This window comes from Neoarius graeffei, chromosome 4 (genome assembly GCF_027579695.1).
Source record: "Neoarius graeffei isolate fNeoGra1 chromosome 4, fNeoGra1.pri, whole genome shotgun sequence".
In the NCBI taxonomy this organism is placed as follows: Eukaryota; Metazoa; Chordata; class Actinopteri; order Siluriformes; family Ariidae; genus Neoarius; species Neoarius graeffei.
In genome coordinates this window covers 37876832-37937779 of record NC_083572.1, presented here as the reverse complement: position 1 = coordinate 37937779, position 60948 = coordinate 37876832, and the positions used below count along the sequence as shown (strand labels likewise).

At 40.5% G+C, this 60948-nt stretch overlaps 1 protein-coding gene across 1 annotated transcript; it reads right to left on the bottom strand.

Annotated features, from left to right (window-relative positions):
- Window positions 1-326: 326 nt before the first annotated feature.
- On the bottom strand, window positions 327-37076 carry wbp4 (WW domain binding protein 4). The gene is made up of 11 exons (XM_060919218.1): window positions 37017-37076; window positions 36616-36830; window positions 35587-35659; window positions 32667-32729; window positions 26898-27021; window positions 24415-24546; window positions 24252-24319; window positions 24009-24078; window positions 7493-7653; window positions 894-1093; window positions 327-672 (listed from the first exon to the last, which is right to left on the bottom strand). Coding segments are annotated over exons 2-11 (1101 nt in total). The 5' UTR covers window positions 36618-36830; window positions 37017-37076; the 3' UTR covers window positions 327-464.
- Window positions 37077-60948: the final 23872 nt, after the last annotated feature.

Genomic DNA, 60948 nt, shown 5'->3' with positions numbered 1-60948 from the left:
GCCACTGGTATTACAACAGTAGTAGCTAACATATTCATTAATATGCACACGGGCTGTGTTTATCTTGTACAAACATACCTACAAATGACGCTTTTTTCTTTTTTTTATTTAAAATGTACTTCTTTCCAAGACATTTGTGATGATGCTGTTTGATATGTAAAAGCCTATGTGGGAACTGTCAGTAGTTAATGAGTACGTTTATAATTTCAATATGTTATAGTTAGCCATGGTTTCATCAACTGGAGTAAGAAAACTGATGAAATAATTACAAAGATATACAAATATCCCTATAGAAGTTCTGCCACTCTTTTTTTTTGGGGGGGGGGGGGGGGGGGGGGGGGGGTTGTCGAGTGTACCAGTACACCACAAACAGGTAACAAATACAAAAATCTAAAAAAGTCTAAATTATGCTCCGATTATAGTCTATTCAAATTTGTGGGACCCGATACCAAGTTATCAAATTCTCAATTGTCCTTCTCTCTTTGCCGAAGGCTCCTGGGTTTTCCATTCTCTGTCTTTCTCTTTTTGAATATGGCTCCCAAGCTGCTTTCATCTCCCAGAGAAGTGATGGTGCGTTCCTTAAACTTAGTTTTGGGTTCTGGGGGAACATCAGAGGACGTGGATGTAGAACCTTCACTTTCTTTCTGTGGCAGCTGCAAATCCACATTTTCACTGCAGATGGAATCAACAGTACAAACAAAAATTGATAAAAAGGTAATTACTGTGTTATTTAATATTACATTTCATGGACATCGGGAGTTAATTATAGCCTTATTTTCAACCAGACACATCAAATACCATCTTCAGAATATTCTCTCTATGGATTTGGTAAGTTATGTACAATGATGATATTTTAAGAGCAAAATTGTCAAATAAGTCAACAATGTACTTACTATGGGTCCTTCTCCTCCTGAATCTGTTTCCAGTCTCCATATGGGTTTGCTTTTCTGGGTTTCTTTGGAGGGGGTTCTTTCTTTTCTGCAGGTACAGATGATTCTACATTCACTTCATCTTTTTCTTTTTCTTGCAAGTCTTCCATTTGAGCTTCTTTTTCATCATTCCCTGTTAGATCTGCTACTTCTTCCTTTTTTTTCTGGAGAGAATGTACTTTTTTAATCTAAAAGTCTACCATCATATAGACACTATTTTTATTGTTAGTGCAATACACAGACTGGTTAGCATGCAGACATTACTGCCAATAGTTTGAGAATGGCTGTAAACTTATTTTCTAACTGGTTATTAGGGCATAGCATGTGTCCAGGCCATTAGATAAATTAAAGCTTGGGACAAATTCTTTTATGCAGACTGACCACTGAAATTTTCAAATGAATCTATTTCACTATTAACAGCTGCTTATACACAAACCATCAAACAGAAAGAAGTATGATTGGATAAAAGTGGTTGAAGATCCTGAAAATCGGCGACAGTACCAGGTTGAGCTCCAGAATCAGTTTGAAACCTTGGCTGAGGGTGATGATCCTGAAACTCTGCACAAAAATACGGTTGACGTAATCGGTGAGACAGCACAATGAATAACTGGCAGCCCTCCAAAGTGAGCAACAAAGAAATGGGTGTCTGATGCAATGTTGCGCCTTTTGTCCAAAACAAACATTGCTAAAAAGCATCGTCATCGTAAGAAAACACAAGTGTCTAAAGAAATCTGGAAAGATCTTGCAAAGAAAGTACAACAGTCCTACCATGATGACGAACAGCGATACATTGAAAAGCAGATAGAAGAACTGGAACAAGCTAACAGGAAAGCAGTGTTGAGGAATACTTGGAAAATTTTGAATGAAATCAGCAGTATATCATCGTGCCCTGCTAGTAAAGTCAGGAAGCCAAACGGAGACGTCATCAATTCTCAAATCAGAACTTATTCAGGACTGGAGAAAATACTTTTCCAACCTGCTAAACGCTCCTGCAGTAACTTCAACATGTGAAACTCCATCAGCAGAGCATGATTTAGACATCAAAATAGGAGATTTTGATAGAGAGGAGCTAGAAAAAGCTATCAAACAACTACAAAGCTCCTGGTTTAGACTACATCACCACCGCTGAAGCGCTCAAATACAGTGGCAATTCTCTATCAGAGAGGCTACTTAAACTGGTCAATGTAATCAAGAACTGTCTAAAACCACCGAGTGATTGGACTAAGAACATCATTGTCCCACTGCCAAAAAAAGGAGATCAAGCCAAGATAAAAAAATTACAGAGGTATAACACTGAGCATTGCTGCAAAACTTTACAACAAATTTCTGGTGAACCGTATAAGAGACCAACTTGATGCGAAACAGAGTCAACCAAGCAGATTATCGCCCGGGTAGAGGATGCATTGAGCATGTCCACACTCTTAGGAGAATCCTGGAAGGATGTGATGGAAAGAATCTGCCTCTAGTAGCAGTCTTTGTTGACTTCAAGAAGACCTTTGATTCGATCGATCGGGCGGTCCTGTTTAAAATCCTCTGACATTACGGCATCCCAGAACCAATCACTAAAGCAATTAAAATCTTGTATGAGAACACAACATCAACAGTAATCATTGATGATTAACAGAAGAGTTTGAGGTGAAAGCTGGCATACTCCAAGGTGATGTGCTTGCACCCTCTCTCTATATTAGTGATTGACTGGGTAATGCGAAATGCTGAAATCAAAGCTCTGGGTTTCATTACCCACAAAAAACAATCTCGTAGACACCTGGAAAAGATCATCAGGGATATGGAGTATGCTGACAATATTGTCTTATTTGAGAACAGTTGAAAACGCTCAAAAACAACTTGATGTGTTGTCATCTGCAGCCACAGAAGTTGGAGTTACCAACAAGGAGAAAACAAAAGTCTTGGCAAAATCCATCAGCCAACCTACCATCAAGCTAGAGGGAAACACTCTAAAAGTAGTTGATGATTTCCAATACCTTGGTGCTTTTGTGAATGATACTCTCCACAATTTCAAGCACCATAGGGCTAAAGCATGGTCAGCGTTTTGGAAGCTCAAAAACATCTGGCAATCCAAAGCTCACATCAGCCTCAAAATAAAGCTCTAACGCTTCTGTTCTCAGTGTCCTCTTATACAATACAGAATCGTATATAAATCAATGAATCCCTTGAGAAGATGATCAACGTTTTCCAAACCCAACGTCTCCAAATAATTCTGAACATCAGCAAAAGATCAGCACATCACCAACAATTATATATACGAGCAGACAGGAACGAGACCTCTGATAGAGACAGTAATTCATCGGCAGCTGTCTTTTGTTGGTCACTCAATCAGGAAGAATGAAAGTGATCTCATCCAACAGTACTGTCTGTATGTTCCATCTCATGGTCATCGAAGCAGAGGAAGACAGAAATCAAACTACTTGGAACATGTTGTCAAACTTCTAAGCAACGAGGTCATGCTGGATGAGAGGGAAATGTGGACTGCTGCCAAGGATCGGGTCTTGTGGAGATCAGAAGTTAAAGCCGCTTCACGTTTCTCTACCACAAGATGAGATGGAGCAGACCAAGAAGAAAATATTATAATACAACCCCGATTCCAAAAAAGTTGGGACAAAGTACAAATTGTAAATAAAAATGGAATGCAATGATGTGGAAGTTTCAAAATTCCATATTTTATTCAGAATAGAACATAGATGACATATCAAATGTTTAAACTGAGAAAATGTATCATTTAAAGAGAAAAATTAGGTGATTTTAAATTTCATAACACCACATCTCAAAAAAGTTGGGACAAGGCCATGTTTACCACTGTGAGACATCCCCTTTTCTCTTTACAACAGTCTGTAAACGTCTGGGGACTGAGGAGACAAGTTGCTCAAGTTTAGGGATAGGAATGTTAGCCCATTCTTGTCTAATATAGGATTCTAGTTGCTCAACTGTCTTAGGTTTTTTTTTGTCGTATCTTCTGTTTTATGATGCGCCAAATCTTTTCTATGGGTGAAAGATCTGGACTGCAGGCTGGCCAGTTCAGTACCCGGACCCTTCTTCTACGCAGCCATGATGCTGTAATTGATGCAGTATGTGGTTTGGCATTGTCATGTTGGAAAATGCAAGGTCTTCCCTGAAAGAGACGTCGTCTGGATGGGAGCATATGTTGCTCTAGAACCTGGATATACCTTTCAGCATTGATGGTGTCTTTCCAGATGTGTAAGCTGCCCATGCCACACGCACTAATGCAACCCCATACCATCAGAGATGCAGGCTTCTGAACTGAGCGCTGATAACAACTCGGGTCATCCTTCTCCTCTTTAGTCCGAATGACACGGCGTCCCTGATTTCCATAAAGAACTTCAAATTTTGACTCGTCTGACCACAGAACAGTTTTCCACTTTGCCACAGTCCATTTTAAATGAGCCTTGGCCCAGAGAAGACGTCTGCGCTTCTGGATCATGTTTAGATACGGCTTCTTCTTTGAATTATAGAGTTTTAGCTGGCAACGGCGGATGGCATGGTGAATTGTGCTCACAGATAATTTTCTCTGGAAATATTCCTGAGCCCATTTTGTGATTTCCAATACAGAAGCATGCCTGTATGTGATGCAGTGCCGTCTAAGGGCCCGAAGATCACGGGCACCCAGTATGGTTTTCCGGCCTTGACCCTTACGCACAGAGATTCTTCCAGATTCTCTGAATCTTTTGATGATATTATGCACTGTAGATGATATGTTCAAACTCTTTGCAATTTTACACTGTCGAACTCCTTTCTGATATTGCGCCACTATTTGTCGGCGCAGAATTAGGGGGAATTGGTGATCCTCTTCCCATCTTTACTTCTGAGAGCAGCTGCCACTCCAAGATGCTCTTTTTATCCCCAGTCGTCATGTTAATGACCTATTGCCAATTGACCTAATGAGTTGCAATTTGGTCCTCCAGCTGTTCCTTTTTTGTACCTTTAACTTTTCCAGCCTCTTATTGCCCCTGTCCCAACTTTTTTGAGATGTGTTGCTGTCATGAAATTTCAAATGAGCCAATATTTGGCATGAAATTTCAAAATGTCTCACTTTCGACATTTGATATGTTGTCTATGTTCTATTGTGAATACAATATCAGTTTGAGATTTGTAAATTATTGCATTCCGTTTTTATTTACAATTTATACTTTGTCCCAACTTTTTTGGAATCGGGGTTGTATTAAAATTATTTAAGATGATCTACACAACTCAAAGGTAATTGTTAAAAATGTTGCCTAAAAAGCTATGCCCAATAATTACTTCTGATAAGTGCATATGTATAGTACCAGTCAAAAGATTGGACACACCTCATTCAGTGGTTTTTCTTTAATTTTATTCAAGACACTTCATATCTTAATGATGTTCTGTCGTTTCTCTTTACTTAGCTGAGCAGTTCTTGACATAATACACATTACTACAGCTGCCAAATAAGGCTATTACTGTATTTTTATTATTTATTGTTTGATGGCCTCAAATTAAGGCAGCAAAGAAACTGCACAAATTAACTTTTGACGAGACACACCTATTAACTGAAAAGCATTTCAGGTGACTACCTCATGAACCTGGTTAAGATAATGCCAAAGATAATGCCAGTGTGCAAAGTGTCAAGATAAACACTGGTTACTTTGAAAAATCTAAAACTTTTTTAAAAACACTTTTGTTTACCACATAACTCCAATTATTATATCCACATTCACTGGATATGAACAATTGCACGCTCTGATTGGCTACTCTGCTACTAGGATATCAGCTTATATACCATGAGAGGAAAAACAAAATGGCGGAGCGTGCGCAACCGAGGACAAAATTAACTCTCTACTTGAAAACAAAACCCTAAATAATACAAAAAGCGCAACAAAATATGGAATAAAAGTATTTGATGGGAAGAATGCATCTTTTATTTTTCAAGAATTATTAATACAGCATTTTTCACAAATTGCTACTGCCATTTCACCAGTTTGTTTACATTCTTCATCTTTAAGCATTAAAATTTGTTGAATTTATTTAGACTGGTTCGAAAGCTCAAAGTAGTTTGAAAATTACATAACTGAAATGTCCAAGGAAGAATTAAATGTCTAAAGCTATTCTATACCTTGGCACGGCAGCAAGATGGCACTTTGTACAAAAAAAAAACCCTCTAAAGTCAATTTCTGCAGGCATCGATAGGTTTTTAAGAAGTCCGCCTAAGCAGAAATGATTTTGTCAGATGTTTTGTATAAAGTTTTTATTTATCAAATTTGCAAAAAATAAAAATGCTGTTTCTCAAAATCCAGTGAATGTGGATATAATAAAAATCATTCTACTCAATCTCGTCGTACATGGCTTATAGCCGACTTGTGTCTTCGTGATGCTTTCTATTCTGTTATATTCCCTTTTTCCTTCTTTTAATCTATTCTGTTGTACGGTCATGATCGTCTATTATTTTCTACAAACTAAAAAGAATGTGTGTAGCATTTTGTCATATTCTTTTCTACATCTTCAAAATGCTTTCTATTCGATCATATTCCCTTCTGTTCTCTTATAATATATTCTATTATATTGCCCTAATGTCTATCCTATTCGGTATTATTTTTTGTCATACTCTCTTCTGTTCTGTGCACATGCACTCTATTCTCCATGGTCTATATGAATATATCGTGTCATATTCTATTCTCTCCTAAGTTATCCTACTCCATCCTATTCTATTCTCTATTTCTATCTGTAATGCATTTGACTATCATTCCTAGTCCTGGGTATGACTTTAAACTGCAACCAGTGGTGAATCTCAGGTCCAGGAGGACTTGAGTATTGGGGAAAGTGGAGTTACCCCTTAATCACCATTGCTCCCAGGTCCGCTCTGACCCAGAGTGGTAGCACCTGCCTGGGTTCCAGCTATGGGTTAACTGGATGCTGTTCCCCTTATTGGTACATCAATAAGGCACTGGCAGCACTTTTCAGTGCAATGTGGCAGATGAACCCAACAGGGTCAATGGCACACTACCAGATGGCATGCAGAAGAGCCACTCAAATGGCCAACGGATGGCATCGCTCAACAAGTCAGTTGTCACTGCGGGGTAACTTCCATACCAGTCAGGTCTGTGGCACTTTTGTGTACCACTTGGCATCAGGTCTGGAGGTCCAGAGAGACAACACAACGGGGGCATGACATCGTTTGTCTTACTTTACTGTGCAAGGTGCTTCATTAGGAAAGGCAAATAAGTCTGGTGCGCTCTGGTGTGGGCCTTGCGGCCCAACTGCGTTTTTGCGTATCCTAATGAAGCAGTCATCATCGCTAGCGATGGACAGCCGACGATAGCCGACTTGGCACTACACGCCTCATCAGCTATCAGCTCATGTATGACTCGATTTCATGGAATACTTGTTAAACATTTTCGTTATTTCACAGTTTTGAAATATTCAATATTGTTCTGCAATGCAGAAAATGGTCAAAATGTAGGGAAAAAATATATGAATGAGCAGGTGCATTCAAATTTTTGACTGGTACTGTAAGATGCTTCTAAACACAATGAGTCCAGTGAACATATGTACACCTAATTATAGTCTCTTACCCGAAAGCTAATTTTTGGGGCTCGGGACTGTTTGGAATTTGGAGCCTCTTTGCCAGAGAGGGATTCTGCCTGAGATACAAGTTGAACCTCATGTTCCACATTTTTTTCAGATGGGCTTTCCACTTCAGAAGAACATGCAGATGGTTTTTCCCATGTAGACTCTGAAAATAGAGAAAATTACAGACATCTCTGTCTTTTGACAAACATTTTTGGTGTTGGAAATGTTTGTATTATTAAAATCATACATGTAGACATAATAAAACTACTGCAGACAAGACTTGTATAGTAGTTTTACATGAAAGGTTATGTATACAGTCAGGTCCAAGTATTCAGACAGTGACAATTTTTTGTACTTTTGCCTCTATACCCCACCACAATTGATTTGGAATGGGAGGCAAAAAAACAAAAACCAAAATGTGATTGAAGTGTAGACTTTAATTTAAGGGGTTTAACAAAAATATCACATTAACCATTTAGGAATTACAGCCATTTATTACAGTCCCTTCATTTTCACAGGCTCAAAAGCAATTGGACAAACAGTTATAAACACAAACATCATTTATAATGCTTGGATGCAAATTCTTTGCAGTCAAAGACCACCTGAAGTATGAAACCCATTGCAATGCTTTCTTTTTGTAACTAGGGTGCCAGGCAGTGGAAAAATTTCCAAATAAATTCAGGTTTACCTAGGAGGAGTATTGCATAGGTTGGCTCATGAATTTTAAATAAATAAATAAAGGGGGGGAGCACACATGCATCCACACAAATTAAATTAGTGAAGGCGATGTCTGATGATGTAGTATGCTCTGGTCCCATTCCAATGTGGCATGGCAATGTAGCTTAGAGCAGGTTATGGTCGCTGAACTGCTGGCTGTCGAAGTAGTGCTCTGAAAACAATGTGGGCTTCATAGATAATTGGACTAATTTTGAGGGCACTGTTGGCCTTTTAAGCCAGGATGGTATCCATCCCACTCAGGAAGGTGCTGCTCTCATTTCTTGTAGCATAGCTCACAGTCTCAGAACAGGCCTAATTAACTTCTGACAATCTGGAGCCAAGGCCAGGGAGCAGATGTAGACAGTCTGCTAGCTGCACAGAGTAGTCGCTCAGCGTCCACTACATCAAGACTGTGTCTGTTCCCCGAGCTAAACAAAAAAGTAGAAATACTCAGAGTGTTTGGTCTAGTAACCTAATTAATATAAAATTGGATCATACTGACTGTACAGCCACCACCAGCACCTTTGATCTAAAGGTAGGACTCTAATATTAGATGTCTTGCATCTAAAGCGCCAATTATTAACGAACTTATTACTGATCAGGAATTTAATGTACTGTGTTTAACAGAAACATGGATTAAGCCAAATGAATATATAGCATTAAATGACGCTAGTGCTCCTGGATACAGTTATACCAGCCTCGTCTAACTGGCAGAGGAGGAGGCGTCGTAGTTATCCATCATGATTATCTAGGCGTAACACAAAAACTTGGCTATAAATTCAATACGTTTGAAGTTATTCATACTCGTATAATGTATGTAGCCTCGAAAAATAAGTCTACCCAGCCATTACTTACTATTTACAGGCCCCCGGGGCCATATTCTGAGTTTCTTTCCGAATTTGCAGCTTTTATCTCAGACGTTATTTCCTTAGACAAAACTTTAGTTGTCGGAGATTTTAATATTCACTTCGATAACCCAGAAGATCCTCTGAAATCACTGTTCGTGTCCATTTTAGATTCAGTAGGGATTAATCGGAACGTCATAGGACCTACCCACAATAGTGGTCACACTCTCAATCTAATACTAACATTCGGATTAAATATAGAAAATATAGTCGTACTTCCACAGTCTGAAGTAACCTCAGATCATTACATCATCTTATTCAAAATATGTCTGAGCAATAATATATGCACCTCACCACGCTACTGTATTAAACGGATATTCACGCCAACTACTGCACAGGGGGTTTTCAATAATCTCAACTTTGATTGGATCACTGCCAGCCCCCACAGAATTTGATCAGGCAACTGAATGCTTAGAGTCAACGTTCTGCTATACTTTAGATCATGTAGTGCCACTTAAAAGAAAAATGATTAGAGAGAAGGCGGCACAGAGGTGAGCACTGTCACCTCACAGCAAGGTCTCAAGCCCAGCAGCCGACGGGGGCTTTCCTGTGTGGAGTTTGCATGTTCTCCCCATGTCCGCATGGGTTTCCTCCGGGTGCTCCAGTTTCCCCCACAGTCCAAAGACATGAAGGTTAGGCTGATTGGTGGCTCTAAATTGACCGTAGATGTGAATGCGAGTGTGAATGGTTGTTTGTCTCTATGTGTCAGCCCTGCAATGACCTGGTGACTTGTCCAGGGTGTACCCCGCCTCTCACCCATAGTCAGCTGGGATAGGCTCTAGCTTGCCTGTGACCCTGTACAGGATAAGCGGCTACAGATAATGGATGGATGGATGGATGTTTGATTAGAGAGAAAAAATTACCACCCTGGTGTAGCAATTACACTAGCACTTTAAAACAGACCTCTCGAAAATTACAACATAAACGGCATCAAACAAAATTGGTAGCGTTCAAATTAGCATGGAAGGAGAGCTTCATGAAGTATAGAAAAGCTGTTAGTGCTGCTAGATCAACATCTCTCCACCCTAATAGAGGATAATAAAAATAATCCTAGATTCCTATTTAATACTGGAGCAAAATTAACTAGGAAAAAGACCACTATAGACACATGCACACCTGCAATATGTAGTAGCAACGACTTCATGATTTTTTTCAATGACAAAATTAAAAATATTTGACAAAAAATTCAAACTACTAAATTTAAGGCCAGACAGTTTAAGTAACCCTGTAGTTAACAATATAACTTTCAGATCAGCAATTAGAATGTTCTACTCCCCTTAGAGAAATAAAACTAATTTCGTTAATCTCCACATCAAAATCTTCAACATGTGTACTAGATCCCTTACCTACATGCCTCTTTAAATAGATACAGTAATACCAGAAGCAAATGAACTACTTCTAAAAACAATAAACTCTTCCCTTAGAATTGGCTATGTATCCAAATCCTTTAAACTAGCAGTTATCAAATGCCTGATTTAAAAAAACCTGACCTTTACCCCTGCCAGCTGTCCAATTATATAGGCCAATATCAAACAACCCCCTTATCTCCAAGATCCTAGAAAAAGCTGTGGCACAGCAGTCATGCTCATATCTACATAGGAATAACATCCATGAAATGTATCAGTCAGGATTTAGACCTCATCATAGCACAGAGACAGCACTGGTTAAAGTAGTAAACAACCAACTGTTGGCGTCTGATCAGGGCTGTGTCTCCCTGCTTGTATTGCTTGACCTTAATGCAGCCTTTGACACCACTGATCATTCCATTCTCCTGGATAGGATAGAAAATGTTGTGGGAGTTAAGGGAACGGCCCTCTCTTGGCTCAGGTCTCATTTAACTGATCACTATCAGTTTGTTGATGTAAATGGTGATTTTTCCAGACATATTGAGGTAAAGTTTGGTGTTCCACAAGGTTCTGTCTTAGGCCCACTACTTTTTTCTTTGTGTACACACACACACACACACACACACACACATTTTATATATATATCGTAAGCATGGTATTAGTTTCCACTGTTATGCTATATCGTAAGCATGGTATTAGCTTCCACTGTTATGCTGATGACACACAGTAGTATGTTTCTGCAAAGCCAGATGAGAGACACCAGCTTAATAGAATTGAGGAATGTGTAAAGGACATTAGACACTGGATGCTTATTAACTTCATGTGCAGCAGTAAAAGACCTCGGTGTGATCATTGACTCCAGTCTTTCATTTGAAACTCATATCGATAACATTACCCGGATAGCTTTCTTTCATCTCAGAAATATTGCTAAGATAAGAAATGTAATCTCACTACATGACACAGAAAAACTAGTTCAAGCCTTTGTTACCTCCAGGTTGGATTATTGTAATGCCTTACTGTCTGGGTGTTCCAATAAGAGCATAAACAACCTCCAGTTCAAAATGCAGCAGCAAGAGTCCTTACTAGAACTAGAAAATATGACCACATCACCCCTATCTTATCCACATTGCACTGACTCCCAATCATATTTCGTATTGATGATTAAATACTACTATTGCCTTTAAAGAACTGAATGGTCTTGCAGCAAGTACCTTAACAAACTTCTGGTCCTTTATGACCCGCCACACTTGGTGCAGGCACTATAGATGGTGTCATCCTCCCACTCACTTGGGTTTGTTAATGGTATAGTGGCTTGATGCTTTATGTCTCAGGGCACCCTCATGTCTGTGTTACCTTCTGGCTCTCCCCTTTTAGTTATGCTGTCATATTTATTCTTACCGGAGTCCCTGCTTGCACTCAGTGCAAAATGTATTCTGCTTTTAGTCATTAGGTGACATTGGGCATACCTAACAACCTATGTTTTCTCTCTCTCTGTCCCTCTGAGTTACATATCGATATTGAGACACCAGTAAGATGCTGACCTCTTCTGCTCCTCGGACCTGTCCGATCCAGCCTGATGCCCTATATCTGGCTGGAGTCACACTGCTCCTGTGGAGCACAGTCCCATATGGACAGTCAAAAGTCACACTTGGAAGATGACCCTGGACACTTACAGTAATACATTTATGCATGAGGACTACAGTTGACTTGCTAACTTTAGGACTGCAGTTGTTGTGAACAGTTTTGCACTAAAGTTTCCATCAATGAACAGTTTATAACTTCAACAAAACAGACTTCATGTTAAAACTATTATGAATTTCCTGGTTTCACAGTTATATTTTGTGACTCTATAGGACACAGTTATAGAAGTGAATTATGTAAAATCATGCTGTCTGTCATCACCCAAATGAGGATGGGTTCCCTTTGGAGTCTGGTTACTTTTCAGTTTTCTTCCTTATGTCGTCTGAGGGAGATTTTCCTTGCCACTGTCACCACAGGCTGGCTCAATGAGGATAAATTAGGGATAAAATTAGCTTATGTTTAAAGCCTTTAATTTTCTGTCAAGCTGCTTTGCGACAATGTCTATTGTTAAACGCGCTATACAAATAAACTTGGCAGATCCTTTAAGTGGCTACAAAAATCAAGTGAAAATTACCCCTTGTGCATGTACAGTGGGGCAAAAAAGTATTTAGTCAGCCACCAATTGTGCAAGTTCTCCCACTTAAAAAGATGAGAGAGGCCTGTAATTTTCATCGTAGGTACACTTCAACTATGAGAGACAGAATGGGGGGAAAGAATCCAGGAAATCACATTGTAGGATTTTTAATGAATTAATTGGTAAATTCCTCAGTAAAATAAGTATTTGGTCACCTACAAACAAGCAAGATTTCTGGCTCTCACAGACCTGTAACAACTTCTTTAAGAGGCTCCTCTGTCCTCCACTCATTACCTGTATTAATGGCACCTGTTTGAACTCCTTATCAGTATAAAAGACACCTGTCCACAACCTCAAACAGTCACACTCCAAACTCCACTATGGCCAAGACCAAAGAGCTGTCAAAGGACACCAGAAACAAAATTGTAGACCTGCACCAGGCTGGGAAGACTGAATCTGCAATAGGTAAGCAGCTTGGCGTGAAGAAATCAACTGTGGGAGCAATTATTAGAAAATGGAAGGCATACAAGACCACTGATAATCTCCCTCGATCTGGGGCTCCACACAAGATCTCACCCCGTGGGGTCAAAATGATCACAAGAACGGTGAGCAAAAATCCCAGAACCACACGGGGGGACCTAGTGAATGACCTGCAGAGAGCTGGGACCAAAGTAACAAAGGCTACCATCAGTAACACACTACACCGCCAGGGACTCAAATCCTGCAGTGCCAGATGTGTCCCCCTGCTTAAGCCAGTACATGTCCAGGCCCGTCTGAAGTTTGCTAGAGAGCATTTGGATGATCCAGAAGAGGATTGGGAGAATGTCATATGGTCAGATGAAACTAAAATAGAACTTTTTGGTAAAAACTCAACTTGTCATGTTTGGAGGAGAAAGAATGCTGAGTTGCATCCAAAGAACACCATACCTACTGTGAAGCATGGGGGTGGAAACATCATGCTTTGGGGCTGTTTTTCTGCAAAGGGACCAGGACGACTGATCCATGTAAAGGAAAGAATGAATGGGGCCATGTATCGTGAGATTTTGAGTGAAAGCCTCCTTCCATCATCAAGGACATTGAAGATGAAACGTGGCTGGGTCTTTCAGCATGACAATGATCCCCAAACACGCCGCCCGTGCAATGAAGGAGTGGCTTCGTAAGAAGCATTTCAAGGTCCTGGAGTGGCCTAGCCAGTCTCCAGATCTCAACCCCATAGAAAATCTTTGGAGGGAGTTGAAAGTCCATTTTGCCCAGCGACAGCCCCAAAACATCACTGCTCTAGAAGAGATCTGCATGGAGGAATGGGCCAAAATACCAGCAACAGTGTGAGAAAACCTTGTGAAGACTTAGAGAAAACGTTTGACCTCTGTCATTGCCAACAAAGGGTATATAACAAAGTATTGAGATGAACTTTTGTGATTGACCAAATACTTATTTTCCACCATAATTTGCAAATAAATTCTTTAAAAATCAGACATGATTTTCTGGATTTTTTTTCTCATTTTGTCTCTCATAGTTGAGGTATACCTGTGATGAAAATTACAGGCCTCTCTCATCTTTTTAAGTGGGAGAACTTGCACAATTGGTGACTGACTAAATACTTTTTAGCCCCACTGTGTGTAAATGAACCAATTCAGTACCTGCTTTACACCACAAAAGATAAACCACTTGTATGAGTCAGCATGTGTATTATTAATAAATAAACCCATAAACAACAGTTTAGTTCCAACATTACTTTATCAGCAGCATGCAAAGCCAATGCTCCATTATAACTCAATTCATCAGCAACCAAGACAGTTCATTCACACCATCAGGATTAAACCAAAACAATCATGATAAGTCAGTCAGATATGGTAACTCACCAGTTTCACTTACTCACATACTCCTTAAAGTTCTAGTCTTATGAAAAATGACATTACCCCTGAAAATTATACCTTATAAAACTAGACATGTTAAATAGTTTACTGTCTAAATTGTATTTTAATACCAGACCGGGAACATGTTCTATTTAGCCGGTAAAGTTTGGCTCTTTGAGTCCGCCATTACACAAATGCATTCCTGGTAAGTTAGTGTTAATTCAAAGGAAGCGACATCATACGTGCAACACTTGAAAGTTTGCGGCATTTCCGGTTTTGTCTGCTTTGTAAAGTATAGCATGTTTTTAACGATTTTTTTTAAATTCCAAAACAAAATTAAAACCAAAGCATGTATCCCAAGAGGCGTGTCATTCAAGGCTGTTCAAGTGTAGCAGAGATAATAAACAAACAAACAAACATTTCAATCTATTAGCCCAAAGTCAGCAGGACACTTCCAGAATGAATGGGTTCGATTTGCACAGATAAAGAGAGGTAACTTTAAGCGGACGGGACGGTTTGGTGTCTGCACTATACATTTTGGAAAAGATAAATTTGTGAGGCAAATTGACATAGAAGGATTTGAGCAATGTCTAGTACGTGGAGCAGTTCCTACGATCTGGAAACAAAAGTCAGAAGTGCCATCCCAAAGCGCTCACCACACAGTAAGTGTCAAGCTTGTGTTAGGCACTTACTTTCACTTTCAGCGCTGGAGCCAGCAGAAGCGGGTGACGGGTTGCATCATATGCATTGTGTGCAGCAAGCATGCAGTAGCCATGAATTTGTTAGGGTCACAGTTCGAATTACGTGGGAGCTGAGCTCCCATAAGAGTGAGGACTGGCTCTCATGAGAGCAGTAAAATCATATCTGTGGGAGTCTCTTTAACAGGAGGACAGAGGACGGGAAGGAGCAGTAGCCTAGCCTAACAATAAGCAATACCGGACAATGTGCAATATAATGTGCAATATCTCTCCTGCTGCCTCCCTTTCCCTTTTTTCCCCCTCCTCTCTCTCCCCCCTTCCTCTCTTCCCCACATCTTATTCTTTTTATATTTGTAGATGTAAATACTTAATTTATCTAGAAGTTTTTCTCTATTTCTTTTTTTCTGTTTATCTGTAATGATGCTGCTGGAATCTTAATTTCCCTGAGGGAACCCTCCCAAAGGGATCAATAAAGTTTTATCTAATCTAAGAATAAACATGTTTTCCAGAAGAATGCATTACAGCTAGGTGCATACTCTCATGAATGCAGCACCACCACGCCACTATGAGCGCAAACTATCCTTTTGAGTGCTCGCAAACACTAAAAACACACACATTAATCCTTTCAGAAGAAGAACCACTTAACCTTGGTTTCATTCATTGGTTAAGTTTTCATGAAAAATATCACGACCACAGCCTGCTGAAAACAGACTACTTTGGTCTATTTTGCCTGTGTGATGGTAAGAGAAAGGCGTTTACTTTCTACTAGCAGAATGCATTCGCCCTCTGTTTACAGTGTAGGCTATAGGAAAATAGCAAAAACAATATGTTAGGCTACTCTGTGTGTTTGCAAGTATAGCCTAACGAACCACATAGCCTCTCACTCACGGAAAGTGCACCAGTTAGGCTATTTATTTATATATTTACTCACTGCACCCATGCACTATTCCCTTTATAAAAAAAAAAAAAAAATAGATAGATAGATAGATAGAACTCGACGCCAATGGCGTCGATGGGGATGCCTCCGCCCGGTAGACTACACGCCTTATTAAGTTGTGATTTGGGGATGGACATTTGACCTCACAGTAATCTTGACCTGGTGAAATTATTTGTAGTAGCCTTGGCGATACTGTGTTGACAAGGTTTTCGGACAAACATTTGACCTTACAGTGACCTTGACCTTAGACCTTTTGACCTCAATCTAATCAGTTTATCTTTGTCCCCAAATGCACAAATGGTGAAAGTTTGGTGAAATTCCTTTCATCTGCCTTGGAGATATTGTGTTCACAAGGTTTTCGGACAGACATCTGACCTCACAGTGACCTTGACCTTAGACCTTTTGATCTCAAAATCTAATCAGTTCATGTTTGTCCCAAAGCGCACAAATGGTGAAAGTTTGGTGAAATTCCTTTCATTAGCCTTTGAGATATCGCGTTCGCAAGGTTTCGGGACGGACGCACGGACAACCCGAAAACATAATGCCTCCTGCACCTTACAGTGGCGGAGGCATAAAAAGAGAGAGAGACCCCCACAAAGATGAACTCGTAATTCGAACCCTGGTTAGGGTTAACCTCCAAAACTAAGTTGCTCATAAAATTACAACCTTATCTGGTTCTAACAGTACCAATTAGGACCATGTAGACCCTTTCTATTTTGTGCTAAAACGTTAGGTAGAGATTGGGGGGGGGGGGGGGGGGGGGGTGTCAGCATGCAATTACCATTATTGATTTTTTACTAAAATCACCGTATCTCTGCAACTATAAAATATATTTTTACAACTCCACTCATTCAAGTATTTTTGCAACTCTCACTCCAGACTTTACAAGACAGCTACTGTCATCAAGTACACCTCTTTCCTCTTTTCAGTGTGATAACTGCCTAACTCTAAAATCAGATAAGAAATTTCTGCAAGAATGAGAGTAGGACAGAAGAGCCAGAAAGAGAAGAAGAAAGAAGTGAAACTGAAGATGTTGATGAAGAGGGTTTTTTTTCTCTTTTTTTTTAATTAAAGTCATGATCCAAGTAAACGTAACTGCTACTTGTACAGTGATCTACAAGATCTGGTGGAACTGGAAAATCAAAACTAACTTCAGGTCCTTCCACAACATTTCAATTGGATGAAGGTCAGGACTTTGACTTGGCCATTCCAAAACATTAATTTTATTCTTCTTTAACCATTCTTTGGTAGAACGACTTGTGTGCTAAGGGTCATTGTTCTGCTGCATGACCCACCTTCTCTTGAGATTCAGTTCATGGACAGATGTCCTGATATTTTCCTTTAGAATTTGCTGATATCATTCAGAAGTCATTGCTCCATCAATGATGGCAAGCCATCCTGGCCAAGATGCAGCAAAAACAGGGCCAAACCATGATACTACCACCATCATATTTCACAGATGGGATAAGGTTCTTATGCTGGAATGTACTGTTTTCCTTTCTCCAAACATAACGCTTCTCATTTAAACTAAAAAGTTCTATTTTGGTCTCCTCTGTCCACAAAACATTTTTCCAATAGCCTTCTGGCTTGTCCATGTGATCTTTAGCAAACTGCAGACAAGCAGCAATGCTCTTTTTGGAGAGCAGTGGCTTTCTCCTTGCAACCCTGCCATGCACACCATTGTTGTTCAGTGTTCTCCTGATGGTGGACTCATGAACATTAGCCAATGTGAGAGAGGCCTTCAGTTGCTTAGAAGTTACCCTGGGGTCCTTTGTGACCTCACCGACTATTACACACCTTGCTCTTGGAGTGATCTTTGTTGGTCAACCACTCCTGGGAAGGGTAACAATGGTCTTGAATTTCCTCCATTTGTACACAATCTGTCTGTCTGTGGATTGGTGGAGTCCAAACTCTTTAGAGATGGTTTTGTAACCTTTTCCAGCCTGATGAGCATCAACAACACTTTTTCTGAGCTCCTCAGAAATCTCCTTTGTTTGTGCTATGATACACTTCCACAAACATGTGTTGTGAAGATCAGACTTTGATAGATTCCTGTTCTTTAAATAAAACAGGGTGCCCACCCACACCTGATTGTCATTCCCATTGATCGAAAACACCTGACTCTAATTTCACCTTCAAATTAACTGCTAATACCTAGAGGTTCACATACTTTTACCACTCACAGATATGTAATATTGGATCATTTTCCTAAATAAATAAATGACCAAGTATAATATTTTTGTCTCATTTGTTTAACTGGGTTCTCTTTATCTACTTTTAGGACTTGTGTGAAAATCTGATGTTTTAGGTCATATTTATGCAAAAATATAGAAAATTCTAAAGGGTTCACAAACTTTCAAGCACCACTATATGTCCCAACTTATTTTCCTTTCATTATCTCTTATTTTCTCCACTTTAATCCCATTTCTTACATATCTTTATCGCACTCCCCTTCTCCGTTTTATTTTCTTCCCAGTCCAGTCTCTGATCCTTTTTTTTGAATGGCTCTTTTATTACTGTAATTATTTTTATGGATATTTCAGTTTCTTATACAGTGAATCTTTCTCTTTCGTATAGTGCTTCTTCCTTCCTATTTCTTTCTTTCTTTATTTATTTATTATAATACCAACACAAAGGTTGTACAATACTTCCTTTCTATTTAGGACAATTGTTGAAACAGGATATTTTCTCATGTTATTTGCCATTTTCACTTCATTCTCATGCCTTAACAATATTTATTGGTCATATAATTCACAATATTCATTCAGCCTGCGACCAATAAATACTGTGAAAACATGACTGTGAGAATGAAGTGAAAATGGCAAATAACATGAGAAAATAATCCTGCTTCAACAACTGTCCTAAACAGAAAGGAAGTATTGTACAATCTGTGTGTTGGTAGAAAAAGAAAGAAAGAGAGAAAAACTGAACTTTTTGTGGATTTTTCCGTCTTCGGTTTTGTCTTCAGTAACTGAAAAGTATGCTCAATTTGGTTGACTGATTCAACTATTTAAGAACATTCCATTTCTTTGCCTTCAGAAGCTCTTCAGTTGCTTTCATGGTATGTTTTGGGTCATTATCCATCTGTACTGTAAAACACCATTCCATTAGTTTTGCAATATTTCATTGAATCTGAGCAGAAAGGATAGCTCTATGAACTTAATTCATCCAACTACTTCCATCAGCAATTGCATCAATAAACACCAGTGACCCAGTTCCATTGGCAGCCATACATGCCCATGTCCATCATGTTTGACAGATGATGTGGTAGGCTTTGGATCATGAGCTCTTCCTTTCCTTCTCTTCCCATCAATCTGGTACAAGTTAATCTTGGTTTCATATGTCCAAAGAATCTTGTTCTGAACAACTGGGCAGGTTTTCTAGCAAAGTTTGATCTGGTCTTTCTGTTCTTGAGTGTTACAAGTGATTTGCATCTTGAGGTAAACCCACTGTATTTATATTCATGAAGGCAGCACTTGATTATAGACTGACAATTATAGGCCTTGACTTGGCTAAATGTGGTGAAGGAAGTTTTCGTCACCAAGGACAGAATTTAACAATCATGCACTTTGTTTCCATGGTTTTCCAGGATTTTTGGTGTTGCTGAGCTCATCCATGCATTCCTTCTACTTCAGAACGTACCAAATTGTTGATTTGGCTACTCCTAAATTTTTTTGCTATCTCCCATAGTCCCCCCCCCAGCCTAATGATGGCTTGCATCAAAACTTCTCTGGACTGCATATTTATGGAATCAATTTTGTGCCAAAATGTTCATACAATACTTTTGAAATATCAAACAAAAACAACAAATCAAAATACAAAAAAAAAAGTCAATTTTTTTTAGACTGGCAAACAAATTATTCGTGTAATCGTGCAAAATATCAGTCTTTTACTCTTCAGAAACCTTTCATTTTTGTTCCGCGTCTTTCTCAGTTTTGTTTGACGTAATTTATTTTGGTTGCGATTCCAGCTTTTTGCTTGCAGTTTTGGCACAAACTTCACGTGTGGGTGGGCTGTCCAGGAATGCATTCCCATTGGGTAACTTGTGTTTGACTGACAGCTACGCTCAGCGATTCTCCCGGAAGCTGTTGCGGCCATTTCCTACTCGGATTCTGGCGGACTGTTTGACGAGTGACCGATCTATTGACGGTAAACAAGGATCGAGTGGACTTCAGTGGCGACTATGATATTGAATTAATTCAACAAAGTGTAAGTATGGGACAAATGTGTTGTATGTGTTGCAGTAGTGCACATTATGCAGGCGTATTTAACGTTAGCAAGACAGCTATTATATTGGGTAGTGGAGCCAAGTCTAACATTTGACTTGCCACGAAACACCTGCATAATGTGCACTACTGCAACACATACAACACATTTGTCCCGTACTTACACTTTGTTGAATTAATTCAATATCATAGTCGCCACTGAAGTCCACTCGATCCTTGTTTACTGTCAATGGATCGGTCACTCGTCAAACAGTCCGCCAAAATCCGAGTAGGAAATGGCTGCAACAGCTTCCGGGGGAATCGCTGAGCGTAGCTGACAGTCAAACACAAGTTACCCAATGGGACAGCCCACCCACACATGAAGTTTGTGCCAAAACTGCAAGCAAAAAGTCAGGGAGCGCAAACGAGAAAGCTGGAATCGCAACCAAAATAAATTACGTCAAACAAAACTGAGAAAGACGCGGAACAAAAATAAAAGGTTTCTGAAGAGTAATAGACTGATATTTTGCACGATTACACGAAAATTTTGTTTGCCAGTCTAAAAAAATTGACCTTTTTTTTGTATTTTGATTTGTCGTTTTTGTTTGATATTTCAAAAGTATTGTATGAACATTTTGGCACAAAACTAATTCCATACATATTGAGAGTTCCCATGAAATGTAAATTCAATACTTGGAATCAACTCCAGACCTTTTATCTCCTTAAAGTCAAGCAGAACCCAAAAATGAATGCTGTTTGCCAATCACAGCAAGTGCCTTGATGCATCCCTCGCGCATGTTTAAATTAAAAATAAAACTAACAATTTATCAAAGTTATGATATTGCTAAAAATAGGCTTACCTGGGCACAGCCATTTGCACTGAAACCAGACATCCGTTTGTGATGTAACTAGTATGCCGTTTCCCATAGTAATACAGAGTCATCAACTAAAGGCTTCTAATTAAAAAAAAAATTACTAACTAAATCCTCAGGTGCCACTGTGCTCGCTCTCTCTTTACTGCTTCAAATGCGTTAAATGCAGAGAAAGACTTTCACTGTGATGTAATGTATGTGTGACAAAGGCTTCTAATTCTAAAGATCTAATCAAAAATTTTCTGTAACCATGTGATTTTTACTGGCAACAACATACACGGCTCAACAGATGGACATCCTCACTCAGCTAGATAACGCATATGCAGTACTGACAGATACTAGTAAACAATGGTCGTTGCCATAGCAATGAGATTCTTGCCATCCAAAAAAAAAAAAAAAATTGTTTTTGTTCACTGAAAAGCTAACAAAAGCATGTCACAAATACAAGGAAGATTTAAATGTTGTTTAAAAAATAAATTAATTAATTAAAAAAATAAAGTAGCCAGTTGGAGTGTTTCTAGGCAGCAAAAGGCTCCCAAAGGTTGGATGTGTGTGTGCGTGTGTTCACTGCTGCAATTATCGGGCTTATTTTTATAGCCAAATGCTTGACACTCTGGCATCTTTAGGGCTGTTTACAACAATTTAGAAGTGATGTATCCACTAGATCCACTAGCCTCGGAAAGTCATTTGGCGAGTAAGTGGCCTCACAGTCTCGTATCCTCTCATGTAATTTGTACTCAGAGCGCGATACTTGAACCTCAGTGAGAGTAAGCTGGCAGCACACAGACATTTTATTTTAAAAGAAAAACAAAATCTGTACACAGTACACAGATACAAATATGAAAAAGTGAACACTCAAACATGGATGGATAAGAGATATTTAGGCACTGCCTAAAAGCGGAGCTGCCGATGAGTGTCTGACCAAAATATTTGCAAGGGCACAAAATCAACCAGAATAGAAAAATATTATATAGCACATTAACCACTGATTCATGTAGTGTTGTGTATTTCACGTCAATAAATTGCTGCACTGTCTTGTGACATGATACCAATAATGAGATACATATCACAGTTATGAATAAATATTTATTCCTTTCTTTGATATCACATGCCATGCGCCAGAAACAACACCATGACATTTATTATGGTGTTACTCTGCTGGGTGCCTGGTGGACAGACGTGAGCCTGCACTTTCACTTTATACACACACACACACACAAAAAAAAAAAGCAGCTGTCTGGTTACATTTCACATCCATGCATGGCGTTAGCCCCCTTTACTTGGGACTATAGCCCCAGGTCTTTTGAGCCTAGCCCTGAGTATTTTTCGCCTCCCCAAAAAAAGCAGCTTAATAGAAACTACTGGCTGAAACAGTGTACAGTCAAAATTTTGGTAACCACCAACAGAAGAAGAACTTTCAGAACTGGTTGGAAGACAACTTCAATAAAAAATAAAAAAATCAATCCACTATTGTTGGATTTCCCCCCCCAAGATGAAAACAGATGGCAAGTCATTTACCGTGGGTGTATATATAGAATGTATCAACAACATAACCTACCAAATTATGTTGATACACAAAAACCGCTAAGGGTAGCCTGGTTATCTTGAATTTACAGTCTAGGGTGTGTACGATTAGTGTGCCAGGTCAGCTCAAAAGTTCGAGTGGTGTCATGAATGTCAACAGTGGTGGTCTATTTACCACAACTACATTTATTTAACAGGTCAACAACAATTTGTGTTCATGTAGACACCAATAGTTGCACTGACATAATTTAATCATGCGTTTAAATGCTACATGTAGCCTACACAGAACCAGCCAGCCTACCATAACCAGCCTTTAGCATATTAGTCACAGAGGGATTAAAATGTCTTTTGTTTTGACACGCAATATTAATGTCAACATAAATGTGTGTTGTCCAGACACTACAAATGAGCTGCTGCAGTCAACTAAGCCTGGATACATTGGAGGAAATGGTGTGCGTGCGTGCGTGCGTGTGTGTGTGTGTGAGAGAGAGAGAGAAATTTGGAAGACATTTATATGATCATAGTCTTGTGAGACGGGATGTCATCTGGGATTTTGAATGTTGCAACATAATAATGTATCTTAGAATTTGTCCTTGTGGTCCTAAAGGAGAGATATGCGAGTGAGAAATTATATTTTTTATTAAACTAATAAATTTTACTCATGATATTAAATAGTCATTTGGCACGTGTCTCAGTTTCCTGAGACATTATAGGTGTTGATAACTTAATAATGAGACAGAATAAGTTTAAATTATATAAATTTAAAAAGAGCAGTGCAAAAATCAGTAATAAAGATGGCACAGCCTTTGAGTGTGCGTGTGGGTGATATTTCTTGTAAAGTTAGATACAACCTCCCCAACCTATCTATGTCAAGCTCTCTTAAAAAAAATACAAGCGCCAGGAAAACATGACTTAGCCCCTGGTCTTTGCAATAGCTAGAAATGCCCTTGCACCTGTCCCTGATCAGAGCGCAATCATGGCACGGATATAAGGACTCCGGTAACTCTGAAACTTTGAAGTATATGTGTTGTTCCCTGTGTCTCACGGTGGTTTTTGACTGCCTTTCGCCTTACCTCTATTGCATGTGTGTGTATTAAGTTTGGCTAAAATTCACATCAGCCCTCCTTAAGTGGTTTAAGCAATCAGATATTAACTGGCTTAAAATCTGTCTTGGGTGCAGTTATTGGTTAAAAGTAGCTGCAATTTTATGAAAATGGTCATTATCCAGATAAAATCTTGAGACTAAAGATGCATGAAAACTATCAGGGGTCCAAGATGATATCTTGCGTAAATGTGAACTCACCTCCAGTCTCTGTGTTATAGTAGTACACATATCCCTCTGGGCTCATAGCTTCCATCCATACATTCCCTGTCTGTTTCAAAAGGAGAAGAGAGAGAAAAAAAAGTGGCCAGTATGTAAATCCTAATTTTGAATGATATTTCAAAATTAATTAGTAACTTATTTCTTTATAAATTACCTAACATTTTATTAAACTTTGAAAGATTTATCAAGCTTTCACAATTGGATAAAATAAGGAATACTCACCTCAGTTTGGTCTGCAGCTGATGACTCACTCGGACCTTGAAACCCTTCTGGTTTTTCCCACTGAGACTCTAAAAATCAATGACAATGCAGGTCATATAGTAAATTTCACAACTTTTGACTTGTTTTGGTAGCACTGTATGCAATAAAACAAGCAGAAACTGACCTCCAGTTGTTGTGTTGTAATAGTAAATTTGTCCATTGTCTGTTGTTCCCTGCACCCAGTCACCAGACTCACTCTTGCTATCAGGTTCTGCAGTATCTTCAACCTCAAATTTTTGAGCCTGAACAGAAGTTCCTAAGTCCAATAAAACAGATAGTATTTTTTCACTGGGAGAAACCATTTTTATTTACCTTTTAGTTTTAATAACATTATAGAACAATCAAATTGAGTCATATGGGAATACAAAACTTCCACTTTATCACTGCACTAGCAGGTTACCCAGTGTTGCCCAGGTTTTGCAAAATTCTGGGTTGCCCCCAGACTTCCATGTCAAATTTGGTGACGATCCATCGAGAAATGGGGACGTTAACCCAAGACAAACAAAAATCCAAACATCCACCACCCAGAGGCCCACTGGGGACTCAAATATGGAATTTGAGTTCTGCCAAATTGTGGCCATCTCCTGTACCTACACGCCAAGTTTAGTGAAGATCTGTCGAGAGTTTGTGTTGATAAATGTAACGTGAAAGGCATTGAGGGAGGGGGTAGGTGGATGTTGTGGCCCCCCAGGGACTTCCCTGGGGCCTGGACATGAATTTTGTTTATATCTGCAAAATTTCGGGTCATCCCCGGACCTACTTGCCAAATTTGGTGAAAATCCGTCGAGAGATGGCGACGTTAGCTCAAGACAAACAAACAAATTTTGCCACTTAGTATATAGATTATTACGCATATCTGCATGAGCAATGATACTGTAGTCAGTCTAGATGCACACTCAAAGTCAGACTTCCACACTTCCTTATGGTTTTGCTCCACATGATCAACTTGCAACTTGTTCCTAAGAGATTCTTCTAATTTTCTTGGGGAATTATATGGGCCAATATAATTTTAAGCTCTAAGACAAGTTTAATTAGATGAACAGGTGCTTTCAGACCTAACAATTTTAGGGACTCATTGAGAGGATCTGCCAAGTGAGGAGCTCCTCCCAAAGAACTACATAAATCAAGGGCTTTTTTCTGTTTGCATTCACACAGCCAGTCGGAACGCTGTAGTGACATATGCCAGCCAAAAGTTGCTAGAGCAACATCACTCGTTTGTTTTCGTATGAATGTGCATTCTGCCCACCAATGTTCTTGCATTGCTTTGAAAACAGCAAACTGATAACATTAGAATTTAAACTTGTCCACTTTCATGTGTTGCATTTTGGTTGCAGGTTTCTATAGAAACAGATCATCCCACTGCACTGTAGAATGGGGAAACCGGGAAGTGTTACGTGCTAACATGAAATTCTTTATTTTACATTATAAAGTGCAAATTCATGATGGAAAATTGTTGCTTAAAATACGTTTACCGAACGTCAGTGTGGATTATTATTTTATAACCTCTTCTCTTACGTGATGGCATAAAAAACATAGATGAGCACATTGTTTAATTAAAAGATTTTATATTTCACTTAGACATGTCAAAATCATGTTGCATTTCCTCTGTTGCATATAAGCTCAATAAAACTTTGTTTTCCCTTATTTTTAATTTTAACGTTAAGAGTGTTATTTACATGGGTAACGTTTACAAGGATATTTAACAAGTGTGCTCGGACAGCGCAATATCCCCCACTAGCAACTATATCTATGCTATAAGTGCTTAATACACCCTCATGAAATTGTCGAAGTACAAGTTTGGTAATCAAGGGCCATAACTCTGGTAAAATGCGACTGAATTGAATGCAACTGCAATATGCATATTACAGACATATAACAAAGAATCCTGTCAAGTTTCATGAAATTCCTCCAAAAATTGTGAGAGGAGTTGATTTCAGAAGGTGAGTACCCTTCCTGGGACGGACAGATAGACAGATGGATGGACAGACTGACATAATCCCCCTTCGGGCCTTTTGGCCAGTGGGGTATAAAAATGGCAGTTTCTGGTGCTGCATTGGCTCATGTGTTCGACCAGTCAGCATACACTGATGTCTGGACCAGTCACCGTACACACATGTTGCTCATGGGTCCTCTTGTGCTGGGAGAGTACTTACCCAGAAGAAAGAGCTTGCTTAAATAAATAAATAAATAAATAAATAAATCCCTTAAAATGGCATTCTAAGAATCATCGTCCTCAGCTCCTGAAGTGCGGCCACACCAAAAAAGGGATACGTCTTCCAACAGTTGCACCACGCCGAAAGAGCCTATTTATTTATTAGTTGTAAGCTGTAATTCTTTGAGGATTTTACACAGTATGGAAAAGGTGTGCACATACACAGATAACCTAACTTCTGCCACAACTTTATGGCTTCACCATTCAGTCAAAAACTGACATACAATCAAGGAAAAAAAAAATTAAATCCAGTGTTCACATGCAAAAAGACACAAACTAATTTAAACTGCCGCAAAAAAAAAAAAAAAGTGTGAATGAATAACTCAGGAGAAAAAGCAACATAGGAATGTAAAAAAAAATTCCTGATATTGGGTAAAACTGTAGAGTGAGGTTACCTGCTTCTGTTTTTAATCTTTTCATATCTTCTTCGTATGCTTTCAGAGCAGCCTCTTCCATTGCTGCAAACTCCTTGGACATTTTTTTTTCCTTCTTGGCTTTATCAGTGCTAGTCTTTTTAATCTGTAATGAAACACGAGAGGAGGGGTGAGAAATATGCACCATCCCACTTACAGTGGTGCTTGAAAGTTTGTGAACCTTTTAGAATTTTCTATATTTCTGTATAAATATGACCTAAAACATCATCAGATTTTCACACAAGTCTTAAAATTAGATAAAGAGAACCCAGTTAAACAAATGAGACAAAAATATTATACTTGGTCATTTATTTATTGAGTAAAGTGATCCAATATTACATATCTGTGAGGGGCAAAAGTATGTGAACCTTTGCTTTCAGTTTCTGGTGTGACCCCCTTGTGCAGCAATAACTGCAACTAAACATTTCCAGTAACTGTTGATCAGTCCTGCACACTGGCTTGAAGGAATTTTAGCCCATTCCTCCATACAGAACAGCTTCAACTCTGGGATGTTGGTGGGTTTCCTCACATGAACTGCTCGCTTCAGGTCCTTCCACATTTTGATTGGATTAAGGTCAGGACTTTGACTTGGCCATTCCAAAACATTAACTTTATTCTTCTTTAACCATTCTTTGGTAGAACGACTTGTGTGCTAAGGGTCATTGTTCTGCTGCATGACCCACCTTCTCTTGAGATTCAGTTCATGGACAGATGTCCTGATATTTTCCTTTAGAATTTGCTGATATCATTCAGAAGTCATTGCTCCATCAATGATGGCAAGCCATCCTGGCCCAGATGCAGCAAAACAAGGCCAAACCATGATACTACCACCATCATATTTCACAGATGGGATAAGGTTCTTATGCTGGAATGTACTGTTTTCCTTTCTCCAAACATAACGCTTCTCATTTAAACTAAAAAGTTCTATTTTGGTCTCCTCTGTCCACAAAACATTTTTCCAATAGCCTTCTGGCTTGTCCATGTGATCTTTAGCAAACTGCAGACAAGCAGCAATGCTCTTTTTGGAGAGCAGTGGTTTTCTCCTTGCAACCCCATGGATTAAAGCAAAAAAAAATTATTTGACTGAAAATTAACGGGGGGGGGTTATGGGTGGATTTCGATGAAATTCTGAGAATGGTTAACTTAGAACTGATAACTTTATTATCAATTAATTAATGGATTAATATATTCAATTTATTGCACTCTCTTTCCATTGCTTCCGTACATTTTTTTTTTGTGGCAAACCACACAAATGCAAGCGCCTGGAATGTTTAGTTTTTTGCACCATGAACTAAATGGCTTTCCGTTTTCACCCATTTCGTACAGCCAAGCCCACCTCCACTTGTTTTTTACACCTTTATCGATGGCAGACACATCAGTGCCTTCTTTCATGTAAAGTGCATCCATGCTGCCGAAACCGAAAGCAGAATGACATGCTCCTCTATGCTCGACGTCAATATAGAAAAAAGTTTGGATCTTCGCTTAAATTAAAATTATAATTTGACCTTACTTTGTGTTGAATACGACTTCAAAAACAATTCAAGATTTTATTAAGAGAAATATTGTGGCCAACACGAGTGTTAAGTTACCTAAAAAATCGCGTGAAGTTGGCTGCTATCTACTTTGCGTTCGTTCTCATTTTCCTCCATCATTTCATAGGCCAGAAACTAGAGGGACTGAAAATCCGCGATCGCAGAAAACGGACGGAAATCGCGGAATTATGCATCTGAAACGGAATTTATTGTCAGAAATGGAATCTACACATCCTAAGCTTTCTAAAACTTTTTTCGGTTGGTGACTCTAAATTGACCGTAGGTGTGAGTGTGAATGGTTGTCTGTGTCTATGTGTCAGCCCTGTGATGACCTGGCGACTTGTCCAGGGTGTACCCCGCCTTTCGCCCGTAGTCAGTTGGGATAGGCTCCAGCTTGCCTACGACCCTGTAGAAGGATAAAGCGGCTAGAGATAATGAGATGAGATGAAATCTGTTAAGAATTGACTGAGATAGAGACCTGTTAAGGCAAGTCAGTTTTCAGGTTGGTACATGGCCTGTGTATGGTGTCTTGTGAAATGTTTCCATTTGCTGTCACTTGACACTAGATGGCAGCACTTGATTCAGCTACATATTTTTCTTAAATGACTAAAATTTTATTAATAAAAATTATTCATTGATGACTGATGTTTACTAGTTTGTGTGTTTATATGACAATCACTTATCATGATGATTAATGACTTACAACTGTTCTGTTTTCTGTTTTAAATAATATTCTGTTTTGTATTCAGAGTTTGAAGACTTGGAATAAATGTTGAAATGACAAAAGTTAATGATAATTTTGTTGTTTTATTCAAGTATTTCCATACATGCAGAGGGACAAGTTAACTCTGCTTAACTAACAGGCAAAGATATAAATACATCTTCATAGCAGATTTACAGATGTTGTTTACTAATCAAGTTATTAATTGTAGCAAAATCAAAAGATATAAACATCAAATAAAATATAATTTTATTGTAACATATAACAAAGTGGGCTAAAATGTCACAGTTTTTAAATTTTATTAGTTTTTTTCTAAATTAAATATCAAATTATCTGAAACGGAATTGAAACGGAATTCACTATTCTCCGAAACGGAATTTGCTGTTTTTTGAAACGGAAAATCAGAGGCTCTAAGAAACAGATGTTTTGACATAATTTAACTTAGTAGGCTATGATTATTATTTAACCATAGTCTTCTAGACATTTTGACTGTTTGGGGCATTGAACGCTGGTGTATGATTTTCAGGGAATAAAGTTTAGCGCATGTCGGAACATCATTGCGCTCGCAGCCTCCAGCTCCTCAAACGTCCTTTAAATTGTGATATAACGTAGGCTATAAGGCACGGTTCTAACATACCTTACACATTGGCCTAACGAAAATAATAATTGTTGGGGCGTCTGTTGATTTGTTAGCTATAAATTTAGGTCTAATTACTTCTGACAGCCTGCAAGCATTGCACCGTCGGGTCTTCAAGTCTGGCTGAAGCAGAGGAGCGGGCTTTCCGGGGTTTATTTTTTCTTTTTTCTTTTTTTTAACATGCTCTGTTTCTACATGTCCAGGTTTGAACTAAGTCATTTTGGCAAGATTTAATTTAATACAAAACAGAAATGGTCAGACACAAGCACGCCAAGCACATGGGAATGTATTTTGCCAATTTTGACAGCGCATGTTTTTTTAATGCCGCACCGTAGACAGCGAACGTTTAAACATGATCAAACATAGGAAATGAACGACACAAAGCATGGCTCAAAAACAAAAAAGTTAAATAAACCCTGCTGATAGTTGATGGTGTTGCAACACAGTGTTATAACCCAATCTCTACCCAACCACCAGTCATTTTAATGCTCCTCGGATCAGCACCAACCTCACATTTGGCCTTGGGAGAGTTCAGTTGACGGAAATCCGTCACACGACGGAAAACTTTAATCCATGCAACCCTGCCATGCACACCATTGTTGTTCAGTGTTCTCCTGATGGTGGACTCATGAACATTAACATTAGCCAATGTGAGAGAGGCCTTCAGTTGCTTAGAAGTTACCCTGGGGTCCTTTGTGACCTCACCGACTATTACACACCTTGCTCTTGGAGTGAGCTTTGTTGGTCGACCACTCCTGGGGAGGATAACAATGGTCTTGAATTTCCTCCATTTGTACACAATCTGTCTGACTGTGGATTGGAGTCCAAACTCTTTAGAGATGGCTTTGTAACCTTTTCCAGCCTGATGAGCATCAACAACGCTTTTTCTGAGCTCCTCAGAAATCTCCTTTGTTTGTCCCATGATACACTTCCACAAACGTGTTGTGAAGATCAGACTTTGATAGATCCCTGTTCTTTAAATAAAACAGGGTGCCCACTCACACCTGATTGTCATCCCACTGATTGAAAAGACCCGATTCAGGGCTCAAAATTCTTTTTTTTTTTCACCAGCCAGCCAGACTAGTTACCTTCCAAAGTAACTAGCCAAAATTTGTTCATGAATGAATTTTACTTCTGTCAAAAATAATGCAAAAGAGAGTAGTTACCATTGTTCATGACTAATGTGCATTTATTTCAAGACCCGAGTATTTTGATACTGTTAACATAAATGAGAACAACACAGAGCACCATAATATAATAACAAATAATAATATATTGGAAAACTTGGCAACTTGGTGTATGAGTACTGAAAACAAATATATTTACTATCATGACTATAGCACCCAAAATATGTCTAACATGCTTTCTGTATTTAACCATTTTATGAGAGAGAAAGCATTAGGAGCTTCATATTGACTAGGAATCAACTTGAAAAAAATTAATTATTCCATAAAAATCGTATCGCAGCCAAGGCCTACCCTGCTCCCACGTTTGCTTATAATTCCTTTGTCGTTTCTCCTCTTCAGACCGAGGTCATTTTGTCCCCGTCTCTGGCGGTTTCTGTACACCTTTCAGAAAATTCCACATCGCAACGTAGCTTTGGCAGATGTAGATGTAAACAACAACAAAAACACGTGTTTAAATGGGCGATAATGTGGCCACATCTATTGAATTTGATAACGTGATGTGGCAGCAGGGGCGTGGCCAAGCGGCAGTCTGTGAATGGAGGGCGGAGTCAGGGAAGGTAAGTGGTGGAACCATTGCACCCGATGGGGATTAACCTGTGTTTGTGTATCTTCCCCAGTGACCGCGCCCTTTAAAAGGAGAGGAGAGCAGAGAAAGGGAGCTCTCTCTCCCCAACCAGAACATGTTTGTGTGTGTGTGCGCGCGCACACACACACACGCGCGCGCGCGCGCGCGGCTGGGAAGTGATAAAAGGCTGAAAAGCTAGCAATAAATAGTTCATTGAGAACTCAGTTCTGGCCTGCCGTGCTTCTGTGCTCCACCCACCTGGTCCAATACTACACGTGATCACCGCGATATTCAACGAGATGCGTTATATGCATGCGCAGTAGTGAAAAAAACGACAGCCTGACTCGTACACGATATGATTTGGAATTCTTCTGTATTTTCCGTCCTGCCGATAAACACAATCGATTAACACAGACACGGCACACGCTTAATATGTGGCGGCTTTAGTTGACTGTGTGTCTGAATCTTCGCTTCATATATATTTTTTATTTTCAACTAGCCAGCCGGGCTGCCTAGTGACAGGAATTGCCCGCCAAATGAAAAATTAAGTCGCCTTGGGCGACCGGACCACCGCGAATTTCAAGCCCTGCGATTCTAATTCCACCTTCAAATTAACTGTTAATCCTAGAGGTTCACAGTTATTGCTGCACAAGGGGGTCACACCAGATACTGAAAGCAAAGGTTCACATACTTTTGCCACTCACAGATATGCAATATTGGATCATTTTCCTCAATAAATAAACGACCAAGTATAATACTTTTGTCTCATTTGTTTAACTGGGTTCTCTTTATCTACTTTTAGGACTTGCGTGAAAATCTGATGTTGTTTTAGGTCATATTTATACAGAAATATAGAAAATTCTAAAGGGTTCACAAACTTTCAAGCACCACCGTATCTCTACATAAATGAACCACAGCTTATGATAACACAGTTTCTTTTTTTTTCCCCCTGAAATTTGTTCATTAGAGCAGCCCCAGCTGGTCTTTACATGTTGAGACAAATTAAGAATACCAGCTATGAGAGGGAATAATTTGTCCTTTTTATTGGTTTGTTGCTTCAAAAGGCCCATTTAGGGTTTCTCAAAACATGGCAAAAGGCTTTAACTTACCTCTTCAATTTTGGCAGCAACATTTTGTTTGTGATTTTTTCCTCTTTCATGAAATTCTATACTCTGTTCCGATAGAACAAAAAGAAACAAATTTATTAAATGTGCTCAGGCCTAACAAAAAATAATACCAATACTAGAGCGGCGACTACAATTATCGACAGTCCATAATTTGACACCTTTTCAGATTTACCAATAAAAATTTTATTTACAAAGGTAAGTTTCAGTTACAACAGTTATTACTGGTTAATTAATCAACCGGAAGACCCCCCGCCCACCCTTTGATCTTGTCGTCTGATGACACAACTCGTTACCGGAGATGGAATTTTTTTTTCAGCATGATCAGCAATTTGAGAAAAACCCGAACGTCATCATCGCAGGTAAGCATGGTGGAAAGATCATGGACATGTTTTGACTTAAATTCACCAATATTTCATGATATCCTTGTCAAAACCTACTTTGTTTCTTACGCTTTCATTTGAAAGTCACCACTTTGTATCTAAACGCGCGTTTGAGAAGTCACATGAGGTATCGATAATAGTAATCACTTTCACCAGTGTCCACCATTATCGACACCCTGTGGAATTAAGTGATATTTACAACTGTTATGTATCGATCTTTGTGTAAAATTGTTGAAGTAGATGAAATACTTTAAAAAAAAAAAGTGCTGTGACTTATAATTATTTTTCTGATTCATAACAGAAGGGAATGCTTATCGAGTATTTAGAATCCTATTGCAATAAATATAATTAGACAAGAATTAAATTCCTCACATATAAAAAAATTACATGCTTGAAATATTCAGGATTTTTCTATTCAGTTTTTTTTTTTTTGCAGTTTGTTGTAAATATCTACCATATACAACCCCGATTCCAAAAAAGTTGGGACAAAGTACAAATTGTAAATAAAAATGGAATGCAATAATTTACAAATCTTAAAAACTGATATTGTATTCACAATAGAACATAGACAACATAAATGTCAAAAGTGAGACATTTTGAAATTTCATGCCAAATATTGTCTCACTTGAAATTTCATGACAGCAACACATTTCAAAAAAGTTGGGACAGGGGCAATAAGAGGCTGGAAAAGTTAAAGGTACAAAAAAGAAACAGCTGGAGGACCAAATTGCAACTCATTAGGTCAATTGGCAATAGGTCATTAACATGACTGGGTATAAAAAGAGCATCTTGGAGTGACAGCGGCTCTCGGAAGTAAAGATGGGAAGAGGCTCACCAATCCCCCTAATTCTGCGCCGACAAATAGTGGAGCAATATCAGAAAGGAGTTCGACAGTGTAAAATTGCAAAGAGTTTGAACATATCATCTACAGTGCATATCATCATCAAATGATTCAGAGAATCTGGAAGAATCTCTGTGCGTAAGGGTCAAAGCCGGAAAACTATACTGGGCGCCCGTGATCTTCGGGCCCTTAGACGGCACTGCATCACATACAGGCATGCTTCTGTATTGGAAATCACAAAATGGGCTCAGGAATATTTCCAGAGAACATTATCTGTGAACACAATTCACCGTGCCATCCGCCGTTGCCAGCTAAAACTCTACAGTTCAAAGAAGAAGCCGTATCTAAACATGATCCAGAAGCGCAGACGTCTTCTCTGGGCCAAGGCTCATTTAAAATGGACTGTGGCAAAGTGGGAAACTGTTCTGTGGTCAGACGAATCAAAATTTGAAGTCCTTTATGGAAATCAGGGACGCCGTGTCATTCGGACTAAAGAGGAGAAGGATGACCCAAGTTGTTATCAGCGTTCAGTTCAGAAGCCTGCATCTCTGATGGTATGGAGTTGCATTAGTGCGTGTGGCATGGGCAGCTTACACATCTGGAAAGACACCATCAATGCTGAAAGGTATATCCAGGTTCCAGAGCAACATATGCTCCCATCCAGACAACGTCTCTTTTAGGGAAGACCTTGCATTTTCCAACATGACAATGCCAAACCACATACTGCATCAATTACAGCATCATGGCTGCGTAGAAGAAGGGTCCAGGTACTGAACTGGCCAGCCTGCAGTCCAGATCTTTCACCCATAGAAAACATTTGGCGCATCATAAAACAGAAGATATGACAAAAAAGACCTAAGACAGTTGAGCAACTAGAATCCTACATTAGACAAGAATGGGTTAACATTCCTATCCCTAAACTTGAGCAACTTGTCTCCTCAGTCCCCAGACGTTTACAGACTGTTGTAAAGAGAAAAGGGGATGTCTCACAGTGGTAAACATGGCCTTGTCCCAACTTTTTTGAGATGTGTTGTTGACATGAAATTTAAAATCACCTAATTTTTCTCTTTAAATGATACATTTTCTCAGTTTAAACATTTGATATGTCATCTATGTTCTATTCTGAATAAAATATGGAATTTTGAAACCTCCACATCATTGCATTCCGTTTTTATTTACAATTTGTACTTTGTCCAACTTTTTGGGAATCGGGGCTGTATTACAATATCAGTATACATTTTATATTTTGGTTTGAGGAATGACATGTGACCTTTGACCCGGATTTTCATGTGGTTACAATGTCAATTGCCTGTTGACATTTATTGGTTGGTAAACTACAAACAACGAATGATTAACAAAATGTGATCTACGAAAATACTTAGAAAGTGGGTAGAAAGTGGAACAAAGATTTTCTGACACAGGTTAAACATCAGTTAATTTGTTTACAAATATTAGAATTACTTCCTCATTTACAGTACGTAAGCACCAACATTGGTGCATTTCTATAAAAGATATTTTGGACTAAATATAAATAAGAACTATGTTTTCTTAATTTAATACCACATACCGATTTATATAAAATCACCTGGATGTCGATAACTGTGGACAAAGGTGTCGATAGTTGTAGCTGCCGCTCTAATTCTAGATTTGGGGAATTGGCACCAGGAATGTGATTACTCACAGGCTTGTTGTCCGCAATCCAGCACTTGCAATATTGGCAGAATTTTTTGGGTTGGGATTTCCAGTAGTCAGCCCTTCGTTTATTACAAAAGACAACATGGTTAAGGGTTGTTTTACAATCAGGGTACATAAGCTAAAAATCACATTTAACACTTATTATCTTCAATATCAAAAGGCTTGACTAAATAAACTTGGTTGCTTATTGTAGCCCTGTGATAGCTCTATTTACCATGCAAAAAAAAAATTTGGTGATAATGTCATTTTTGGTGAATGTATGGCAATATATGTCATATTTAGCAAAATTACTCATGTCATTTAGAAAAAGTGCTTTTTTGACCACAGGTAGCTCCAAAAGGGATGCACTTAAATCATTCTTTATACCATAAAACAAATATTTGGTTCCATGTCATTGGAAACATAGTTAAGTTTTAATGTTGAATGCCAGTAAGTTTTCAGACTATTTTGATCAAATTCGTATGTAATTGTGTCAAAAAAAAATGTCCTCTAATTTTTCAATATAAAATAACATATCTAAAATGATTATTTTCATCCTAAAATGTGGTCAAGATATTGGGACATAAATATTAGAGACCACTAACACAAAGCTTACAGCCTTATATTTAAAAGCACTATGGAAGTAGTGGATTCTGAATTGTCAAAAAAAAAAAGTCCTCTCCGAGAATCACTTCATTTGTTTCTCCCAGCCCTGCTTAAAGCTACACTTAATCATCTTTATCTTATAGCAGATTACACAAAACTACTATACACACATGTCAAAAAATTACCTGAAATCTGTTCTTTAACTTGTCCTTCACTTAAAAACTGGTACAAGAACCAGTTTGAATCAATTTGAATTTCGGACCCCTGTGACACAAACTTTGTACCCTGGTTGTAAAACAACCCTTACACGCATGCATATGTGAGTGCATTCAAATGTAACAGAAGACTGAACACCCAGTCAAGATATATTAAATGAGTTTGAGAAAAACAAACTTCTATGCAACTAAATAATTACATCATTGTTACTTACATTAATTCCGCGGTTATCGTAATGTGTCCATCAGACACTTCGGGTGAGTATGAAAAGGAGAAAGTACTGTCTCAGGAGGGTGTCTAATGACACCGAGACATCAAGGGCTGTTCGAAACGGACTCTCGTTTCCTGCCTTCTAAAATGCCTGTGAATTTCCCCAGCTGAAGGCAGCATCGAGGTTACCATGAATCTGTTGGCAGCTCCTTCAAGCAACTGAATTTTATAAACAGCAAACAAAAAGCAAATTCACATACAAATGTAATTTGGGAGACTTTTTTCGCTTTGAGTTTTACCAAGTTACCGAAAAATAAACATTGTACTATCTTTTAACCCTGTGATTGTAAACAACTAAATTTGTTTAATATGCTTTGTAAGGCAACAGTTAACCAACTAGCTAACGTTTGCTAGCTCCTTCTTCTTCTTCTTGTTTCAGCCTCCAGCTTATTGGTGCACTACCGCCACCTTCTGCTCCGGAGTGTCGATCAGGCAAAAAAAAAAACCTTCACATATTCCTTCGTCTACATTTTGTCCTCCACGTTTAAAGTGCTGATGACACGTTTTTGACATCTTTGGCGATGTTTTATAACATAAAAAGTAATTCCCGATGATCCATATATTAATTCACGAAGGCGCCTATTTTACAAGTTATGATAAAAAACGCGGCTATTTGGGCAAATTTGATGAGGCTGCAGCATCCAGGAGACGGAGGAGGAGGAGCTATATGACGTCAGCGAAAGAACCTTCCTCCTAACTTACCAGTTTATTGTTGATGCGACAGGTGTTCAGTTTGTCATTATTAGTATTATTATTATACATTTTATATATATATATATATATATATATATATATATATATATATATATATATATTAGTTATTATGCCTTCGCGTTGTGTTGCCGGCTTTTGCTCCAAAACCTACAAGGATGGGGTAAGTTTATTCAAGTTTCCCAGAGATCCCGAGTGGGTGAAGCAAGTCAGGCGCACTCGTGACAAGTGGGAGCCCTCACCAACATCCGTCCTGTGCTCTGAACACTTCGATTTGGATTGTTTTGACACCCTTCCCAGCTTAAAAGAATCTCTTGGGTGTTCAGTTCATCACAAACGTGTGTTACTACCATCAGCAGTGCCTACACAGTGTTGCCAGATTGGGAGGTTTCCCACCCAGTTGAGCGGTTTCAAGTGCATTTTGGTGGGTTTTGAACATATTTTGGGCTGGAAAACGTCAGCAGTATCTGTTGGGCAAGCCATATATCAAAACGTGCGGCTTGCCCGGACTCGGTGTGCTATTACTTTGCCCGTTATTCTGTGAAACACTCTAGCGCCACCAACGGCTCAAGTCCCAGGAACATTTCTGCTCGTAACTTTTCAACCGTTGGTCCGATTTTCGAAAACTTCATATCCCTGGAATCCTTGGACCAAGATGAGTCCTGGAAAATGACGTCATAGGGTGCGCTGGACTCATCTTGGTCCAAGGATTCCAGGGATATGAAGTTTTCGAAAATCGGACCAACGGTTGAAAAGTTACGAGCAGAAATGTTCCTGGGACTTGAGCCGTTGGTGGCGCTAGAGTGTTTCACAGAATAACGGGCAAAGTAATAGCACACCGAGTCCGGGCGAGCCGCACGTTTTGATATATGGCTTGCCCAACAGATACTGCTGACGTTTTCCAGCCCAAAATATGTTCAAAACCCACCAAAATGCACTTGAAACCGCTCAACTGGGCGGGAAAAATCCCAATCTGGCAACACTGCCAGTATTCTGGAGGGGGTCTACTAGTAGCTATGCTGGATCCAAAGACAGTCCTCCTGTCAGAACATGTGTTGTGAAACGACATAAGATAAAGGTACGTAGAGCTATAGATTCTACATGATAATCATAAATGTAATCATAAAGTCGGCGTGATATCAGTCATGTATTTGCTTGTGAAAGCTTGCGGCTTTCATGTAACTGCTGCCTAGCAACGAGAGGCAAAGGGTAAAGAGGGTAGGCTATCATAGATTCTATTCGGAAGAGATCAACACAATTCTAGACTCCCAGAAGAGGAAGAGCTAGCATTAGAGAGTTCACCGGCGTTTTCATGCGCCATTTCCATTGAGTAGAACCAGAGTAGAACCATAGGATGTCTATGAGTAGAACAGACAGTGAACCGCAGCGTGTTCTCCCGCTGACGTCACAACATGGCCGCGAGCCACGGACCCAGTTTTCTTGTGCTGTGCAATTAAAAGTTGGATATTTGCGTAACAACAGCTTCTTTTCACGTAATTATAACAGAAATCTAACATGTTTGCCATGTTGTATAGTTTATTTAAGAAATTGCATAGAGTCATGTTCGTGTCATCAGCCCTTTAACAGCCATATCGTCCTTCTTCTTCTTCTGTCGGTTTTATTGGCGGTTTACAAACGGTGTGTATTACCGCCATCTACTGGGCTGAGGTGTGATCCAAGGGATATTAAATCATAGATGTCTCATCTCATCTCGTTATCTCTAGCCGCTTTATCCTGTTCTACAGGGTCGCAGGCAAGCTGGAGCCTATCCCAGCTGACTACGGGCGAAAAGCAGGGTACACCCTGGACAAGTCGCCAGGTCATCACAGGGCTGACACATAGACACAGACAACCATTCACATTCACACCTACGGTCAATTTTTTAGAGTCACCAGTTAACCTAACCTGCATGTCTTTGGACTGTGGGGGAAACCGGAGCACCCGGAGGAAACCCACGCGGACACGTGGAGAACATGCAAACTCCACACAGAAAGGCCCTCGCTGGCCACGGGGCACGAACCCAGGGCCTTCTTGCTGTGAGGCGACAGCGCTAACCACTACACCACCGTGCCGCCTAAATCATAGATGTGTTATAAATAAAAAAAACAACAACCCTAAATTCTTCTTGCTAATTGTGTTCTTAAATTCTTCTTGCTAAATCCTACTCGGATTCTGGCGGACTGTTTGACAAGTGACTGATCCATTGACGGTAAACAAGGATCGAGTGGACTTCAGTGGCGACTATGATATTGAATTTACACTTTGTTGAATTAATTCAATATCATAGTCGCCACTAAATCCACTTGATCCTTGTTTACCGTCAATGGATCGGTCACTCGTCAAACAGTCCGCCAGAATCCGAGTAGGGAATGGCTGAGCGTAGCTGTCAGTCAAACACAAGTTAGCCAATGGGAATGCATTCCTGGACAGCCCACCCACACGTGAAGTTTGTGCCAAAACTGCAAGCAAAAAGTCAGGGAGCACAAACGAGAAAGCTGGAATCGCAACCAAAATAAATTACGTCAGACAAAACTGAGAAAGACGCGGAACAAAAATAAAAGGTTTCTGAAGAGTAATAGACTGATATTTTGCACGATTACACGAATAATTTGTTTGCCAGTCTAAAAAAATTGACTTTTTTTTCTTTTTTTGTATTTTGATTTGTTGTTTTTGTTTGATATTTCAAAAGTATTGTATGAACATTTTGGCATGAAATTGATTCCATATTCTACAGGGTTGCAGGCAAGCTGGAGCCTATCCCAGCTGACTATGGGCGAAAGGCGGGGTACACCCTGGACAAGTCGCCAGGTCGTCACAGGGCTGACACATAGACACAGACAACCATTCACACTCACATTCACACCTACGGTCAATTTAGAGTCACCAGTTAACCTAACCTGCATGTCTTTTGACTGTGGGGGAAACCGGAGCACCCAGAGGAAACGCACGCGGACACGGGGAGAACATGCAAACTCCACACAGAAAGGCCCTCGCCGGCCACGGGGCTCGAACCCAGACCTTCTTGCTGTGAGGCGACAGCGCTAACCACTACACCACCGTGACGCCCTGCACCATAATATAATATCAACAAATAATAATATATTGGAAAACTTGGCAACTTGGTGTATGAGTATTGAAAACAAATATACTTACTATCATGACTATAGCACCCAAAGTACGTCCAACATGCTTTCTGTATTTAACCATTTATGAGAGAGAAAGTATTAGGAGCTTCATATTGACTAGGAATCAACTTGAAAAAATTACACATCACACACACACATCACATTATCTCTAGCCGCTTTATCCTTCTACAGGGTCGCAGGCAAGCTGGAGCCTATCCCAGCTGACTACGGGCGAAAGGCGGGGTACACCCTGGACAAGTCGCCAGGTCATCACAGGGCTGACACATAGACACAGACAACCATTCACACCTACGGTCAATTTAGAGTCACCAGTTAACCTAACCTGCATGTCTTTGGACTGTGGGGGAAACCGGAGCACCCAGAGGAAACGCACGCGGACACGGGGAGAACATGCAAACTCCACACAGAAAGGCCCTCGCCGGCCACGGGGCTCGAACCCAGACCTTCTTGCTGTGAGGCGACAGCGCTAACCACTACACCACCGTGACGCCCTGCACCATAATATAATATCAACAAATAATAATATATTGGAAAACTTGGCAACTTGGTGTATGAGTATTGAAAACAAATATACTTACTATCATGACTATAGCACCCAAAGTACATCCAACATGCTTTCTGTATTTAACCATTTATGAGAGAGAAAGTATTAGGAGCTTCATATTGACTAGGAATCAACTTGAAAAAATTAATTATTCCATAAAAATCGTATCGCAGCCAAGGCCTACCCTGCTCCCACGTTTGCTTATAAGTCCTTTGTCGTTTCTCCTTTTCGTACGCTTTATCGGCGGCCTTTTTCTCCTCTTCAGACAGAGGTCGCTTTGTCCCCGTCTCTGGCGGTTACTGTACACCTTTCAGAAAATTCCACATCACAACGTAGCTTTGGCAGATGTAGATGTAAACAACAACAAAAACACATGTTTAAATGGGTGATAATGTGGCCACATCTATTGAATTTGATAACATGATTACCGCAATATTCCACGAGATGTGTTATCTGCATGTGCAGTAGTGAAAAAACCGACAGCCTGACTCGTACACTATATGATTCAGAATTCTTCGGTATTTTCCGTCCTGCCGATACACATCGATTAACACAGACACGGCACGCGCTTAATATGTGGCGGCTTTAGTTGATAGTGTGTATGAACCTTCGCTTCATGTATATTTTTTATTTTCAACTAGCCAGCTGGGCTGGCTAGTGACAGGAATTACCCGCCAAATGACAAATTAAGTTGCCTCAGGCGACTGGACCACCGCAAATTTCAAGCCGTGTTACAGGTTTCCTTATTGCCCTCCTCATCTTTTCTCTTTCAGTAGAATACTGTCTGCAGTGTAAAAGAACATGCTCCACTTTTTCCATTTCTCCACAGTGTGCACAGACTGATGTTTCCCTATGGTATACAACCCACCATTGAGACTTGTATGCCAATCCTCAGCCTAGTCATCCATACCTCCTCCTGCCGTTTCAGTTCACCACTCCTTGTAATTACCTCCTTTTGTAAATTATACAGATGTCTTCCTTTCTCCTCTGTACTCCATCTATCCTGCCATATTCTATTGATGTTGTCTTTAATTATTACTTTAATTTCTGCTTTACTTAATGGAACCTTAAGTTCAACCTCATTTGCCTTGGTGGCTTCTTTAGCAAGTCTGTCCACCCTTTCATTTCCCTCAACCCCCTTATGTGCTGGAACCCATGTGAACTGAATAAGTAGCTTTTTCTGATTTATATTAAATATGAGGTGATTTATTTCATCTAAGAGGTCTTGTCGGCATGTGGATTTTCTGCTTTGGATACTGGTTAAGGAAGACATTGAATCTGAACAGATGACTGCTTTACTAGGCTTCACCTCCTCCTCTCACTGCAGGGCCAGTATGATAGCCATCATTTCTGCTGAGAAAATTGACAGATTATCTGATGTCCTTTTTCTGATATTAATATTGTAGCTGGGGATATGTACTGCTGCTCCTGTTTTACCAGTTTCGTCTTTTGAAGCATCTGTATATATCTATGTTGTATCATCGTACATTATTTCTAAATATTGCTGTACATTCTGATAAACACCTCTAGATTTTACTATCTCCTTTGTTTCCATGTTTACAACAGGGAAACAGAATAACCAAGGGGGAATGATTGACCTTACTATTGTTTTACCAAATGGAATGTTGTTGATCCCCACTTGATTTGCCTGCTGATTACCATTCCACCCAAAGCTACGTATGAAGTGACCATACCATATCATCCATCATATTCTATTCGCCCCTTTATCTAATTCCAGCATGTATGTTGGGAACTTCCGGTGGCTCGGCTCACGTTGCTGATAATGGTACAAAAGTAAATATTGGCCTATAAAATCATTTTTGATGTTCAAATATCAGATGTAAGCTGAAATGTGATGTTATTAGATTGCCTTTATTTGTCTAGTTACTGGTTCCATGGTATTTTTCATCAGCACAGAAGCTAATCGGTCATTATTATTACATTATCTTTGGCTCTGACTGACTGCACTGACACTGCATTCTGTGGTGCTCACTATTATAATTTAACTGTACTAGCAGACATCCAGTGAGAAATAAATCCTGTGATGTAGATTGTATATTAAACATTTAATACTTAGCCAAGGCTGAGTAACAATCATCTTCGCCACTAGCTGCTTGTACATTTTACTCTAATTTAATGCCTTTTACCTCTTCTGCTTTCCAGTGCAACCAGGAACATTTTACATTGATCCCAGTGGACCACGGTGGTGAATAAAATATTTGGAAAGTAGTTACTGATGATTCACTTCATGAATTGAAGAGCTCTCATCCATTTGTATGTAAATGGTGTAAAGCAGAGTGGAATTCAGAAGTTTATTCTCAGATACTAGACCGGCAGCTACAATTATTGACAGTCCATAATTTTCGACACCTTTTCAGATTTACCAATAAAAAACAATTTTACAAAGGTGAGTTTCAGTTACTACAGTTATTATTGGTTAATTAATCAATTGGAAGACCCCCCCCTCGCCCTTTGATCTTGTCATCTGATGACACAACTCGTTACCTGAGATGGAAAATTTTTTAGCACAATCAGCAATTTGAGGAAAACCTGGATGTTATCATCATAGGTAAGCATGCTGGAAAGAGTACAGACATGTTTTTACTTATTAACTTCACCAATATTTCATGATATCCTTGTCAAAACCTACTTTGTTTATTACTCCTTCATTTGACAGTTGCCATTTTATATCTAAACGAGCATTTGAGAAGTCACGTGAGGTATTGATAATAGTGATCACTTTCACCAGTGTCCACCATTATCGACACCCTGCGGAATTAAGTGACATTTACAACTGTTATGTATCGATCTTTGTGTGACATTGTTGAAGTAGATAAAGTACTTAAAAAAATAAAAGTGCTGTGATTTATAATAACTTTTTTCTGATTCATAAGAGAATGGAATGCTTATAGAGTATTTGGAATCCTATCGCAATAAATAGAATTAGAACAGAATTAAATTCCTAGCATATAAAAAAATTACATGCTTGAAATCAGATTTTTCTGTTCCATTCAGAGATTTTTTTTTGCAGTTTGTTGTAAATATCTACCACGTATTACAATATCAGTAGACATTTTATATTTTAGATGTGAATTTAAAATCTCAATTTAAAAAAAATCACTTGTTTGAAAATACTGAAGCTTCACCAATCTGAATCTAATTGCAACATTGTTTGAATTATTGGTAAACTTCAAAATTAAAAATTAATACAAACAACAACGAATGAATAACAAAATGTGATCTACAAAAATACTTAGAAAGTGGGTAGAAAGTGGAACAAAAAGATTTTCTGACACAGGTTAAATATTATCAGTTTATTTTTTACAAACATTGGAATTACTTCCTCATTTACGTAAGCACCAACATTGGTATATTTATATAAAATATATTTTGTACTAAATATAAGTCTATGTAAAGCAAATTTTAAATAAAATCTATGTTTTGTTAACTTAATACCACATACCAATTATTTCTTTTATAAATAATCATCTGGATGTCGATAATTGTGGAATGGTGTCGATAACTGTGGACAACGGTGTCACGAGATCTGATACGCTAAGTAATCGGGAATCAACTCATTTTTTTCCCAGTGGAAGTTTGAGTAATTAATCATGCACAATTTACGTACTGAAAGTCTTTTCTACTTTTTGCAATGGCCAAAAGATTGTTAAGGTGCCAATAATTGTAGCCGCCACTCTATTAAACCTGTCACCCCACTGACATCAGATGTTTGTCAGTCTGCTGGTCTGACATAGAAATGTTCAAAGAAATTTCATCACTGGCACTGACTGAACAGACAGGGATGAAAGCTATACAGTACTATCAGTCAGTAGAGTCTGCAGAATGCAGTGGCAGTGCAGTCAGTCAGAGCCAAAGACAATGTGATAATATAAGGATGACTGATTAAAACCTGGGTGGTGTAGTGGTTAGCACTGTCGTCTCACAGCAAGAAGGTCCTGGGTTCGAGCCCAGCAGCCAATGGGGGCCTTTCTGTGTGGAGTTTGCATGTTCTCCCCGTGCCTGCATGGGTTTCCTCTGGGTGCTCCAGTTTCCCCCACAGTTCAAAGACATGCAGGTTAGGTTAATTGGTGGCTCTAAATTGACTGTATGGTTAAAATACAGTCAATTTAGAGCCACCAGTTAGCAAGCTGGGATAGGCAAGCTGGAGCCTATCCCAGCTGACTATGGTGACTATGGGTGGCTGTTTAACCACCTGTGATAACCTGGTGACTTGTCCAGGGTGTACCCCGCCTCTCGCCCATAGTCAGCTGGGATAGGCTCCAGCTTGCCTATCCCAGCTTGCCAACTGGTGGCTCTAAATTGACTGTATTTTAACCATACAGTCAATTTAGAGCCACAAAGGTAGAACAGGATAAGTGGCTACAGATAATGGAGGGATGGATGATTAAAACCTTCCGTGCTGACAAAAAATACCATGGAACTAGTAACTAGACAAATAAAGGCAATCTAATAACATCACATTTCAGCTTACGTCCAATATTTGAACATCGAAAATGATTTTATAGCATATTTGTTTTTGTACTGTTATTAGTGTCAGTCCTGCACACTGTGGCGCATGCACCTGAAGGCGCGCCTCGGCCTGCACGTGTGGCGAGTGGACTCTAGCACGCATGCTGTTAACGATGCGCACCTGAACTTAATTAAGGAGCAATGTGTGCACCTATTTAAGGACTGTGCTGGTGCACGATCAGTGTGAAGTATTACGATACATCTGTATGCATTACTGAGCCTGGTTAGCCATGTTCTTGAGGTCCTGGTTCTTGATTCCTGTTTCTCATTCTCGTTCTTGTTCTACCTCTGATATCCTGTTTGCGCCTCACCCGACCCTTTTGTCTGTTTCACGATTTGGATTTAGCCTGCTGTCTTGGACTGTTTGCCGTTGTGTGTGTTTGTGCACTTTGTAAATAAACATCACTGTTATTAAACTGATTACTTCTGCACTTACATCCGCCTCCCTCATGTATCTGACAATCAGCAACATGAGCCGAGCCACCGCAAGTTCCCAGTATGCAATGCATGCTGGGATTTGGTAAAGGGGCGAATTAAAAAACAAACAAACAAACAAACAAACAAACAAAAAAACTGTATCTCTTAAAAAACTAACAGTACCCAAACTTGTGCCCTCTCGCCCATGCTTAATAATCCTTTTAATGGGAAATCCTGTAGCCCTAACTCCTTCAGATTTTTCATCACTTCTCTAGGTGTCTCATACCACCTACAACTCAAAATTACATGTTCCACTGACTCCTCTTCCTGACATCCCTCATACAATACTGTCTGATGTTTCTCTGCCATTTTCAGTGTTTTATTTAGTGCACCTTAACCTGGTCAACACAACCTCCTCTCTCCTATGTCCAAGACCTACCCTTACCACTTTGTCTCCCTTTCTCCTCTCTGTCCCACTTTTCTTGCCACATTAGATTGATTTTTTCCCCCTAATTTCATATTTAACCTATGAATACCAATTTGCATTTCTGCCTTTCCTTTCTTTAAAGGTAGACTGCTTTTCAGATTTTTCAAGTTTAGATCATAAAAAGAATTTTCCCTGACACCTGATTATTTTTGTTTAATGGACTGAAAGCTACTGAATTTGAATCACAGACTTCCAATTTTATTAGGTTTTTCAATAGAACAATTAATGAATTTAGGGCCACGTGGCCCTAAATTCTCTACTATTTTTTCTTGCTTCACCATGACCCAATTGAAGATACTATGTCATGCATCATGTGGTGGACTTTCCCCATTCGTGTAAGGCATTGTAGGATACAAATTTGAAACAAGAGAGAAAAATGGAGGATGCGAATGAAATGTGAAAGACCGACTACAGTAACAGAAAGCAAGAAGAAAAGGCATTATGTTGCAAAGGAAAGGAAACACAGGGCCAAACTAATAAATATCAGCGGTCAGCGAGCACCTCGGTGTGATCACCTGTTTGTTTAGCGACAGAATAATGTAACTGTCAGTGCATGGTCAAGGTAGATGGCAGTAATGCAACACTGGATGCCGGCTGCTGTAAAACCCAAAAGAAGAAAAAGCAGGTAAACCTGTGCATGCACACACTGGACTTTCTCTGTCTGCTTGACTGCACGAAGTGAGCGATTTCATGCACATTATTTGCTAGGGAATCCCCTCAAATTAAATAACTTCCTAGCCACAGAATGGCCTGGTTTTTTTTTTTTTTTAGATATTGCAGAAATAAACATATATCACAGAGACCAAATTTCAGAGGGAACTAAATTTCACAGATTTTATGAAATCGAAAGGCCTTATAGCTTTAATACTCTTTTTGCAAACTCATCCGCCCTGTCATTCCCTTTCTGCCACCCTAAATCCTGTCACTCCTGTCTCAGGTTCCTTAGCACCATCTGTGTAACTCTGTGAAATCACTACACTGTGCCATTACCTGATCTGTGAATGAATTTACCAAATCAATTTTATCTTTCTCTTTCCTTTTGACATTTAACAAAAACCAGTCTATGTCCAGCCACGCTGACATCCGTGGAGCCACCACCGGATAAGCTACTGAAGGACTCATTCTCAAACCAAATACTCCTAACTGTTTTGCTATGTCATTCCCTACTAATCCAAAGTTATCCTTATGACTACTCTAACTACTCCCATTCTCCCAGCACTCCTGTAAAACTCCTTTTGTGGGGAGTGGGGTGAGAATCACTGTGACCCAGTGGTGAACCATTACTATAAGAGCTGGGACTTCAGCTCAGCCAAAACTTAGCCAGACACACCAAAAAAGCAACAGGGCAAAGGATTTTGCAAGGGATTAGCGGCAGGGTGCCAGATTGCTCTGTTGTGTGTAGCTGTCAATGTTGATTTTAAAAGTAACTAAGTAAATTGCATAGGGAAATGAATACTTAAGTCTGGGTGAAAAATACTGGAGCAAGTGTGCGTGGAAGAAGCGTCTGGAAACAGAAATCTTAGTTTCTTGGTCGTTAGCCTGTGCTACTTGCTCTCAATAGCACTGGCTTGACTGCTAAATTAGTATTCGTTAACACTACTGGTGAATGCTACATCGGCTGGAAGGTTACTTCACTGCTGTGCTGATGGCACCAACTTGTGGTTAAGTTCGCATTGGCCTTCAAGAAGGCCTAGGATGATAAATTTTTGGTCCCTCCCACTATAAATCAAAATTTGATTGGTTAATTCAGCTGTCACTTCCTACATAAACATACACTGCCTTGGCCTTCTGTCCTGGCAATGAAGTCCGAACCAATGAGTGAACCAGCTTGAAACTCTTCTCAGCCTAGAGACAACAAACAAAAAAAATCTAATTGGATAACTATATTTTAATGTTTTCAGGACAGGAACCCTTTCATTTCTGAAGCAAATTTGATTTAAAAAAATGAGGCCAAATTAAAATTAGAGGAGAGTAATTATCATGAAATTACGAAAGAAATTAAAGAATGAAAGAAATTAAATATAACATTTGAAATGCTGATAAGTTTGGGCCTTCTCTGAAGGCCTAGAAGGCCCTGACGGTTCCCCTCTGCTGTGACCCTGCAAGTTAGCCCAATAATTTGCCATCCATTGCATTCTTCTTAATTCTAAAGGCATTTTCCCCATTTCTGCCTGAAGGGCCAGTACTTGTTCCCCAGTCGCTACCATCCAGACACCTCATCACATTTATTACCTTTTTGCATTTTCCCTTCACTTTCCTGATATGCTCTATCCATGTTAATCAGGAATCAAAATTAACTCCCTAAAATTTAAATGTTTCAACCTTTTCCAGGTCTTTCCCTTACATCCTTAATTTCATCCTTTCCTCACCTATTTTCCTGATGGAAAAAAAACTGTTTGAGTTTTTCCCTCTGAGAACCTGTACCCCAATCATATCCCCAGTCCATCATCTTATCTATTGCTCTTTGTACTTTCCTGATTACATGCTCCACATTCCTACCTCTTTTCCATAGTGCCCCATCATCTGCAAATAGTGACCTGCCAATATCTATTGATATCGCTGAAAAATATAATTAATCATAATTATAAAAAGCAACGGGCTTATCACACTCCCTCGAGGCATGCCATTTCCAACTGGGGATTGATTTGACAGGTCTGACCCAACCCTTATGTGAATTTTTCTTCCAAACAGAAAATCCTTTATCCAGTTAAAAACTCTTCCACTAACACCCATCTTGTGTAGCTTAATCAGCAGACATTCCTTCCACATCATGTCATATGCTTTTTCTATGTCAAAAAGTATTGCAATTACTGACTGTTTATTTGTCTGGCCCTTCCTTATTTCAGTCTCTAGCCTTATTACTGAATTCATGGTGTTCCTTCTTTTCCTAAAACTACTCTGGTAACTTGCCAGCATTCCTTTCTTCTCATGAACATGAGATAACCTATCTGTTATCATCCTTTCCATTATCATGTACATATTTGAAGTTAGTAATATTGGTCTATAACTAGTAGGTTTAGATAAATCCTTGCTCAAATTTCTTATTGGAATCACTACTGCTTCTTTCCATGCTCTTGGTAATCTTCCCTCCTCCCACACACAAAGTTGAAGCAATTTCAAGGATGCCCTTTCCCCTAAGGTGCTTCAGCATAATATAGTATACTTGATCTTTCCCTGGCGGCACGGTGGTGTAGTGGTTAGCGCTGTCGCCTCACAATAAGAAGGTCCGGGTTCGAGCCCCATGGCCGGCGAGGGCCTTTCTGTGCGGAGTTTGCATGTTCTCCCCGTGTCCGCGTGGGTTTCCTCCGGGTGCTCCGGTTTCCCCCACAGTCCAAAGACATGCAGGTTAGGTTAACTGGTGACTCTAAAGTGAGTGTGAATGGTTGTCTGTGTCTATGTGTCAGCCCTGTGATGACCTGGCGACTTGTCCAGGGTGTACCCTGCCTTTTGCCCGTAGTCAGCTGGGATAGGCTCCAGCTTGCCTGCGACCCTGTAGAAGGATAAAGCGGCTAGAGATAATGAGATGAGATGATCTTTCCCTGGAGAGGTTGGTCTTGATCTATTTATTGCTCTTATCATCTTTGCCTCCCCATCTTTGCTTGGGGCGGCACGGTGGTGTAGTGGTTAGCACTGTCGCCTCACAGCAAGAAGGTCTGGGTTCGAGCCCTGTGGCCGGTGAGGGCCTTTCTGTGCGGAGTTTGCATGTTGTCTGAGTGGGTTTCTTCCAGGTGCTCCGGTTTCCCCCACAGTCCAAAGACATGCAGGTTAGGTTAACTGGTGACTCTAAATTGACCGTAGGTGTGAATGGTTGTCTGTGTCTATGTGTCACCCCTGTGATGACCTGGTGACTTGTCCAGGGTGTACCCTGCCTTTTGCCCGTAGTCAGCTGGGATAGGCTCCAGCTTGCCTGCGACCCTGTAGAACAGGAGAAAGCGGCTAGAGATAATGAAATGAGATCATCTTTGCCACTAAAAATGGTTTATCAGTTATTTCACCTGTTCATTTCTATCTAACACACCTGAATATTGGGTCAGTGTTCTTTCCATTTCCTTCTCCCTTCTTCTGACAAATTTTCTGGGCTATGTTTTTTTTTGCAAATGCCTTGGCCATGATCTCTGCCTCATCCCTATCGATAATTGCAGTTCCCTCCTCAGATGACGTAACTGAACAATCCCACTCCCACCTATCTCCCCACCCTCTTTATCATTCCCCATACCTCTCCCACAGGTGTTGTTCTTCCTATTTTATCACAAAAGTTTCCCCAACTGGCTCTCTTAGCTTGACGTATTGTTCTCCTCACTACTGTCTGTGCCTTTCTGTACTGAATCAATTGTTGCATGTTATGGAATATTTTAAGTTGTCTGAATGCTCTATTTCTATTTCTGACAGCCTGACAACATGTTTTCTAGCTCATGCAAAATGAACAAGTTTAGTTCTGATGTGTTGACATCACACATTACTGTAAATGCTATCCTTAAAGGTCACTTGAAAAGAATGTGACATTCACACCAAACATAGCAAGAGTGTCAAATTTGCTCTCATAGCCCTGCCAACAACACTGGCAATCCTAAGTTCACACCAAATGCAGCAAGAGCATCAAAATGGCCAGAAATCATTCATTTTCTATGTAAGCCAGCATCTCTCAGCAGCATTGAATTCAGGATTTGTTAGGAATTAAAGTATGTAGCCTAAAGTTACCATATACAGACGTGGACAAATTTCTTGATACCCTTCCATGAAAAAAAGAACCCATGACTATCTCTGAAATAACTTGAAACTGACAAAAGTTAATGTCATCCATTATTCCTTATTCCATGTTAACACAAATCAGACTTTGATTTTGATTTTTGATTCAACTGAATATTTTACATAACAAAACAAATGAAAATGGCATGGACAAAAATGATGGTGCCCTTAATTTAATATTTTGTTGCAAAACTTTTAGTAGCAATCACTGCTAACAAGCAATCAGGTTTGAAGGGTGCCTCCTCCACACTGCATGTTTCAGTTCTTTCCAGAGGTGTTTGATAGGATTGAGATCAGGGCTCACAGAAGGCCACTTCAGAATAGTCCAATGTTTTGTTCTTCGCCATTCTTAGGTGCTTATAGATAGATAGATAGATAGATACTTTATTCCTTTATTCCAAAGGAATTTAAGGCATCCAGTAGCTTATATGACATACAAATGCAAAAAAAAAACCCTCACAGAAGACAACTGTGAGATGATTACAGATTCTAGGCAGTATGCACAGGGGAAATGGTGCAGTAGGATGCTATAGACCCTTTTCAGTCACGTGACCTTCGTAAACGCGACCGCAATTTTGGACATGTAGTGGACTTCGGCTCGAATCGGTTTGAATGCGAGGAAGGCGACAAACATAAAAGAAAAAGGAGCGAGATGCAGAAAACTGTATTTACTAGTTTACTGTAATTATGATCTGGCAGCTATTTACACAGGATCCAGTGTAAATAGCTGCCGGAGCCAACGTCCGAGCTTGCCGGAGCGCGCTCCGGCCGGCCGTGAGCTAGCACGCTCCGGAACCTCAGACGTTGGCTCCGGCAGCTATTTACACTGGATCCGGTGTAAATAGCTGCCAGATCATAATTACAGTAAAATAGAATAAAATGTTAACAGCAATGTAATGCCTTTTCTGGCTAATTTTATTTGTCTTACCTCCAACAAAGTGGTCACTACACAAGCGTTGGTATGCCGCTATCCATCTTCTCCGTCGGTCAGCATTTACCGGGATCCGATAAAATGATAACCCTTGCCTTGTTTGTTGATGGTTACTACATCCAGGTGCACAACAATATAGTGGCATGATAGAAATCTTGCTGAAAATAAACACTTTCTTTGCTGCCGTTCCTCAATGTTGGCTGTGGTAAACTACTGGTAGTACATGTCCAAAATGGCGGCCGCGTTTGTCGTGATGTCACGTGAAAAGGGTCCATAGTTGAACAGATTGTGTACCATGGCGGTAGTGCAAAAAGTGAACAATGCAAGGATATACCAGTGCAATTACTCTATCTGATACAAATACACAATATAGTATATTGTGAATATACCAATACAAGAATGTAAACAGCAATAGAAATTAACTATACAAATCCTTTAATACTCTGTAAACAAATAGTAGAATTAAAAGATACAAACAACAGGTTAAAATTTAGGACAATACAGACAGTCAAGATTTAAAAATGAGAAAAAGTTTGTGCATAGGGGCTAATATAGCCGGTAAAAGAAAAAAGACAGTCTGGGTGTAGGCTGGCATGATGTGGTGAGGACAGAGTGAGGCAGACTCATGCCCAGAAGTCCATTTCACCCCTCCTCTTCTGTGCTGAGTTGAACAGCAGGATGGCCCTGGGGACAAAGGACCTTGTAACAGTTCCTGATGTGGGTGGAGCACAGAAACACGGCAGGCGAGAGTTGATGGTTACACAAACACTTTATTTTAGCTTTTCAGCTTGCTTTTCACTCACTCTTTCATTCAATCACTCACACATGCGTTGTAGTAGGGGAGAGAGACCCTTTTCTCTGCTCTCTCTCTCCTTTTATGCTCCATCCCTGTAACAAACACACCCACACACACACATTAATTGACAGCAGGTGGAATGACTTAGCCACTTACGGTACCTTCACCGACCCCACCCTCCATTCACAGACTGCTGCTTGGCCATGCCCCCGCTGCCACAGACCTCCTCAACCTGTCTGTTGAGCATGACAGTGACAGAAGTCTGCCACTAAACATGCTCCTCTGTCTGGTGAATGTGCTGTACAGGAAGTGGTGGTCATTGTCCATTATTGATAGCAGCTTGTTCAGGGTCCTCTTCTCCACCACTGATGTCAGGGACCCCAGCTCAGTGCCAACAACAGAGCCAGCCTTCCTCACCAGCCTATCCAGTCAACCAGTGTCACTGTTCCCAGTGCTGCGTCCCCAGCACACTACAGCATAGAAGAGGACACTGGCCATGACAGACTGATAAAACATCAAGAGGAGTTTGTAGGTGGTAAAAGAGAGCAACTAGACTTGCTTGAAGATTCTTGAAGACGTTTCACCTCTCATCCGAAAGGCTTCTTCAGTTCTGTCTGACTAGTAGGGAGTATCAGGTATTTATCCTCTCACGGATGAAAAGCTCATCTAAGGTGTCGTTGAGTCATCCTGTTGGTGTGGGTCACTGGGGGTTGGATGTGAACGGCCTCGAGAGTCGTTAGGGTGATCAATGGATTGCCCGTTAAGGTGATCAATGTAATGCTGATTCTATCTGTCCTCTTGTGAGTCACTGAAAACAGCTGGGTTTTGGTATGCATTCAGTTGTCTGGGAAGTGTGCCAAGGACTGCATTGTAGGTGGCTGATAAATGATGTCTAAGACCCCCACCTCTGTTCAGTGATGGCCATTCCAGGTTGACAAAAATGGCTTTTTTAACTCCTCACTCATACCAACGATCCTCTCTGGCTAAAATGCGTATGTTGCAATCCTGAAATGAGTGTCCTTTGCTGTTAAGATGAAGGTAGACAGCAGAGTCCTGGCCTGAGGAACTGGCTCTCCTGTGTTGAGCCATATGCCTGTGAAGTGGTTGTTTTGTTTTCCCAATATATGAGCCCGTGCATTCCTCACTGCACTGAATGGCATACACTACGTTGTCCTGTTTGTGTCTGGCTATTCTGTCCTTAGGGTGGACCAGTTTCTGCTTCAGGGTGTTACTGGGTCTGAAATGTACCGGAATGTTGTGTTTGTAGAAGATCCTCCTGAGTTTCTCAGATAGACCAGAAATGTAGGGAATGACAATGTTCTTGCATTTGTTCCTGTTATCCTCCTTGTCCATTCTGTTCCTTTTTCTGCTCTTGAAGAAAGACCAGTTGGGATACCTGCAGTTCTGAAGTGCTTTCTTGATGTGATTCTGCTCCTTCTCTTTTCCCTCTACCGTTGTAGGGATGTTCTGAGCCCTGTGTTGCAAGGTCCTAATGACCCCCAATTTGTGTTCCAGTGGGTGGTGAGAGTCAAAGAGTAGGTACTGGTCTGTGTGTGTGGGTTTCCGGTAGACCTCGATGCTAAGGCTTCTGTCTTGTCTAATGTGTACAACACAATCCAAGAAGGCTAGATTATTCCCACTGACGTCCTTCCGAGTGAAATTGATGTTGATGGGAGGACGTCACTCGGGAGGATGTCAGTGGGAATAATCTAGCCTTCTTGGATTGTGATGTACACATTAGACAAGACAGAAGCCTTAGCATCGAGGTCTACCAGAAACCCACACACACAGACCAGTACCTACTCTTTGACTTTCACCACCCACTGGAACACAAATTGGGGGTCATTAGGACCTTGCAACACAGGGCTCAGAACATCCCTATAACGGTAGAGGGAAAAGAGAAGGAGCAGAATCACATCAAGAAAGCACTTCAGAACTGCGGGTATCCCAACTGGTCTTTCTTCAAGAGCAGAAAAAGGAACAGAATGGGCAAGGAGGATAACAGGAACAAACGCAAGAACATTGTCATTCCCTACATTTCTGGTCTATCTGAGAAACTCAGGAGGATCTTCTACAAACACAACATTCCGGTACATTTCAGACCCAGTAACACCCTGAAGCAGAAACTGGTCCACCCTAAGGACAGAATAGCCAGATACAAACAGGACAACGTAGTGTATGCAATTCAGTGCAGTGAGGAATGCACGGACTCGTATATTGGGGAAACAAAACAACCGCTACACAGGAGAGCCAGTTCCTCAAGCCAGGACTCTGCTGTCTACCTTCATCTTAACAGCAAAGGACACTCATTTCAGGATTGCAACATACGCATTTTAGCCAGAGAGGATCGTTGGTATGAGCGAGGAGTTAAAAAAGCCATTTTTGTCAACCTGGAATGGCCATCACTGAACAGAGGTGGGGGTCTAAGACATCATTTATCAGCCACCTACAATGCAGTCCTTGGCACACTTCCCAGACAACTGAATGCACACCAAAACCCAGCTGTTTTCAGTGACTCACAAGAAGACAGAGAGAATCAGCATTCCATTGATCGCCTTAATGGGCAATCCATTGATCACCCTAACGACTCTCGAGGCCGTTCACATCAAACCCCCAGTGACCCACACCAATAGGATGACTCAACGACACCTTAGATGAGCTTTTCATCCATGAGAGGATAAATACCTGATACTCCCTACTAGTCAGACAGAACTGAAGAAGCCTTTCGGATGAGAGGTGAAACGTCTTCAAGAATCTTCAAACAAGTCCAGTTGCTCTCTTTTACAACCCACACTTTTAATTTCATTACTTTTCAGGAGGAATAAAGCATTGTTTCAATGAGTCGTACCAACAAATTTGTCCACATCTGCATAGTATTATTTATGTCAGTAACAGCACTGAAAACCTGAGTTCAGAGCAGCCTCCAAACATGGCCGCTCTGGACTACACTTCCCAAGAGCCACACCAGAATTCTAATCACTTCACCTGCAGCCAATTACCCCGCAATCACCAATCCTATATAAGCTCAGCAAACACTCACTCCAGTTGCAAAGTATTGTTCTGTGTCCTGTACCTGCCTTTACCAAGCCTTCTGTTTATCTACTGACTTCCTGTTAACATCTGTTCCTGATTTCATTTGACTTCGCCTTCTCATCTGCCCTACACTGTGCTGTTCGGCGATTGATCGACCCACGCCTGTTTCCTGACTATGATTTCTGACTCACGTTTTGGCTTTGTCTGCAGTTTGCGTCACACCCGTTCTCCCCAGCAATTGTATCCATAAGTGCCTGCGATCTGACAGGATACTTCGCCATCATGGATGCAGCAGAGGAAGTTAAGCAGACTGCAATCCACACATTAGGGGCATGTGTTAGGAGAGCACCAGCAGATGATTAGCGATCTAAACACCAGGATGTTGTAACTTGTTGCTGTGGTGTTGCAGGCCATCCTCACACACCCCTTGCTGCCTGTTGGTATGCCTCATAGCATTCCTCTGCCTGAAAAGTTCTCTGGTGAGGTTTCCAATTGCAAGGGATTCCTTCTCCAATGTTCACTATATTTCTCTGCTCTCACTGGAGTCACAGATGAACACAAGACCTCCTAGTTCATCAGTCTTCTCACCAGTAAGGCTCTTCAGTGGGCAACCACTGTCTGGATGCACGGGGGCAAACACACTACAGTTGTGCTCATAAGTTTACATACCCTGGCAGAATCTATGATTCTTTGACCATTTTTCAGAGAATATGAACGATAACACAAAAACATCTTTTCCACTCGTGCTTAGTGGTTGGGTGAAACCATTTATTGTCAAACGACTGTGTTTTCTCTTTTTAAATCATAATGACAACAGAAACTACCCAAATGACCCTGATCAAAAGTTCACATACCCTGGTGATTTTGGCCTGATAACATGCACAGAAGTTGACACAAATGGGTTTGAATGGCTACTAAAGGTAGCATCCTCACCTGTGATCTGTTTGCTTGCAATCAGTGTGTGTGCATAAAAGCTGAGTGAGTTTCTGGGATCCAGACAGACTCTTGCATCTTTCATCCAACCACTGATGTTTCTGGATTCTGAGTCATGGGGAAAACAAAAAATTGTCAACGGATCTACGGGAAAAGATAGTTGAACTGTATAAAACAGGAAAGGGATACAAAAAGATATCCACGGAATTGATAATGCCAGTCAGCAGTGTTCAAACTGTGATTAACAAATGGAAAATCAGGGGCTCTGTTAAAACCAAACCACGGTCAGGTAGACCAACAAAAATTTATGCCAAACAGCACAGAGACAAGCCTCAAAACTTCTGGAACAAGGTAATTTGGAGTGATGAGACCAAAATTGAACTTTTTGGCCACAACCATAAACGTTACATTTGGAGAGGTGTCAACAAGGCCAATGATGAAAGGAACACCATTCCTACTGTAAAGCACAGAGGTGGATCGCTGATGTTTTGGGGATGTGTGAGCTACAAAGGCACAGGAAACTTGGTCACAGTTGAAGGAAAGATGAATGCAGCACGTTATCAGCAAATACTGGAGGCAAATTTGCACTCATCAGCCTGGAAGCTGCGCATGGGACGTACTTGGACGTTCCAACATGACAACGATCCAAAACACAAGGCCAAGTCGACCTGTCATTGGCTACAGCAGAACAAAGTGAAGGTTCTGGAGTGGCCATCTCAGTCCCCTGACCTCAATATCATCGAGCCACTCTGGGGAGATCTCAAACGCACAGTTCATGCAAGACAGCCCAGGAATTTACAGGAACTGGAGGCTTTTTGCCAAGAAGAATGGGCAGCTTTACCATCTGAGAAAATAAAGAGCCTCATCCACAACTACCACAAAAGACTTCAGGCTGTCATTGATGTTAGAGGGAGCAATACACGGTATTAAGAACTGGGGTATGTAAACTTTTGATCAGGGTCATTTGGATGTTTTTTGTTGTCATTATGATTTAAAAATAGAAAACACAGTTGTTTATCAATAAATGGCTTCACCCAACCACTAACCATGAGTGGGGAAAAAAAAGTTTTTGTGTTATCATTCATATTCTCTGAAAAAAGGCCAAGAAAGCAAAAATTCTGCCAGGGTATGTAAACTTATGAGCACAACTGTACATCCTGTGACCATTTTTTTGGAGTTGTTTATGAGAGTGTTTGATCATCAGCCTGAGGGTATAGAGGTCGGATGGAGCCTGCTGACAGTCCGACAAGGAGAAAGGAGCGTCACTGAATATGCACTGGATTTCCACACCTTGGCAGCCAGCAGCAGTTGGAACAAGCTAGCCTTGAAAGCCACATTTTGACAAGGTCTGCATCCAGAAGTGCTCTGTGAGCTAGCATGCTGCGATGAACATCCCTCAGTGGATTCTCTCATTGATTTGACCATCCACTTGGATCACCTCCTCCACAAACGACCCTCACTGCAATTACCTCCAACCTCCTCTCCCAGCACGAACCTTGGAACTCCCATGGAGATCTCCTGCACATGACTGCAGAGATCAGAAAAGGAGAGAAGAAGGAGGGAGGGTCTCTGCTTCTACTGGAAGAGACGGGTCATTAAATCTCTAAATGCCCTACTCAACCCCCACGGGATCATCAGTCAAGCAAGACTTCCAGCCCCGTTAACCTGGTGAGTCCAGAAACATCTCACAGTTCACAGTCTTTCCAAGTGCCAGTGTTATTAAAGCTACCCAACTCAACCCATGTACTTTCTGCCTTCATTGACTCAGGAGCTGAGGGAAACTTCATAAACAGCGCTATTACAGAGGTATCAACTCACCACCCACACCCTTCTGAGACCCATCAAACAAAGCTATTGATGGGGGACCCATAGGGGAAGGACTGTCTCAACTCAAACAACTCCCCTTGAGATTCAAGTAGGAGCCATCCACACAGAAAGGATAACTCTCCTTGTCACCCTGACTTCAAATCATATCATCATCTTAGGATACCCATGGCTCTAACTACACAACCTTCTGATCTCATGGCAACAATGGGCCATTCTTCAGTGGTCACCCTCCTGTCTGCAAAACTGCCTGAAACTTCTCCAGATCACACTCTCTTCCACCTTGGTTGAGAGACCTCAGGCTGACTCCCTCAACAATATCCCAACCTGTTATCTGGATCTAAAGGAGGTATTCAGCAAAGGGAAAGCCTGTGGCCTACCGCCGCATCGCTCCTATGACTGTGCCATCGACCTCCTCCCAGGTACGACTCCTCTGCAAAACCACATCTACCTTTTGTCATTAGTAGAACAAGCAGCAATGGAGGAGTACGTACAAGAAGCTCTGCAGCAGGGGTACATCCGACACTTTACATCTCTAGCCTCAACGGGATTTTTCTTTGTGGAAAAGAAAGGAGGGTGCCTCCGGCCATATATAGATTATCAAGGCCTGAACCAGATCACTGTAAAGTATCCTTATCCACTTCCATTGGTTCCATCAGCTCTACAGCAACTCAGATCGGCCAAAATATTCTCCAAACTCAACCTTCACAGCGCTTATAACTTGGTCAGGATACATGAGGGTGATGAGTCAAAGACCGCTTTTAGCACCATGGCGGGTCACTTCGAATACTTGGTCATGCCTTATGGCCTTTCTTGCATGCCCAGTGTCTTCCAGTGCCTCATCAATGATGTGCTCAGGGACATGTTGGGGAGGTTTGTAATCACCTATATCAATGACACCCTGATCTACTCCCCAGATGAAACCACCCAGCTTTTTTGAGAAAATTAATAAATTGGCCACCGGAGGTCCCAGCCAAGCCAAATTTCGCCTGCACCTCTCTCTAATCTTTAGATTAGGGATAAAATTAGCTCATGTTTAAAGTCATTCAAATTCTGTAAAGCTGCTTTGCGACAATGTCTATTGTTAAAAGGGCTATAAAAATAAACTTGACCCATGAAGAGCACGTCAGATCTGTCTTTTCTCACCTGTTCCAGCACCACCTATATGTTAAAGAAAGAAAGAACCTTTGTCACATGCACATTTCAAGCACAGTGAAATTCATCCTCTGCATTTAACCCATCTGAAGCAGTGAACACACACACACACACACACACACACACTCAGAGCAGTGGGCAGCCACACCAGAGTGCCCAGGGAGCAGTCAGGGGTCAGGTACCTTGCTCAAGGGCACCTCAGCCCAAGGCCGCCCCACATCAACCTAACCACATGTCTTTGGATTGTGGGGGAAACTGGAGCACCCAGAGGAAACCCACACAGACATGGGGAGAACATGCAAACTCCACACAGAAAGGCCCTCGCCAGCCACTGGGTTCAAACCTGGAACCTTCCTGCTGTGAGGTGATTGTGCTAACCACTTACACCACCGTGCCGCCCCACTAAAGCTGAGTGTGGCAGCGGGGGTGTGGTCAAGCGTCGGTCTGTGACCGGAGGGCAGAGTCAGGGAAGGTAAGTGGCAGAATCACTGCACCTGATGTTGGTTAATCTGTGTTTGTGTGTCTTCCCCAGTGACCATGCCCTATATAAGGAGAGAGAGAGAGCAGAGGAAGGAGGCTCTCTCCCTGACCTGACGACTCATGTGTGTGTGTGTGTGTCTGAGAGAGTGAATAGTTACTGAAAAGTACTAAATAAAAAGAGTTTTTCTTGTGGAACTTAGTTCTGGCCTGCCGTCTTTTCTGTGCTCCACCCCTACAAACTGCTACAGTGGTGCTGAAACCCAGGATCGAGCACAGGAAAAAGAACAGCCCCATGGAGTCCTCCCCCTTCGCGGACCTGGTCCACGCCCTCGCCACGGCCCAGCAGAGCCAGCACCAGGCGCTAGTCACCCTCCGAAAGGAGCAGGAGCACCGGTTCGAGGCCCTGGTGCTGGCGCAGCAAGAAGACCGACAGGCGTTCCGGCACCTCCTCGCGTCGGCAGGGTCCGGCACCTCCTCGCGTCGGCAGGGTCCACCACCTCCACCGCCGCAGGCCCTTCTCCCCTCACCCTCACTAAGATGGGCC

What these genes read in the sequence shown, in the direction of transcription:
- wbp4 (XM_060919218.1), bottom strand. An exon ending in CTATAACACAGAGACTGGAG is followed by an intron (nt 7,654 to 24,008) that starts GTGAGTTCACAT and finishes CTCTATTTTCAG; the next exon opens with AGTCTACATGGGAAAAACCA. An exon ending in CAGGAGGAGAAGGACCCATA is followed by an intron (nt 673 to 893) that starts GTAAGTACATTG and finishes TTCCATCTGCAG; the next exon opens with TGAAAATGTGGATTTGCAGC.